This window comes from Danaus plexippus (genome assembly GCF_018135715.1).
Source record: "Danaus plexippus chromosome 22 unlocalized genomic scaffold, MEX_DaPlex mxdp_27, whole genome shotgun sequence".
Classification (NCBI taxonomy): domain Eukaryota; kingdom Metazoa; phylum Arthropoda; class Insecta; order Lepidoptera; family Nymphalidae; genus Danaus; species Danaus plexippus.
This window is the reverse complement of record NW_026869855.1, coordinates 2,162,855-2,216,006: the sequence shown is the minus strand read 5'-3', so window position 1 is coordinate 2,216,006 and position 53,152 is coordinate 2,162,855. Positions and strand designations below refer to the sequence as shown.

The following is a 53,152-nucleotide window of genomic DNA, read 5'->3' as shown; positions in this document are numbered from 1 at the left end:
ATAGAAAACTTTTGCCACAGGACTTATACTTATCGGCACAACAAAAAGAGTAATGAAATTTAACAAAAGTAAACGCGCGGATGTTCCGTAAGATTGGTTTTCAGAACCCATGGAATGAGTTTTATAATGAACTAAAAATGAAATTGAATTTTCGATTCACAGATAATTTACATACGTCCTATGATAAGTTGTGTGTTTATTATGATAGATAACAAAAATCTATGATGCTTATCTTACGCTCTTACACAATTAATATACAAGAAATGTTGATTTTATCAACCCAACTGTTATTACAGAAATCCTAATAAGAAATGAATGTAACAATTATTGCAATGTTTATAAAATAAAGCTTTATAATAAATAGTATATTATCTAATCAAAATATTTTTAGGTTATTATAAGTACAAAAACTAAAAATGATAAAATATAACTTCGATTTAAGGGACTTAAATGACTAATCAGTAAGTTTGATGCTGTTATGATGTACATATATAATATTTAATAAAATGTGTTTAAATGAAAGACAAACTTTTGCTATAAATCAAAATTTAAAAAAAAGACAATATGTATAATGTATTAAAATTAAAAAATATGTTATACATATAAGTTAAAGTAAATAAACATTATTGTAACAAATTAAAACAAAAACATAGTAAATGTACAATTTAAAAAATAAATTAAAAATAAAATAAAATAGGTTACATTAGAGAGAAAATGTCTGTTACTTTTCAAAGAGAGCAATTAGAAATCAGTGGCAGGTACGTTGAGCATTTCTTGAGCTTAATGACTTTAATTAGTTTATTTTGCTTAAAAGGAAATCGTAAAAACGAAGGTCTCTAGGAGAGTAGGTGACTTTAGTTCTTAAAAATCAAAATATCAAAGTACTAAATGAACCAGGTCCAAATTAAGATTGCGGTAGTCTAATTAACAGCGTAAATGTCCCTTTCCATAAATTATTTGTTGGTTCTTCTCATATCCTATAATGAAGACGTCTGCAAAGATCCTAAACAAACAATATATTACTTAGCTTTTGGGCGGTTGTTGAAGAACCTTGTCAACGATTATATTTTATATAAAAATGTTAATGATAATGCTTAGTTTTCATCTTTACACTATCTTAAATTAAGCTATATTTATAATTATAAAAAAACTGATATTTATATAAATATTTCATTGTAAAAAAAAGTAAAGCCCACAGTAAAGGAAATTACTAGTAGTATATAGCAAAAATAGGTTCTTTAAATCAAACGATTACGTAGGTTGAAGTTTATAAACTAAATATGGTATCAATGCATATGTTGCTGTTGTATGATGTAAATATATATATATATAAAATCGTTGATAGAATCATAACTAGCCTCACATTTCAAACTGATACTCCGTCGGATGTAGGGGAAGCGAGCTTATCTACCTTCCGTTATTTACATAATTCAGTATGGTACAAGTAAGGAACAAGATGAGATATTATAATTTAAATATAATTTAATAGCCAAGTTATGAAAAATATTAAAATCTCAATAGAAAATAAAAATGCAGTAGAAAAAAATCGGACATGGAGGCATTAATTGTGCCTTTTATAAAAGCCATCACAGTGAATTGTATCAGCTCAGACTGAAGGTGGTTTTTCAAATATCTGATCATAAAACTTTGTTTAGAACAAAAACCTGAATAAAATTCTGATGTCTATTATAATAACATTTTATGCAAAAATAACTAACTTCTAATATAGAGCAACAAAAGTTTTCTTCTCTTTTTCCAAACTGTGCACACTCATCTGGCTTTTGAATATACTGAACTTTGGAATCCAGAATTAATGAGCAGCTTAGTTTTTGCATATTATTTCATGATATTTGCAAGCATACAATAGGAAGTACGAACATTGATAGAATGCTATGAGTATATTTTTGATTGAGAAACAGTAATGTAGGTATCAAAATAATATACGCAATAGCACTATTCCTTTGTGTAAGAAAATATATAATATGATATATAAAAATGTTCTGTGCGGAAATTGATATCAACTTAAAATAACTGATCCGTTTTTTTATCAAATTTTCTTTCCTCATAAAAGTTTCTTTTAAGTAGTAGGTATATTTTATAAAAGGAATTTCGGTTAAGTAGGTGGACGACGTGACAGGCGCGTTTCCAGTGTTGTTAAACTTTGGCTAAAGTCTCGAAATATTGAAGTGACGAAGATGGATTGTTCGGACCGTATACAGAATGATGAATTATATGTTGAAGGTTTCTTATTCACGATATAAAGACACTATTATACTAAGATACTATGATACTAATAAATAAAAATGCACCTTATCATACTCGGGTGTAATATATATAAATATTTAAAGTAACTTTTGAAGGAAGTTCCTATTCTTGGTTACGTCCATGACTAGCTTACTTTCGTGCTCTCAATTTTTTTAAAATATCGATTAAACTTTTAAAGGAAACGAATATTTCGATAAGTCGCTGAAAACATGTTTAAAGGTCAAGCGACATTATAAAGATCTAAATATTTGTTTTGGAGTTTAATTGTAGAGTCATTATTTTTTTCCAAGTTAAAAGTAAAGAGTATTAAGAACCTACCTTATATATAAGTAAATTTGTTATGTTTAGTTCATTCAGTTTGAGTACGTAAACAGAAAATATACTGATTCTGATAATCGAATATTCTGTTTCAACATAAATCTAAACTCTAAGAGTACACTAGCTTAGTAAATAGTTTAAATTAAACTAACTACATAAACATTTTGAAATATCGAGCTTCCAATATAAATACAAACAATACCAATATAAATACATTCAAATACTTGATTGAACAATTATCATTACCAGAACGTTTGTATTAATTTTATAAAAACATTTTTAGTTCATAATACTGACATAAATTTAATATTAGCTTGAAATATTCTTTACATGTATTACTCTGAAAGATTACATTAAACCTTTTATCTTAAAAATTAAATCGATGATTATACAATTTATGTTATGTTCATAAAATTCTTAGACATTATTATTTCATAATGCTATTTGCATCGTCTTACTTTTCTTGACACTTCAATATTACGGTCTAACCTCATATTCTTTCTATTCATTTTAATATTTGTTTTTCTAATATAAACACACGTTGTACACACGTACATAAGTACGTGTAAGTATCTTATATAAATAGGATAGCTCATATAGATTTCCGTTGGACGAATCAATAATGTAAATAAATTACTATTTAAAAATTATGTCTTTTATATAATATTTCTCACCGTAATACAAGATGGCTGATGTTAAATTCACTTGAATAAAACAATAATGAACTTTAATCCAGAATGATAAATTTACACTCAGGAATCACATTCTTTCTTATTACTGCTTGTCACTGATAACCAATATATTAATTAATGTAGAGTTTCGTTGACACGAATAACTTATGAGTTATTCAAATTTAGCATTAAAATTTATTAAACATTGTATCATACTGACTTGCAATGAGCAGTTCATCTTCAATCAGAACCATTAGGTTTATTTTAATTAATAAAATTATTTTAGAGTAGTTTTACAGAGATAAATAACTGTGATAGTAGATGTTACACAAATATATAATATAGTTCGGTCAATTTAAAGACAGAAATTTAAAGCGTGTGTTTAATATTAAACCAAATATAATGTTGTTTATGTAAACAAAAAATAAAGGACAAACCGTACAACGATTTTGTGTAGACGGAAAATACGATAAAACAATCTATTAGGATATTTTGTCAAGCATTTTCCTTTTAGGGATCTTCTTTTCGCATGGTAAAGTAATTAACTCCCTTTTCTTTCTTAAGAACCACTAGCCGTAGCTGTCACTGGTTTGTAATTGTTTTTTACAAAAGGGCTATCTGAAGAGATTTTATTTTACTCTTTAATCATTTATGTTATTATATATGTACAAACTATGCATTCTAAACAAGAAAGTTGTAAGCATTTATTAAGGGTTGAATAATTATTTAAAGATGTTTTATCTAAGTTCTCTCAAGCAGATTTACCATTAAACCATTCAAAACAAATTATTTTATACATATTTAAACTAAACAACTTACTTAGTTAAATCAACGACTATTAGAATACGAAAACAAACAACAATAAAACAACTTTCGCAAGGTATTAGTACCATTGAATTAAAATAAAGCAATGTTTCAGTTCAGAGTAATTGCGATCTAAAAGATAAAATGTTTAAAATGCAAGTTATAGGACAGTTACACTTAGAAAATTATATTAATAGTTGATTAGATTTCTAATTGTATATAAATTATAGTTTTAACTCTTAAATTAATTAATTATTAATTAACCATTTATTCTTATTATGATTAAAACTTTGTTATATTTATATATCGGTAAAATTTATTATGAATAAAATATAATCGACTTATTCGCTTTCGGCTTTTTTTTTTAAATTAAAAATTCGGTTGTGACAAGACATCAAAGTTACTAAATTGCATCGACAACTGTTTTATAAATGTTTGTAGATTGAAAATATTATTCATAAATAGTGATAGCTGGACACCGTGAAGCAGGATATAAGAGCCAATGGACTTACCACCGAGGATGCTAAAGACCGTGCAAAGTGGAGGAGTTTGAGCAGGAAGGCAGACCCTGGCTAATGCTGGGATAAATTGCCAGGAAGAAGAAAGAAACATTTAATTAAATATTTTTATATTTTACGATGACGTATCCCTACGGGGGGGGGGTCAAATAATTTATAAAGTGGGTTGAGCTTGAGCAAAGGACTCATTCTACTATCGAAATTCCTAGAGAGCGGTCAGTGAGCAAATTGTTAACAAGTAATTTAATTGTGCAATTTATTTAACAAAATATTATTTAATTTATTTAAGTATTAGCAGAAGCAATGCCTCAAGTCTAAGCAACGGATCTGGCATTATTTTAAATAAGTAATCTGGTAAAATTTGATATCAGAAATGGGATTCATTCCCAACTTTCTGTCGGTTTTATGTTTCGAACGAGTAGCTCTAACATCGTTCCTTGATAAAATAAAAAGTTCTGTTAAAGAAACTTCGATGCCCATTAATGATAATCCGGTTAGGCTTGAACGGAAATGTGATTCTGCACCAAGTATTAGGTCATTGAATCGGTAGTAATACACCACCTGAATTTTATCTACATATGGGTACTATGATGGAATATATGTCTGAGAAATTGGAAAATAAGGAGACAAGGAAAAAATTTGTGACTTTTTTCTCTTAGCAAACGATCCAAAAGGTAAAATTGGAGTCAGAAAATGATGTGATCATATTTTTTGTGCCAAAAATATTTCACCTCTATGACTACGAGATTCACAAGTAGGAAACTAACCTTTTGAAAGCTAAGGCGAAGTTGTGGGCTGATAATTTGTTAGCTACAATGGACACATAAGAATTGCTTTAAAACATAATAGATAAGCTTGTACCAGAATACCGGTGTTCCCGAGATCTGCTTCGATTCAGGAAACACAACTTTGATCCATCCAAGATAATGGCTGGGTTTCTATGTCAGTTAGGAATTCTATAGAAAGGAAAGAATAGAAACAAACTTGATGAAAATAATGTAGAAGAAGCAGGTGCAACTAAAATTAGCGACAAATTGGTGCGTTTGGAATTAATGAATACGGGAGCCACTTTCATTCCGCAGCAAATTTCGGTTGCCTCTATTTGTGATAAATGGTAAACGCTTGATGTTTGAAAACAGATTTACTCAAATGTTAAGACATTTGTGAAAAATAAGTAAAATTTGTGATATGAGGGCTGTAATGCGAACTCAAAATATTGCGATTCTATATTCCAACTTCGCATTGAGAATTTGCAATCGAGGACCAAGATCAATTTAATAATATTAATCATGACTTGGAGTATGAGGACAACCACATTAATCAACGATAACATCAGCTCAATCAATAATGTTATTTTCAATAAATGTTCAAAAACTCGTGTAAAAACCGGACATTTAAATAACCCTGACAAATTTGGAGAAAGACGAGAATATACATATTAAGTTTAGTCGATCACGAAAAACTTGATGAAATGACTACAGCATTACTTAATAATGATATTGTTTAAGAGAGTAAATTATAGTAATCATATCACAGTGCGGTAGAACTTTTCGCCGCGACAGCTTTTTTGTTTATACAAAGCACAGGTCCGGTCGTGTGTGGTAAACTACTGTTACATTTGGACAGGCGCTGGCAAATGTCTCCTCACTTGCTTAGATTCAGTAGAGACACGTGTAAAAAGGCTTATTGGTGACCAAAACGTGGAGCTATCATAAGCCGCAAGTTTATAAAGAAATCCTGGAGGTCCACTCTGAATCCCGTTTTAAAAGACAAGTCAGAGAACAGCATCAACCTTTTTTTTCTTCATCAGGGCATCTGTTCTATAAAGCATTGACCGTATAGCCTACCAGTCATTTCTTTTATTATTCTTGTCAAAAATAACTGACTTAAACATTAAATAAAACTTTCTATTCACAATGATCAAGTAATGAAAATTATGTCATAATTGTTATTGAATTAATTATTAATTATAATTATAACCTTATTTTTGTAATCTCATTATTGGAATAATTATCGTTTAAATTTGTTTACTATAAAATAGAGATTATATTAATATCTAAAGAGTCAATATAAAAAATATATGTGGAAAAGAGGACGGAACCTTCGGGCTTTTTATTTATAAAGCCGGAAGTAGCTTTAAAGTTTTAGTTGATCTAATTTGAAAAGGTTGTACAAATACGTGGGTTGGGCTTTTATTGAAACTACAGTTCATGCGTTATTTCTTGGCTCTATCCTTTTTATTGAGAACTGACGTGACTTCAATTGATCTGTCTTTATACAAGTAAAAAAGTTTTTTCAAAGAACACAATTTTTGCTTTACAAATATTTGTTTAGATTAAAAAAAAAAACAGAAAGAGTTTTGCAAAATATTAAAAGTTATCTTTCAAGGGCAATAGCTGATATTTTTTTTTAATACAAAAAAAAAATGGTTAAAATTGTTTAAAATTTCCAGAGTTTCAATTAAACAACTGAGTAGTCCAAAAATACCCTTGTTAACGTCAGCTCCCAAATCTTATTAACACTTTAACTTTTATTGACAAGCTTTAAATATTTTAGACGCGTTAACACAGAAATTTTTTAACTACCAAAAAAATTTATAAAACTTAAAAAAAATCTTTTGTAATATAAAAATATGCTTGACTTAAGAACTAGTTCAATTTAATAATATTTACAAAATTTATTTTAAAATAAGTCTTATTAACACTTAATCATCATTAATATATTTGAAAAGTGTACTTTTGATTATAATATCATAAAAATATTGTTATTAATTTATGGTATCGGTTTTAATTAATGCTATAATTTATGTTATTTATAAATTTCTAACAACACTCAACGTATTTACTTTAAAATTCTCAGTATTTCCACTGAACGGGTGTCTTAGTGGATTCGTCATCTTAAAATGCTAATGAGAAAAGTTCTTAAGTCAATTTGTTCTTGGCAATCACAAAATACCTTTCATCGGTATCGCAATCACTTTTCTGCTCTTTTAAACAATCAAAGTTAACACAAAACTGAAATCAATAGTTTTAAATATCAATTTAACATAGAATATGTAGCACAATCAGGACAATATTAATCATGATCGGTTATGAAACGAATAGAGATCATATTATAAGCTACGAAGAGTGACAAAGAAAAAATTAAAAAAAAAAAAACTTAGACGTATACAACATTTTAATTAACTGACAGTTTTTAATGAAATTCTCTCAATACACTTATATCTGACAGAATACATATTTTTTTCTGTGGCAATATTATATTTAGTTTTCAATGATTATTGATATGAAGTGTAATAACACCAAAAAAATTATAATTTTACTATTTTTAAGCAAAACCTACAATGAAATGAGATTCGTTTGAACTGATAAGACTAAATCTAATATTATCATTTTATTTAACACTCTGGTCTTTTATAGTTTATAAGTTTTTGAGTGACAACTGATATCCTTGATTGATATATATCATTACAAACTTTACGATTTATTATATAAGAAACATTACCTTGTATCATTAATGAAGTTGGTAACTTTAGACAACTAAATAAACATTTGGGAACCATTAAATTTTCCATCGTCATAGCACTCCAAAATCATAGTGAATGTTGTGTTATAAATAAGTAACTTAATTGCCCAGCCTTTACTGTAAGGACAGAGAGCCACAAATGAAACATTCCAAGCTGCCGTTAAATGTAAACAATAAACATTGGGGTTTGTGTTGTAATTAATTTAATGAACGGTACCAGAAATAATACCTTCAAAGGTACTTGGACTAAATAGCAATCTCAAAAATTTTAGGAACGTAACGCTTTGGGGAAGAATCAGTTTTATTCGTATTTACAAAATCTATTCGAGGCTTTCTATAAGTATTATTACGACATTTACTACAGCGTAGGTAAAAAAAGTATAATAACTTTATTTTATATAAGCTACTATTTAGGGAAATAATAAAACATCCAATGGTAATTATATTGAGTGTGCTAAAATTTTATGTTACCTTTATGAAATATTTAATAATGAATAAGAGTGATAATTCGTTGAAATTAGTGAAAAATTTGCGGAATTTTTACCTGTAACGCTACGATTTGGTAAGAGATGGCATCCAAGGTCAAGAATTTTTTTTTACATGCGGATAAAGAAAGTTAAAATAATCCTTTTCAACAACCTTTGTACTTCATTTTCCACTGAATTTAATATTAAAATCCTCATTTTACTGCCATTGCAAATGTTGTAGGTGTAAAAATTTTTCTTTAATTTTATACTTTACTACTGCAATTTGCAAGAATGTTATGAGAGATTTTTCATTGGTTTCAAAATTATATTTGACTATTTCTTAAATAATAAAACACAAATATTTTTCTCACATTCTGTTCTATCATAAATAGCAATTAATATAGACTCAAATACTCAGACATTAAATACATATTTTTATTGCAAACAGCCATATATTCAAGATTCTTTTTTATTTTGTCCTCTTTAACCGACATTGCAAACAGTAAACAGAAAAGATTCAACTAAAATTAGTTTAGATAGATAATAAATCAAGTTTGTGAGAGCTATTGGCAGGGCCAAAATGTTGCATAGAAAGACAAATATCGGGCACTTCTAAGTCACCACTAACCACATTAAATTAATTTCAAATCTAAGAGACAGTAATAATAACTTTATTGGCGTTAAAGAAAAACAAATAATCATTGTTTTATACATTGCTAAAAAATGGGAGTATGTACAAAATTATTTTGTTACTTTAGTGAAAAAGGTCACCTGTGCTCTGTGCTAGTTTAAAGGCTACATTACAGAGTACCTAGCCTTCCACAAGTTTAAATTTGATTTTATCAACCACATATTTCGGTGTTTCGATCAATATTACAATGGAATAAAACAAATAAAACAAAAATAATAATAAAACGATCAAATTTACAATTACGATTTCTTTTGCAATGCACTCATACTGTCAATACGTGTGCGTATGTGCTGTCAAGTCAATTTCTTCATAATTAGTTTTAGCTATCATGGGTATAGCTTATGCCGGGTAACTTTTGTTTTATGTTCAATAGCAGTAACTAATGATATGTTACTGTTTGTTGCCTAAGGGATTAAGGTCATAAACGAGCGATTTGATTTTTGTAATACCCGGTCCACTACTGGGTCGTTTGATTAAAGTAGTAGGCTATGACTGGCTGATAAAGTGAGGTATCATGTGTGGTATCTCCATTCCCATCAATTTTGTTTAGGCTTTTTAAAATGTTCATATCACGGGCGGTGTAAGGTTTCCCTAATAAGGGGGGGGGGGGGAAAGAGCTTAATCTAAGAAATATTTATTAATTACTTAATAGAGTATATAAAATTCGTTTACTTGTTGGATTTTTGGTCTTCGCAAGTCTGATAGTGTAGGTACTCATCTCAGTTAAGTACCAAGTTTTCTTCATTATGGTTTTACAGGAAGTATTTAATTATGAATTAACCTTATTTTAGTTTTGTAAATACCAAGTTAGTCGTATAATAATATTTGCTTTCTCTCAGCCACAAAATTTTTGACATTTTAATAATGATCAATTTTCTAAAAACTCGTTAAAGACAAGGTTAAATAATGAGAATAAAATAAAACTTGCCCCTTTTTTCAGCAACATTCTTCTATTCTTCTTTCTATGTACAACAGTGGATCTTTCCTAGCCATAAATAATATATAGGTAAAATAAAAAAATTCTAGCGCTCTTTATTTGTTATTTACTTTCAAATTATTGTATATATATAAATATCATAGTTTTTAAAATATAATGTATTTTATATAAAAATCCCACATCTTGGCCTAAATATATAAGGTCATTAGGACACGAAATTTTAATAAATTATATTTTGAATAATTTGGAAAGTGGTGGCCTGGAGGTTAAAAGGCCCGCCTCTTATACGTGAGGGCGCGGGTTCAAAACCTGGCAAGTATCAATGTGATCTTTTCCGAATCATATGTACTTTCTAAGAGTATTTGACTCACGGACGGTGAAGAAAAACATCGTGAGGAAATCTGGTCTTATAATTTCAAATTATAAGATTGAAATCGCCAACCCATCTTGAGCATGCGTGGTGATTAATGCTCTAACCTTCTCCATGTGAGAAGAGGCCTTTGCTCAGCAGTGGGCTCCAATAGGCTGATGATGATGGTGATGATATTTTGGATGATTTTTATTTTTCACACTTATTTTCAGTTACCGAATAATGCGTTAGCTTCTCAATTTCATTTAAAAAACATCGCAAACACATTATTTTTCAAAAAGAAAGTTGTAGGCTTTTAATTATGTAATCTAATCAACAATACGAGCATCCTCTGTCAACAAACACATCTCTTCATCCTGTATATCATAAAGACGTCTGTAAAGATCCTAAACAAACAACATATGTATTACTCTGGTCTCGGAATGTGTTGCAAAAAATACACAAAATTTTGTAATATAATATTAATAATGAGAAGGCATTTTTTAAATAATCTGTTTATGTCCCATTTAACATATTTATTACAAAAAAACCGAAGTTTATATCTCCAGAAGCCGATAATTTCAGATAAGAAATATGGACTTTATCGAAGAAAAAAAAAATACAAATATTTTAAGCAATAATAATTTCTCCACCAACTTCAGTACTTTTATATTACAAATATGACTCGCGTACTCATCCTGTTAACTAATTTCACGCATTATTACCATGAGCACAAGATTTATGAGTCTTTATTTGACATTTATTTTTGTCTCTAATAGGATAATTCCTTCAGGTATGAAAAAGATGATAATGATACTTAGATTATTCATGAAAGTTATGACGGAGTAAAAAGTCATATGACAGTCATAAATTTTAAAATTTATGCTTTTATTAATTTGTTTCAAGAAACATCCTTTTCGAAATTTCACTCAGAATGAAACCTACATGTATAGGAAATAAAGTCGCTTGTTACATTGTATCTTTGTACCTATAACGAGTCCCATTTATGTTAAAATTCATTCAAAAAAGGATTCATCATTAGTATATCTGCTGAGCAAGTATGTCTTACTTGATCTGAAAAAAAAAAATTAAAACTTTGTTATTTAACATCAATGAAAAGAACGTGCATAATGCATGGTGAAATACAATACGATAAATCGTAATTAGTGTATAATGCATGGTGAAATACAATACGATAAAACGGCCGCAGAGTGGGTGACGGGGCCCGCCTCACCATCTGGTGGGTCAATACCTGTCAGGGAGTAGCGACGAATGCTTCGGCGGTACGACCCCTCCGACGAGGAACACGGGTTGGTTTTTAGTCAGTAAGAGTCTGACAGTCCCCTTCTCCTACCCTAAGAGCTGCGGGGCTCCGTGAGGATTTTCCAACCTGACACCAGAAACAAAAAAATTGGGCTCCGTTTAATCACTGTGTAATTCTATACATTGTGCGCTAGTCATATACGAGTATTGGTAGGCTGATTCTAGAATCATAATTTTCACATTAGTATTCAGTACATACGTACATAACAAAATTGTAGAGCGGAAATGTAATATTGGGATAATTTAATAGATATTTGAGCCAATAAAATAATATTAATATATTATCTTTGTTTGTTCCCTATCAAATAATAATTTTAACTATGATTTTTGATGCATATGTAGTTGTTTAATTATTATTAATGTATTTATTAAGATGTAAAGAATGGTTTTACAACAGCAACTACAAATCTTAATGTAAAACCAAATTGGAAATTGATATTTGTAAGTACTCACCCAATTTATAAGAGCTATAAACTCTATAATAAATTAATCTCAATAAAACACAAAACACACTTCTTGATATTCACATAGGAACACAACGGTTCATTCGCTTTTCTAAAAAAGTTGAATTTCATTTGGAAACTAACTTTATGGTCATATTATTTACGCATTTCTTAAAATGCCAAGGCTGTATAATGTTTGCAAGGCGAATGTATTCATTTTGGTTGGTTTGTTAATAAAGCGATGTTTTATTTTCGTATAAGTTACTAAAAGTATCTTTAAAAGGCCATGGAAGTATCAGCTACTTTTATAAATTGAAATTAATATTAGAAAATAAATATAGTAGTGCTTGAAGTACGACCGACTTGATGTGTATACGAAACAATGAGTGCATATATAATAATATGCAATTTATATTATTCCTATAATGTGATCATTTACTTCCGATAAATGAAGATTATTTTGTGCTTCGACTGAAAGTTACATCAGCTTATCCTCCCGGAGTATCTCATAAGTTATATTTCTTACTTTCATTCTGGTTTCGTATAAGTTATCTTTTAAATGATATGCAACATTATTTATTATCTATCAACGGATATTTAGTCAGATAATAAGTTATTTATGCGATTTGTAGATTTAATATGTGTTTCAACACAATACTTTAGCTTAAGAATCTAAATTCCATACAGCTTGGTTTTCTATGCTAATAAATAAATAAATAATGTATAGAAATTCTTCATAATAAAAAAAAAATCCAGAAAAATCTGAAATAATTCAGCAATATGTTTTTAAAATAACCGTTTAAAAACAGTCAGTCAGTACAACATTTAATACGTCGTAAGCGGAAAAATTTGCAATTATTTAAATTATTTTATAAACTCAAGCAGGACCCTTACTTTTGTCGTTTTCGCCTTAATTCTATTAACGTAACTTATTGCAATCTCGGTTTTGTATCAAGCAATTAGATTCTTTTCAGTACTATGATTTTTTTCAGTATTAAATAGAACTTTAAGTAGATTTTTATCGTTTGAACGTGTTAAGCGATCATGTAAATATAGTATAGCCAATGATGGAGTGATATTATTCCATAGTTAAGAAATAATTTAAGTAAGTTATTCAATGAATTTTTATTTTATGTCAAATAACCCGAGAGATCCGTAGATTGGTCCAGTGGTTTCATAGTAGAAGTGCAATATTATATCTCAGTCTTTCTTTCAAACAGGTCATTAAAGCAATGTTCATATAGCTAAATGTTTTGGATTTGGTTTTGTTATTGGTCAGAAGGTTGGAGTTCGTTTGCATATTGGATTTAAGGACATTTTGGTTCACATAATGAGATCTAAGACTTTCGCGACTATTCATTTAAATAAAACTAATATTTTTCGGATTTACTGCGCGTATTTAATTTTTTTTTTAAACTTTTACCTCCGACGTTTCGGTAACATTTCAGCCACCGTGATCACATTTTGTTTGATAGGGATTATCCGGGAATCCCATAATACATGTATGAATTAGATATATCACTTAACTTTATGTCATCGCGTGGGGTATAGAAGTAACACTTACGTGGAACTGTGACTTTTATCTATATAATGCAAATTTTATTTTGATATAAGTGAGTTAAACAACATATAGCTGCGTTCGTTTTAATTCTTAACTATTCGTTTTTATTAAAAAGTCAAAAATATAAAATACAAATATAAGACAAAGTAATGTGTTACGTTAAGCGGTTTTAAACGTCTTCGTTTGGCTGAATAGTAATGTAATCTACTTTTATAGCAGGAACTTTATCCATTAAACGGAATATTTAGAGTAGGTATTTTGGCCATCGAAAAATGTGGCTCTAAAATCATAGTGATAGTCACGAATAAATATTGGAAATTTAATTGTTTGGTTTCAAATATAGAATTCTGAGTTATTTTAATTATAATCAATGAATAAAGACGATATAAAAAATAAATAATTCTGTTAATTTGTTCACTTAACTTTTTTTAAGTCGAAATGGGACGAAACCTCTCAGCATTCCATGGATTCACCGTGCGAGTGCCGGGTCCATCGCGTATATTATAATTTTAAAAACGAAGATTGTTATCATAAAGAACATTCGATACCTTTAAGCGTTTTGCTTCATTAGAAATCACAAAATACTTTTAGTAATAATATTAACAGAGAGGTCGGGGAAATGTTTCGTTTTCTGATTTGATAAATTATTAACAAGATTTAGAATATTATGTATAGATTAATAGAAGAAGATACTTTTCATATAATCAACATAGTAACAGTTTTTATCAGACATTATATGATGTTATGTTATTTATGAAATCTTTAAGTTAATATTAAAAGACGAAAAACTGAATTACTTTTTTATATCGGTGTTATTTTATTGAAAAATAATAAAAGTAACACATTTTAATAAAATTATTACAGCGAAATCAAAATGGAAAGCTCTGGTCATCAGTTAGTCTGGGATAATTTTACAGTAAATTAATTTGTTTCATAGACTAAAACAGTCGAGTTCCGTTGCTTCTTCTTTAAGAAATATTTCCTCAAATAAAACGAGATTGTGCAAAATTTTACGTAAATACTGGCTTCTAACATCTCCGTTAAATAATAAATTTATTTTATATCATTTCAGTAGCGGTTCCATTACATTTTCTAACTTGATTATTTGTTAGGTCTATATATGGATATTATTATGAGAGATATGACTTATTTATAGACCTTTATAGACCTGTATTGATTTATAATTAGAGATGTAGAAGAAATACTTTTTTAAGTAATTTTTAATTTACTATAGAAAATACAGAAAAAAATCCAAGACAGTTCTAAAATAAATTTGTAGGCTACTAGTTAATTATTTAAATACCCGTTTCAATGTTTATTTTTAAAGCCCTTTATAACCAAAGTTGCCATTTTCTTGATGAAGCTTTTGGCTTAAAATATAAATGAAAATATTTGTAAAAGTATTGTTACGAGAAAATATCAAACGAAATTGATGAAGTTTTGTGTATACTAGACAAAGTATTAGAAAAAAAAATTTTTGATAACCTGTCTCTACAATCTTCCTTTACAGCAGCCGCTAAGCATCAGTCGGGCCGTGCATATGTTTGGTCTGGACGTAGAATAAATAAAAACTCAAAATTAAAAACTTACAAATTTTATTAAGTCTTTATAAGTGCCATTGGCAGACAAACAAAATAGTCTTAAGACGGGGGGTATTTACTAAGAATGATATGGGTTCACTTAACATACGTTCCCATAGAGGATTCAGTAAATTTTACAGTTTCGATGATGATGGTGTCTTGTTACGGTAACATATGTCTTTTATTTGAAGTTATTTATGACATATTTTTTGTCTTTCTTAATTAATCAGAATCAGATGTCGAGTATTTTTATACCTTCCTATTACGAGTGAAAGTAAATTTCTATTTTTTTATTTCTACAACAGGTACAAAATAATTATCTAGATGGGCTTAACTCATCAAAGTTTTAATGAAAAAGTACTTTTCCTTGCAATATTAATAGCTTATTCTTCGTTAACGGTTTTCAAAGTAAATGGATGTTTTGCAGAAGTGTCAGAAGTAATAACTTTTGAAAGTTGAATGACGTGTAGAAACATGATATTATTTTAACAAGAATTCAAAGTATTTAATACTTTCAGAATAAAAGTCCTCTCAGACTACAAAACTATTTAACACTTCAAGTTAATGAGTGTATTTTACCGAGGATTAACAAAAAATACATATATACGAGATAAAAAAATCATAATTAAATTAACATACACATAATTACTCAACTTATTATATAGTAAAGTAAATAGAGAAACAACACAGAAAAACGAAAAAATAAAAGGAAAACTGACGAAATATTATATGTAAAAATAACGTAAGCCTTTAAATTCAAAATTATATCAGTATTTCAATTACATCCTAAATTTTTATTCACTGAAAAATCAGCAAGTCTAGATTTCACAGCTATATATTACTTAAATGTATATTGATATAATCATTGCTGATATATATATTTTTTATAACATATCACATTACTAAAAAGTCATTCTAAAAGTCCAAGAGGCGAAACATTTAAATTTATGTTAGAAATAAGTTTTATTTCTATATCCTAACTCTTAGTTTCATGATAGCTGTCAATAAATTTAAATGTTGAATGTTTATTTTATTATACTTTTTAAAACACTTCGTTTCTTTTTATATTTGCTGAGTGCTTTTTTCTTTGTTGTCTGGTTCTATGCCATAATGTTTTATAATAAAATTTGTTTAAGTAATATTGCTTATAAGTAATGTTGGGATATCTGTGGTTTCAATCACATATTTTTATTATTCTACACTCGCTATATAATCTGTATTTCAAACTGGAGGTTATTTTTCTAAAAACTGAAGTTGGACGAGAATTTTTTTTCAGATAATACTTATGAAAGTCAGTTTCATATTTACACTACTTTCAAAGTAAGACGTTCATAAATATTTGCGTAATGTTTTTGGTGTAGCGATGGAAAATTTTAGTACAAATACTATGCTTTTTATAATAAATTCGAAATCCATCAGTTTTTACTTAACTACTGTTAAATATTAGTATCTCAAAAGTTACAATCATAGAACAAAATTAAAAAAAAATAATTTATGTACACTGCATCTTATTGCCTCGAAAGTCTTAGGTTCACATCCTGTTCATGTCAATGAATATTGATTCTTTACTATTTCTTGAAAAATTTATTCAAGTATGTATGTATGTAGCTTAATAAAACTAAACGATTATTATTTTTTTTTATTAAATATTGCAAATTTTCTTGAGCAAAACAAAAAGAATACTAATTTCATAATTTTACATTTTTTTTTATATATATAACTCCTGAATGCTTTCCAAATCGGTTTAGTGAGGTCCAAAATAAAATCAATGAAAGCGAACTGATTTAGATTAATTATTCTCAGAAGACAGAATTTTCTCAAATGGCTGTCTTAACGAAGATCAAATAAAGGCTATTTCAGCTTAAAATTTTACGTTTCGGTGCTCTCTGTGATGATAAAACGTTTAACCACTGATATAACGCGTCTGTGAAATTTATTTGAGAAACGTTTCACTTGTCGCGATAAGATTAATTGGAAAGTTAACCAGATTTAGGAGCGCAGTTTATATTATTTAGTACTATGAGTTTCATACTCATATTTAAATAACTATTTTTAACTATCGACACTAAAATAGGGGTGTTATAAGTTTGACGTCGCGTTGGTGTGTGTGTCCGTGTTTTCATCTGTCTGTGACATCATACCTATTAAAAGTATAAATCGGTTTTGGTGTGTTTTTGTCATTGAAATTCAGTTTCCTTGCTGTGGTATTAACCTATGTATAGAGAATATTGGTCCAGCTATTTAAAGTATGAACTCTTTTCCAAAATCTTTCAAATTTTACTCAATTGACTGCTTCAAAACTGCCAGTATATTCGTTGGGTGGCTATTTTAAAATTAAAATTAATTTATGACACAATTATTTTATTGAGAGTTTCATTTGTGTGTGTACAATTCAGCCTCACTCCGACAGTTTCAATATTCATAATTAAAGTATTTTGTCAAAAATTATGTATTCATATATGGACTGAAAAAGTTTGTGACTGATTAAATTAATATTTTAATATTTGACCCACACATATTACGAGCTTTTGTGTTCTGATGACAAAATACACTTTTTGAGTTATGCTAAGTTAATGTTTTTTATTTCAGGAACATTTTTAATTATGTTACAAATTTTGCATATCAATTACATCTCAAATACATAGAAACTGTTTCCAAGATGTATAACAGACGAAATCAAATTTAAAATATTTTTATAATAGAATTGTACCCCATATCTCGACTTAATTTTTTATTTTCCTAAAAACATAATATGTTTCATGTTGCAAATCTCATTTATTTTTATTAGTATTTAATCTTATATAGTACTTATAAAGAAACGAATTCGGCAACAAGTCATCACAAAGGAATAATACTTATCAACATTGATAAAAGAAATCTAGAGCACACAGAACAAATTTGATAATTAAATTATCCATAAAAATAATCAAAAATAAAATTTAATCGCATCTAGTTCAAATCAATTTGTACAATAATATGGTGAATTTTATCAGGAAACTAATAAATTGAGCAAAATATAGGAGCGCAGCATCCAATCTTTGAAAGCCAGTTCCCTTTAATTAACGTGACGAAGACATAAGCCGGGAGCATTAATAGTATTTCAGGGAATAAACTTGGGAAAGATACATGAACCCTGACTCGGTTAATAAAGAGGTTAAATATTTCGCCCGCCAGCAGCTCTATACTTCTTCAAAACAATATATAAAGAAAGAAGCGGCATTAATAAAATTTGTAAGGCAATGCCATACTGATTTGTTGCCACATTTTAAGGTTCTTTTCTTGAAACCAGCAATACATATCAACCAGTCATTCACATCACCTAGCTTTGAAATTGAATATTTACAATAATTTGCTGGCCTTTTCAAATCTAAATCTCCATATCAGTGATGTTAGAGAGGTAGCTAGCTGCTTTTGATTAGGACGAATTAAGTAAAGGAAATCACTAAAAATCCAAGGTAAAATATTAATAATATATCTTATCAATAAATATTACATTGGTCTATATTTATAATTTTTCCCGATAAAAATTACACTGCTCTAAAAGCTATTGAAGCAACAATTTTGCATTATTTGTCCCTATAGTTAATGTTATTTTATATCCAATAAAAATATATATATATATTTAGTTATACTTTTATATGTTATTTTGTTTAGTTAACAAAAAACCATTAACTTAAACTAAAATATCCTATAAATGTTCTTTAACCGCTCCACCGCCTTTCACTAAGAGGATTAACCAAATTTAAGGGCTGACATTAACGAGGGTATTTTGTAGACCATCGCTTAATTTTCTCTCGATTTTTCCGATAGCTTTGATGTGTCAGGGGGATATCCTTAGCAATGAGCATAGTTTTTCACTGATTGTATAATGAAACCCTGTTTTAAATTAAATAATTATTAACCAAAATGAGATTCAACGATTTAAATAGGGAGATTTTAATAATCTGTAGATGATAGATTTAAGAATATAGTTTATATAAAAAAAATACTCAGCAAAAGTTAAATAACATAAAAGTATAAGATCTAATAAGTTAATTTTGTATCTCTAGTGCTTGTAGAAAGATAGAATGGTCATGTCTGATAAATTATTCATTGTTAGATTGAAATGATAATTAAAATTAGATATAAAGGTGAGAGCCGGTACGTTACTTCTTTATTTTACTCATACTATAAAATAAAATGATATTCTTCTGTATAAAAACTTAAAATATTGCAACAAAATTGTTGGGGGCAAATAATATGGCGTGTTAAAAATTATAGGAATAATGTAATTAACAGGTAATTAAAATGTCCAACTTGTTTGTTGTTGTAATTTTAGGTTTAACGAAAATAACTATGTAATTTGTGCTAATTACTACTACCATCTACTAGGGACGTGCAAGTATCTCTATCAAAATATTATAGTAATTTAAAACATCATAGTTTAAATTAATCATGAGATCAAAATAACAAATAAATTTTAAAAGACTAAGATCTTAAAGAAGTTTGAAATAAAATAAAACCTAATTTACATCCATCATAAGTTTTGACACTAACTCCCTTTTCACTTTTAAAAACCAATGAAATAAGTTTTTAATATACTTGCCTAAAAATAAGACTTTAAGCTAGGATTTTATTGTCAAAATTATAAAATAATAAAATATAAGTATCCAATACTTTAGATACTATACACTTAGAATGGTATCAAACATTTTTATGAAATCGAAATGTAAAATAAAAACTATGAATTTTATCACGAAAACTCTATTCTAATCACTACATATTAAGTTCAAATTATTTTGTGTCACCTAATTAAGTAGCAAATATTTTGTTTCATGTCTTAATCTTCTTTTTGACTTTATGACGTTTCTTGACTGTAATAATAAATCTTCGAAAAACATGCTAAGTAATCTTTTGAATAAATTTGAAGACAGGAATTATCCTTTATTAGGGCCAAATATAAAATTCCTTAAGTTCTGGGGCCTCATTCTGCCTGACGACAGATATAAAAAATATTTTTATTTATTCATGCACATATCTGTTATTGTTTTTACTGCCACTGAGTATATCGAAATCTGGTTCCTTAAAAACGACATGAATATGGTTTTGACAAATCTGAAAATCACTTTACTAGCAACGGTTAGTGTCAGCAAGATAACAAGCTTTTTGATTAGACAGAAAGATTGGAAAGGTATATTGAATTACGTAAATGACACAGACAGGGCACGAAGGTCGGACGAAGAAAGTGGTAAAAAAGAAATCATTACTAAATATACCAGATACAGTCGGATGATCACTTTTTATTATCTGTTGTTAATGTATATAACAGTTATAATTGTTATTTGTCAACCAATATATAAATACTATACTTCGGAAGTATACAGACATAATGTGAGAAATGGAACAGAAAAATATGACCAGGTCGTGAGCTCTTGGGTTCCTTTTGATAAAAATACTGTACTTGGATATATTTTTGCTTGCCTCATTCAGAGTTACGCTGCCATATACGGTGGAGGTTGGATAACTTCATTTGATACAAACGCCATTGTCACTATGGTGTTCGTAAAAAGTGAGATAGAAATGCAAATTATTGATGGCAGACTAATATTTGGTACCGAAAAAGAACCTGCTAGTGTTAAAGAAGCAAAAAGAAGACTAATGAGATGTTACGATCGGTACTCAAAATTGATAAGGTGAGTTTATTATTTGTCATAATTAACACAGCTACAAAGATTTTCAATGCATTTGAATCTCATAACTAGACTCCTACTACTGGTACTAATACTGGTCCTAATACTGGTACCTAATGTTCGATTTCTCAAACATTTACGTTATTAACATTAGTTTCTTCCAAATTTATAATTTTAATAATTCCAAATAAAATATTTTTTTCTTATTTATATATTTATATTTATTTATTTTTTATTTTCTTGGCGACAACATCATTTTCTCTTATTCTAAGTTCCGGCGAAACAAAAGTAACTTAACCACTTTTATTTTTAAATACATTTTAACACAGAATTAAAAATTGTTGTAATCTATTGTGTTTAAAACTATATCATCCCTAAACTTAGAACTACAAATCATTGTTTACACCAAAACGTTTCGGGGAAACAAAAATTGAGAGCTTTAGAATGGTCAACGCTGCTTTAAATACTTTTTGATTTTGCAAGTATAATTTTACACTCATATCTATGGCTTTTTTTTATTTCTTTACAAAAAAAAATTGTTGTAGGGAATTGTCAAATAGAGCCTTTAATTTGTGAAATAAGGTGTATGCAGGCAGAACATTATTACTTATATAAAATTAAAAACCTCATCAAAATCAGTTATTGTAAAACCAATGCATAACAGCAAATATTATTTCTAATTTTTTTTCATATGTTTTAGTCCAGTCTATTTTAATTCGATTTGTTATTAGCAAGGGAATCAATTAATCGTATTATTATGCTTTTATAAGTTTTGTAGTAATATGGTGGATAAAAAAATCCTAGCAAATATTTTATTTTTTGTTTGAATTTTTCGTGGAATACCTTTCAAAAACTGAACAAGTTTATAGAAGTTCTAAAAATTTATTTAGTTCCTGGATCTACAAAGAAATTCGATGCTACAGAAGAATTATTTTTTATATCTCTTCCATGAACTATATATAGGAGTATTTATATTTTTGCTTCAGGCTTGTGTCACTTGATCTTTAATAATTATATGCAATTTATTGTTATTACTTTTTTTATTATATAGTTTCGACTTTAATATGTATGTAACTTAAATTATGCCGTCATAGATGTATAATAAATTCCATAACAATTACATACATTTACGCTGTAATTATTATCGATCAGTCAGAATATAATATCTTTTATTTATAAATATTTAATTTTTGCATTTCTACGAGTTAGTGATGTGATAACGACGCATCATACTATGTTTAAAAATGTGTATAATATAGGTCAATTCAAGTGTCCAAAAGACATAATATAAGAGGAATAATTACATTATAGAAATAAGTAAAGGAATATTGTTAAAAACTAATGCATTAACACGACCCTATTTTATTTAATTATAGATAAAATAACATTTAATATTTAGTATAATTTTTAACCTATTAATATTAACTACATTAACTAAAATTAGAAAAAAAACAATATTAACTAAAATTAAAAAAAAACAATATGAACTAAAATTTAAAAAAAAATATATATTATTAATAAACCCGTCCCTATAGGTGTAATAGATTATAAATAGCATTGCACATCGATTAATTCATTTCATTTTCTCAATTTGTGACGGTAATAACTGAAATGACATCGACTATCCAACGGCTCTTGCAAAAACTAGAAGACCCTAAACGTCCATTATTAGGGCCAACCATAAAATGGTTAAAATTATATGGACTGATATTACCAAGAACCAGGAAAGGAAAAATGATATACTTGTCAATATTGACGGTAATGGGACTGTTTATTATTTCGGAGTACGTAGACATGATAATTATGAGAAATGATGTTAACCACTTACTGCTTAATTTCAAATATTCAATGCTGAGCAGTGTTAATGTCATTAAGGTAATCACAATGTATGCCTGGCATAAACACTGGATGGGAATTTTTAAATTTACAACTCGCGTTGATATAGAAAGAAGGAATTCTCCAGATCCAATTTATCGGGAAACAGTCAGAAAATATACTAAATACTGTCGCATAATAACATATATATATTGGTTTTTGGGGTACTGTACGGTTATCATGATTGTCGTACAACCAGCAGCTAAATATCTATTATCGTCTACATATCGTCAAAATGTCAAAGATGGCACAGAAAAATTTCTAGAAGTAGTAAATTCTTGGACACCATTTGATAAAACCACGATGTCAGGTTATTTGATTTCAAATATAATTCAAGGTGTAGCTTCGTTATATTCCGGGGGATGGATTACATCCTATGACACAAATGCGTTTGTATTAATGATTTTTTTTCGCGGTGAATTGGAACTCTTGAGACGAGACTGTCGAAGCCTGTTTGGGACAGAGGAAAATCCAGTCACAAAAGAGGAAGCACAGAAACGAATCGATCATTGCCATCAACGACATAATGATATATTAAAGTGAGTATGTTAAATAAATACAGCAAATATCTGAATAAATATTTGACTATCAATTTAAAAATATTTAATTTCATTTATAAAAAAAAATAATTAAACATAGTTACAGTAATAATATTGATTTAAGAATTTGGCTAGCAAAAAATTATATAGGACGATTAAATGAAACTAATACATTTCGGATATACTACGCGGATTTTATTAACCATGATCACGGGCAGGCGAGATGACGTCATAATAAAATCCGCGTAATATATCCGAAATATATTAGTTTTATTTAAATGAATAAAATTCGCGAAAGTAGGTGCCTCATTCTTCGCGCTAGATTAATTAGCGAAGAATGAGGCACCATTATAAACTCAACAAATAATAATTTTTTTTAATATTTCAAGAGTTTTCAGATAAATTAAAAATAATATATATATAAGAAAATAATTACTTGAATATGAATATCTGGGTGTTATTCTGTGACACTGTTCTTGAAACAAATATGCCTCTATATAGCTAAGTGGGATAAAAGTGCTAATATTACTGAGTTCCTGTGAATAAACACACTTGGTATTACAGCTTTTGATCGATGCTACGTGTAATCAATTTGTCAAAACACAGATCTGAATGAAATATTCTCATATCTACTTCTTTCAAGTTTATACTGTTCATAGAAAATGTAACTAATGACTTCGTTATATTCAAAAATCCATTCAGGACCCCTTTATTCTATTAACAATCGAAATTTGGCTACTCAATTTGAGTTTCTATTTATTTCCACAAAAAAAGAAATTGTTGATGGATTATCATTTTAAGTTAATAGTTTTTTTTTAATCGCCTATTTAAAAACAAACTATTAGCATAACGTGTTTTGAGTATTGTAATAACGTACTTTTGACTGCTTTGAACTTCATTCTTTTAATAAAAATTAAAAATTAACATAGAAAAGGTCCTAGATCACTATAGTTTTAGGTACAGGATTGTGATACACTATCTCAAAACGATAATTTGCTTCTCTAGATTCCGCAGGTTCTTTTATTAAATTTTAGGCAATTAGAACTTAATATAATAGTTTGCAAAAAGTGAAACGTAAAATAAATACACTATGTATGTGAGGTTTATATTATTTGTAAATATTTTTATTAGCAAGAACTTTTTAGGTATGTTCATTTCATAAGTTACCTATTTTTTTTAACAAAATTTGTAGCTCTGAATTTCGTTGTGTAGAATAATAGAATTAGGGTAATTTAGAACTTATGACTCCAGCCGCGAGTCGATTGGTTTATCTTATTTTGCCATAGAATTTTCATAACACGATTATTATAAACATAATTTTTAGTCCGTCTTAATTGTAGTTCTTTTTAAACAAGTTGTGCCGACTTTTAGAATTCCTTAACATCTAAAATTAAATTTAACTCTCCATTCAAAGTGCAGCAGTACCTCTTTCATTATTTGACTTTGTGAACATTCTTGTAGTTGAGCGATCTACTTGTATCCCTGGTATATTGAAGTTAGAGTAGTTTAGTCTTATAACTTAAATAATTTGGGTTGGCTTCATTGAATACTCAAACTCAGAAAAAATATATTTTTTTAATAAATATTCTCAATATGTCAGGTGTATTATAAGATTCATAGCTAAAACGTTCATTTTGTTTAAGGAACACGCAGCATAAGGAGTATTTAGTTTCTTTTTATAATTTTAAGGGAGAACTTCTTTATAAATTTTATTAATTATCACTTGAAATAAAACATTATACATTCTTGAGTTAAGTTCCCTGATAACATGGATTCTGAAAAATATTTTAACTTGTTTTCAATGTGTACTTCTGTCTTTGCTATTTTTTAAGAACTACATAAGGCGCGATAATAAAAATTTTAACCTTGTTTCAGATATTTTCGACTTTTCGACTCTTGTTTATCTCCCATAATGTTGTTGTATGTTATTGTTTGTTCTGTAATGCTTTGTGCAACGACTGTCCAATTAACAGTAAGCTTTACATATTTCAAATATGTTAAAACTATCGTCACCCGCATAACAAAAAAAATTCTAATTCATTTATAGACCGAAAGCAGTGCAATGCAGAAGTTAATAACATTTCAATATCTCATGTTTGGTGTAAGCCAAGTTTTCATTTACTGTTGGCATAGCAATGACGTATTTTATGTCGTAAGTATTAGTGAAGTACTAGTACAAACAATATTAATATCTCATTAAATTTCCATTTAAATTCTAAAGACTTTTTAATGAAATATTTTCACTATCTGATTAAGGTTTTTCTTAGGAATATGCTCAAAAATAACAAAACTGTACTAATTCGACGTTCGATACTTTTGATAAAATTATGGCCCTTAGTGAATAGTTAATTGGTACATTTTCTTAGATATTGGTATTATTATAAAATTCCTTCTAAGTTATTTAAATTCCGCGATAAGAATTAGAGCGAAAATTTTTATTTTTAAAGTTTAAAGTGTATTTATTTATAGAGTCAAGATTTAATGCTGGGTCCATATGAAAGCTATTGGTGGACGCGAACATTGTCAGAGCAAAAAAATCTTCACCTATTAGCTGGTCAATTAAATAAGCAGATTGTACTCACTGCTGGCCCCTTCAGTTACATCAATTTGGCAACATTCATAAATGTGAGTAATTGGTATATGAGTAAACAAGAATAATTTTTGGGATGGTGTGGAATGCTGTGGAAATCTCTTCATAAAAGAGATACAGCGAGAGTAAGAACAGTTATTTAATATAGAGGAGAAAGCAACTACGGAAATAAATAATGTAAATAATTTGTTTCAGATACTTAAAGGCGCCTACAGCTATTACACACTTTTAAATTAATAGCGTGAACATAATTCTTTATTAATATTGCACCCTGAGGGGACGTATTTTCTTTCCGTCGTAACAATAGGTATTTTAAATGTTACATGGCGCTTAATAGTTGTAGAAGTCGCTAATATTTGTTTTTCTTCAGAGGATTACAAAAGACGGCGTCATAGTGACAATCACGATGCACTTGCTGTGGGTATATTTATTTAACTCGTTTATATTAGGGTACACAGAATTTCGAAAAATAGAACTTGAAATTTACTTTCAAAACATAACATATTTTTTTTTAATCACTTGCACTATGTAAGGATAACGAAGACGTAATTAGACTATATAGATTCTTAGCTAAACGCTTGTTTTTGAACGTCGTAGTTAATTTCATAATTTATTCGACATCGCACTTTACTATGACTTAGTCAACAATAAGCAAAACTGAAATTGTAAAAGGTTTTTAAAATTTCACCACATATATGAAATCTTGATTTTCGTGAGGCATCTTTCGTGAGCTACAAGCAAATATGTGCAAGACATCAATAAAACTTAATGATGTTATTATTTTTAATTTGAGTTTTAAAACCTGTTAGGTAATGTATACATTAATTTGACATCAATAAAAATAATAAAAAGCACTTTTAAATATACTACATATGTAATAAAAATCGTGAATGTTGTATTTATTCATAAAACAATCCTTAATGTCCCTAGTATTCCATTATACAGCTTCTGATAAGTTAAAATAAAGGTAAATTTATGCGGATAAACTATAAGTTGCCGAATTTCCTGAAGCTAGTTTTGCGATGTTTGTGTACATTTCATAGTTATAAAATATAAATCTAACTTATTTAAATTTATGTACAAAGATTCAAAATTTATTAAATGTATAACAATTTTACGGTTTTAATTTTGTGATATTAGAATTATAGTCCTCACTTAATTTCGTCTGAGGACAGAGATATGTTATTATTGTAACATATGTTGAAGTTTAAATAACTACGTGATAAAGTCTCAATTTAGACGAGTAATGTTTTAAGACTATAAAACGAACAGTACATATTCAAAAATAAATCTAGAAGAAAAATAATATATGGCATATACTAGAGGTACTTACCATTTCTTTTTTGTCATATTTGTGCATTGTATCCTTGTCACATATTAAAAAAAAACCTAATTCTACGTAACCTGTTATAAACGAAACAAAGAATCAAAATTTTCATTTTTTCATTCAGTATTCTGCACTAATAATATTTACAAATAAATGTTACTTTCCTTAAAGTGATATAGATCTGGCAGAAAAAAAAACATTTAAAGTAATGGTATGTGATATTCGTATAATTTTTTTTAACATTACACAAATATTAGGACAATACCTGACTTAAAATCCAAATCAGCAATTATATGAAGAAAAATTTAATTAAACGAGAAGGTTTTGAACCTACGATTTCTTTCCGGAGATCTTTTGACTGTTTAGGCATCCTATGCTCTAATCGGTAAATCAGGATTCTTTATATTTAATCGTATATCTTCATACTTACAGTGTCTTCTGTCCTGCAAAGATAATTAACAACGAGTAAGATTTTTGTACGAAAACCTTGTAGATGGCACCTTTATTTTATAAAAGACAAATTTTTAAGAGTTTGACCGTAAAATTAAATTATAACTAAAATTTTAAATATCATTTCGATAACTTCGTCCTCTGTCTTCCATGAATGATTTCATATGCTAAAAAAATAATTTCATTTACATTCCACTTTGTAACATCTTGTCAGGAAACACGTTATAAGTTCAATCTGAAGTGAAATTGCTTTAAGTTACGACCCCTTCACAAAACTTTTATATGTTTGTTGATCAAACGTGTAATATTACAGAAATTAAGCCAACTCTTAAAAAACTCTATCAAGTTTGTTTGCAAGAAGATACAGATAGAGAGGCTTTAAATTACCAAACAATTGTTTTATTTCTTAAAATGTATTTCCATTAATTTTGTTATATACGGCAATTAATAATTAATTATAGTCGATATCGTTACTATGGCCTAAATATTATTTATGAGCCCGCAGTCTCTATTGCAATTTATGATTTATAATTAACTATACGTTCAATTGATTCACTTTATTCATTTAATATCAATTTTGAAATCGTTCATTTAGAAATAATTGTAAAACTCTCTGCTATATTGTATGGTTTGAAATATATTTGCAAAATGACAAAGTGGGTTTTAGTAACGTAAAGCTGCAAAGATTCGGATATATATTTCTTTGATAGTGTCGTTTTTGTTTTCCTCTTTTTTTTATCTTTTTGAGAATTTTGTTCGACACCTAATTCCTAAAAGCCCCTGACGAATAAGGATTACTTACAAATCCATGAGAAGTGACTAGTTTTGTGAAAATCCGCAGATTAAAGGACTATTGAAATAGTCTTAACTTAATGAAAAATTCTTTTATAATATCCTATTTTTATGACAGCAATATATTTTTATAATTATTTTTATATTAAGATATACTTTCACATTAAGTTTCTATTAAATTAATATAAATTTTAAGTGTTACCTAGTTGTGATTATACGATAGGTAATTTTCGTAACGCTTGTGATGTCATTACAAATTAAATTTACTTCATAGATGATTCGATTATTCCACTCATTAAGACGAACAACAAAAATGTTGGTTTTAGTATGGAGTTATGTGGTTCATCAAAATATTCTCCAAGTTTTCATTTACCTTATCCATTAATTTAACCCTCTTACATAGGCCCTTTGGATAACTATGAAATGAATTTAGACGTTAAATCTGATATCGATTTGGTGAAATTTTTGAATGATAATAGGAATAGATATATTATTTAAATTCCTTTTGAGGTCAAATTCTGTAGGACAACATTATTCCATTATTTAATTTCGGTTCGGATGTCGAAAGTTGAAAGCGAAATAAATACATAATTCTTGTCTTAATTAAAAATTTTAAATTATACTAGCTGTTACCCTCGATTCCGTCTGCGTAAGAAAAATAATAAGAAACTATGACAAAACTTTAAAGCCCCGTATGCGCCCTGCCTCCCATTCGCGTGTTATAATTTCGGGATGGTATTGAAAAAAAGTACCCTAAGTTACTTTTTATTACATCAGCTACCTGCCAATAAGTCTTGTTAAACGTGGTTCAGCCATTTTAGATCTTAGCCGAAACAAACATACGAATAAGGTATCTCGTATTGTGTGTACACATATATAAAAAAAATAGAAGTTGGTGATAAAAAAGCAAAAATTTAGGGTTGTATGTATTTTTTGATGCCACATTATAAAAAAAAATAAAAACAAAAAAATTCGTTCACAAATTTTAAAAAAAAGTTTAAGGGTGAACAACCCTTATCACTAAGGGGTATGAAATATAGATGTTGGCCAATTCTCAGATCTATTCAATATGCTCACAAAATTTCATGAGAATCGCTCAAACCGTTTCGGTGGAATACGGGAGCGAACATTGTGACACGAGAATTTTATATATAAGATAGAATATTTTGACTAAAATTTATTTATTTATTTATCAGCTGGATATAATAAATCATATGAGATAAAACTTCCCAGCATTCCGTACATTCACCGTGCGGGAGCTGAGTCCATCGCGTTGCAGGGAGAGGAGTTTCAACAGTGCCTGGGACTTGCGACCCAGGTGTAGGTTTAAGGGACCCCTATCTAACGCGCGTTAAACGCTCACCTCTGCCGTCCATCCTCCTGTCTCTACCTAACCAAATTTGAAACGAACCTACTAGGGCTGCCTCTGAGTACCCTACATCCCACAACCAAATACTTAGCAGTTCCAACTGTCTCCCCGCAGATGTAGCAAGTTTTCGGTACCTTTACCCCATCTTACTAAATTACTCTGATCTGGGAGAGTCATCTGGAAAGCATGGAGATAAAATTGAGATAAGTGCTGGCGACCAATTTTTTATTAATTCATAATATATAACGTAAAAAAGGTTGAGGGCTAAACTGAACGCCAAAATTCTACAGGCCTGCTACGTCATTAGATTTTTTTCGTGGTAGTTATATTGGACTGTAAAAATACTAAGACACATATAATTTTTATTTATATTTAGGAGTGTATACCCTTAAGTTCGTACCTAGAGTGTTAATGTAGTATTTACTTACTTACTTAGAATTATTTTATGTGAATTAAAAAGTAACATTTTTGATTTAAGTCGTTTTAAACCATTGGTTGTTGATTTTATATAGTATTAACAGAAAAATGTTGGTCTTAGAGATAGATCACAAATATCATAATAAAAATAATAAAAGTTATCGTAATTTGGGTGAATCTTTGAATTTATAAAAATTGTGACACGTAAAGGTCGTAATCACGCATCATAAAAATTCATACCGTGGCATGTGACGCCAACAGAATTAATATACATATTTTAATCGTTCCAGACAAACTCTGCTGATATAACCGGCTCCGTAAAATACGACTGGAATTTGTTTATTTGCAATCTAAAAACATTTATTCCAAAACTGGGAATCTTTGAGGATATTTCCACCTAATTGTTGTCACACCAGCGTTTCTCTATATAATAAATATACATTTCTCATTTTTCTCGTTACAGCGTTTCTATATATTTTTAAATACATTTTGATCATAAGAATAGAACATTTATTCACGATAAATGATATTTTTTTAAATAAAATCAAGATACTAATGTCAATTTTGTGATGACAACATTTGGTTATCAACTTGTATTTGAAAATCTATAAACACTGACTTCGGCCATTTTGTAGGACATAACTAGACTAAACGCCGAACATTAAGGCTCAAGATTGAACGGTACTTCCAAGAATAAATAAAATACATTACAATATATGTATTTACTATGACTTTTTTGGCAATAGTTTGGGGTAGATTTATCTATTGTCGGATCAGTTCATCAAGATATCATCGCTATCAGGGGAGATGCAAAAAATTTAACATTGAATTAAATTAACCTAAATTAAATTTCCTCGTTGCAAATACCTTGCAAAGTGTATTTCAATGAATTAATAATTAAAACGTTACGGTTGTAACTCTCGTAGCACTTCAAATTTCTCGCAAATGTAAAAATGCTGATTTCTGTGTTTATTATATTATGTAATGTGCACATTTAGATAAAACTATATATTTTTTTCATATTTACTTTCCGTGCTGATAGTTAAAACGTAGGTTTGTGAATGAACAACTGGAAATGCACTGTCTCTGGTTTGTTGATGCTAACTCGTGCTAAAGGTTAGTTGCAAGTTTAGTTGCACATAGTAATTGGGACTGTAATTAATATATAATTAGAGGAAATGGAAATGAAATGTTCATTAATATTTCCACTAAAACCCTATTTATGGGAGTCATTGTTTAAAATTTTGTAAATAATTAATATTCCAATGCGCAAAGTGACATAATATTATGTTTATTTAATGTTAATGACTTCAGTTATTTTAGCCAAAATTGTTTTTTGTTTTTAAACAAAAGTCGGTTTGTTTTCTCAAAAATTTCGTTTCATAATTTATTCACATTAAAATTTACACCTTTAGAAAACAATTTTAAGCTTCTACAGAATCACTCGTTTTTATTTCTTCCAACTTTTTTCTCAGTTTTTGTTTTATTGCAAAAAAACCTGATGAAAATTATTGAAGTGGCTCATTTTTTAAAATACTTGTTTCTATACCGCATACAATCATATTTATTTTGAGTTTTTATTCGATATTACAAAATTAATGAACAAAACTATTATATCTCCAAAACTTAGAATGGGTTGATTTCATTAGCAACATTTTGTGTTAATTTAATCTATTATTATTCCCAAAACTTCAGTAACTATAATTTTAAGGAAACTTTAAACTATTAGCCTGGAATATAATAACTTTAAATTAATATTTTTATGTGTAAACTGTGAAAAAAAAGACAGAATTTAAGAAATGATTTTGGCGTTTAATTTTACACAAATAATCTACATTTCTAACTAATGATCTCTTATGAAACTTGGCTTTCAAGGAAGGAAAGAAGAAATTATTCTGTGAATTCCAAAACTCATTAAATAGCTAAGAGAGTTAAGCTAGGTTAAGGAATATAACGATTTCTTTTTAAAAATGTATTTTTACTCAGTGTGTATAAACCGCGATTGCACTTGTGACTAAATATTGACAAATTGAAAGTTCTTCCTTTGGGTTTACGATGATTTTCACGTGAACGCATTTATATGAAACTGAGTTTATAGGATATCTACGTGTTTTTTACTATTTCATTGATGAAGTTGTCTGTGACGATACTTTCGGCTCGTTGTCCGCGATCGCGGTTGCTGAAAAGTAACCGAAAAGTTAGAAAAATCTAGAAATAAAATTATAAAAAAACGTTCATTCAATTAAACATGACAGCAGTTAACTATTCCTTACGCAGGTTTTAGATATGTTATTAAACTTCATAATCAATTGTATATGCGACGTCTCTATTGAACAATGATTTTAATATTGTTGTGGCATAAAAAAATTACCTCATTAACATACGAAAATATTAGTCTTCAGATATTTCTTCGGTTTTAATATGAATACAGCTATCGTCGTGGTGGGGTGATATGAATTTTTATGATGTCTGATTACAGCCATATATTGTAATGTGTAATATATTCTATGTGATTTAATTCTTCATATAATGAAAGATCAACGTGTTATGCATTATATTTATAACAATAAACTTTATCGAAGAATTAATTTGTAATTCTTTGATAAATTATTAATATATATTTGTGTACTAATTATGATTAGAGTTGAAAAATGATATACAACTTAAGTGACATACACGAAACTTAAAACATTGCAGTGGCTAGATTTTTTGATAAATTGTAATTATGATTCTCGAGAGTTTGAATAAAAAATGTTAAGCATTTTTAAACTAAATATTAATAATTACTTAGACAATATTTTAAAGGAAGAGACAACTAAACTCTGTACAGTGAGACAAGAAACTTTAGATCTCATGAGTTGAGAAGTGGTGAAAAAGGATGTGAGTCTGGCTTTTTGTTTAGATTCTGGCAAATAATTTCAAAGTAGCTATTAAAACAAATGAGTTAGATAAAAAGCCAGAGTAATGAGGAGTTTCAAGTAATAAATTGCTCGAAGAATTAAACTGTCTATCATGACGGTTAAACAAAAAGAATTGTCTACATTTGAAGTAAGTAGAATGTAGGTATGTACGTACTAGGTTTGAATAGAGTTTAATAATGAAGGTTACGTATTCTGAGATTTCTATGGTCGTGTAATTGTAGTCTCCTTAATTCGAGTCTTAAATCGGAGGTATTATCATACATGCGTATTATTAAAATAAATTTAATTACATTTTTGTGTAGCTTAAAATAAATAAATCACTTTTATCAATAATAAGTAGTGACAGTAAATTGCCTAGGTGAACTTTACCTCTAACAGATATTTTTTTTGATATTACTGAGGGTGTAGGATGGCAAAAACCATTCGAGTCTCCTCCATTACATTAACATTCCAGTTGAGAGAACAATCTAAATTAATGCCAAAATTTTAAATATGCGACGCGTGAGAGGAAACATTATTTTTATAAATCAAGTTCCATTACAAACAATTTTGCCTAATTCATGCAACTACCCATAATTATCTCCTGAGACTTGACAAAATTAATTATTATACCGCAAGTGTCAAAGCAGATTAAGATTCTGTTTAGGATTATGTTCATTGCTGGTATCACAGCCATCAAAGCGACTAGTCATCGGATTACAGATGATACCGATAATTCAAGATGACTTTAATAATAAATACATCAAGCTTATAACAGAAAATAGCGGAGGAGATAGTTTCCGCCCTGAGTCATGCCAGCAACTACATTAAACCAATGCGAGTGACCACCATCACAATGAACAGCCTGAGTGCGTTTCAGAACTAAAAAAAGAACCAACAATGACAAGAAACTGATACATTATGCCGGAGCAGGAAGAGTCTTTAAATACTATTTATTATCCAGCTATCTGAGCTTCTTATTCTTTTCCCTTGGTCTAAAATAAAATTGTTTTGTTAATTCATTAGACGTAGGTTATTTTATGTAGGTACATAAGTAGTTAGGTAGTTGTTTTTTAGTTTTCTAATTGAGAAACTGCTTAGACTTATTGTGAGATGGACCTGGGTGCAAGTTGCCGTTGTCATAGGCCGCCTAGAACAGAATATACATTTTTTTTTTGTTATATTTAACTCGGACCAAACACAACGCACTGTTTTCTTTACATTATAATCTTCTAAAACTGAATATCGTGTTATATGTTATGCAACAGTTTTACGCTCATGAGACTTTATCAATTAAAATATGTATATATCAATAGGCTCCTTATTAGAGATATAACGAACATAAATAAGTGTCCTTTTATATTTATTGAATTTGAAACCAACAGGTCAGCGACGTATACCTGCCATGATTATGAAACAATTGTGATTCTGTTATTTTCTAACAATAAAATCATCATCTGAAATTTATTCCTGCAAAGATATTAAAGCTACTTGATCTCACAAATGATAGTGTGATGATATCGGACAAATAGTCGCTGGTCCACGAGATACCCTTGTAAATGTCAGATCTATATTCCGGATAATCCCCCAATTGACAAGCACTAAACCAGTTCATACATTTTCAGACTGAACTAAAGAAAACGGATCATATAGAAAACCAAAATATTAGATACCATCAGTTTGTTTTCAATTCTTAACCTCCTAAATTTATTAAATGCAAATGATATTAAAGTTTACACTATTTTTGATATCATTCTATGTTTTTTATAGATATTAAAATTATTATAATTTAATCATTACAATTAATACTTTATGAAGACATAATATTATTTGCACCAAATGTCAGGAATAGTGATAGTATTAAATCTTACATTTACAACAAAAATCAACTGTTTATGTACTTGCCGTTGCTAACATTCTAAAAAGATGCTTATTTTTTATTTATTATAAATCACTTTATTAAGTGATAATTTCTTATGGGAAAGTAAAAAGCTTCCTAACTTTGTGTTTCGAGTAATTTTGATTTTAATCATAAACAGATTATCAATTTAATGTATATAAAATTTAAGTAATAACCTAACCTTTTTATATTACACAATTTCTATATTAAATAGATTAAGTTATCAATTATTTCGGGCGACCCGAGGCGCTTAAGCTTCTTTTATTTTTGATATATATCATATAGTATACATTTAAATTAGTGTGTACACTTTATTAAACATTAATAATAGTTGTTATAAACATGGAAATGATTTTGTTAATTTAAAATCAAATTTAATTGTTCCCGTATCACATTATTAATTTTATTTAAGTAAGTACATAACATATCTAATGTTCTATTCGAAACGAAACTAAGTTTTTCAGATAGTATCGGTATCTGAAATACTTAGTTTCATTTAAATGTGGACACGAAAAATCTTAGAAATCATTATGTTTTATTTTCTATTATTGTAACCGACAGATTGTAATAACGATATAGCAAAAAAAACATAACAAACAGTTCGTATAACTATTGAACAGTGCTTTGCTAATAATGTATGTACAAAATAAATAAGTTTTTTTGTAAGCTGAATAATTATATATTTTTTTATGTTATCAGTCCATAATAAATTAAATTAAATATAGGTAAATTGTTTACCAGGTGAAGGTGTTATAGTCCATTTGATCACTATCTGTCAGAAAAGCAATCTCTGAGCAGCCGGACTGTTAATATAATTTTTGTAAATTATATTTTTGTAAAGAACTCCCGACGCTTCGGTTACTTTTCAGCAACCGTGATCACGGGCAGACGAGATCTCATCTCCGAAAGTATCCGTAGTTTCCGTAGTACATCCGAAAAATATTAGTTTCATATAAAAGGATTGTGAATAATCTGAACAAAAACATTAATTTTAATATTTTCATAACAACGATGTTTTTGAGTTTTTTCAACCATAATCACACCCTCATATTTAAAACAAAACTCAAGCGTATACTTTCCCGGCACTTATAATGAGTGAGGAAGTTTTTGCTCGGTGCGGCTTAAATATGGATTAATATGCTAGCTTCCCACGCGAGTGGTAGGACTTTTTATGACGCTTGATTACGGTTTTCACGTTCCCTTTTTAAAAGTAAAACATATTAAAAATAAACATAAAAAATTATTTAAATAATAAGGGCTCTTTTATAATTTACAAATGCAGTTGTTAATAAGTTTTATAATTTCATTGCTCCTTCTAATTAAGTATGTAGCTAAGCTACACCTATAGTCTTGCGACCCAGGTGGAGATTCTCATACGTATCCATCATTATAGTCCAGTCCGAAGCCGCTTTAATGATAGAGTAAGGCTTGACGCTTGATTTTGTAGCCCTAGTGCCTTCTCTCTCACAAAACCTATTGACCTTTGGTTTGTGGTTATTTCTTTTTACACTCTTGCTACCAAAGGACTTATCGCTTCACGTACGATTTCAAACACCGAAAGGTGATGACGCGAGTATTGACGGCTATCCGGGAGTACCCTACATCCCACCAGCAAATGCGTAGCAATTCAAACTGCCTCCCTGCAGATGTAGCAAGTTTCTTCGGTACCTGTATCCCATCTTACTAAATTACTCTAATCTGGGAGAGTCATCTGGAACGCATTGTGATAAAATTTTAGCAGTGCTGGCGACCAATCATTAAAGTGGGCCATTTTAGTGCTAATGGGATGCAAAAATCTCAGATGTGTAGCAAATCATTGTGCATTTCTAAGCTCATTGCATAGATTTATTATTTAGAATTCTCGTCTTGCCGAATAAAAGGCTTTAATATAATCGTGTCTCTGGCCTTTCTACTTTATCCTAACCCTACTCTATAACTTTGTACCACTATCATAAACTGTTTATGGAATTGAAGACTTGATTCTAGCTTTAGGGCATCTTTGTCTTTTGGGAGTGATGTAACGATGTCATCTTGGGATTTTCCCTGGATATGTCTCTTCAAAACTCTTAAGTGCTTATAAAGCTTCGATGGCCTTTTTGGATTCATCGCAAAGATATTGCGATCCTCGAATAACGCTGACGAATCAGCCGATAGCGCGAGCCCGAGACACAACTTCAACACCTCTATGATGCTTGCGTCGAGCTCTGTCCAAAGGGTTTTATTAAAATTATAGACGAGGAAAGGCCAACTCAAACGTGACATTAGATAATCATAGTAGATCCAAGCTTTTCTGACGTTTTTTTTCAGTTGGTTATGGACCTTGTTAAGATAGTTCAAAAAGCTATCTACTATTACTAAGGATGGAGTACGACCTATACTATTTATCTTACGACCGAGAAATTTAAAAGGAACATTTTCCGTAACCGTAGAAACGCATGGATTGCCTAACGATAATCCCGGATCGTATGAGGTATATTTTGTATTTCGCCTACCGAGACACAGTCAATGATATTTATTTGGTTTTGCCCTCAATCCACCCGTTCACTCACAGAATTTATTCACTTCATCCAATAGTACTTGACAGTGTTTGGGGTTAAGTATCAGTATTGCGAGATCATCATCGAAGGCTAAGAAGGACTGTATATTTACTATTGATCTTGAAACGATACCCTCATTTTTTCTCGTTCCTTTTTAGTTTATCTACTGAAATATTAATTACAATATTAAATATTATTGGAGATAAACAACGACCTTGAAATAGTCCTACATTATAAATCAAAGTTTACTTCATATAAATGAAAGAGATACATAAATTGTAAATAACATTTTTTTTTTGTTTTAATGGCCTTGGTAAATAAGCTATCACAACTTGGTAAATGATATATTTTTTTAATTTTCCAGAGTTATCGAATATGGAAAAGTGAACATTAATATCTGAATTCTAACTCAATTTTTGCACATCAGTTTTGATGAAAATGTTCACGGAATGAGAGAGTTGTTTACAGAATTATCGATTTAAAATTGTATCAACCGGTTGAACGCTTGTCGATGAGAAGATTTTCCCAATATAGGGGTTGACGTTAACAAGGGTATTTTCTGGACCATTGCTTAGTTGTTTTGGGTCCCGGAAATCTAAAACAAAATCGACTTAATTGAACCAATATTCCAGTTAAGATGAGTATAGATTAATGTAAATAATTTGAGGGAAATAACATTCATACCTCTTATATATATTATTGTTAGAAAATGGCGTGATAAAATTGTATGCAAATGCGTATATTGTTAATTTTATTAATATTATTTAATTTTATTGTATATACTAGCAATTACTCATGGTCGTTACTTTTTTGCTGTCAACGAACAGTTAAATTTATTTGACTTCCATGTCACCTATTATAATATCGTATTTATCTATCTACAGCAGAACCCAGAATGCCTTATGTTTCATCTTATAAACACCCATTGCTAAGATCTTAAAAATTGTGGCGAAACTTAATACATTTATTTAAAGTTATCTCTAAAAACACATGAAAGTTAAAAGTCAAAACGACTAAGCAAATTCTACCATTTACATTAGGAATTTTAGGAACAAAAATTATTAACTGAATTTAAGACCTGTTGTATTACTAGAAATAATTTGTATTATGTTCGTCAAAATTATATATGCTTTGGTCTTTAGGGAAATAAAATAAATAAAATTGTTGAAGGGTATTACTCTTTACTCGTCAGTTAATGAAACTTATTATAGTTATTTTTGAGGTAAAATTTTACAACGGACCCTATGCTATTAATAAATTTTGTCACAAATTTGCCTTGTCTCTATTTTCACAAAACTTAGTTTACATAAACTTTTCCTTTATATTGTAATTTTGAGGATGATATTTAATGTAAAAAAGCACATTTTCTGTTATTCAAATACGCTTTTTCTTCTGTGCGAGAATGTAAAAGTTCAAAAAAATTATATTTATTGCAAATCGGAATCGAACTTCATACGATATGAATATCTATAACAAATTTGTCATGGCACACATAAGTATGTAAATCAATATTAAGAAGATATCACGGCCCAGCTTCCACCTGGCATTGGCTTGGAATTACAAACATCCATTATAAGGGAATTTCTCTCGCAATGGGATACACGGTCACAAATAGCTCTATCAGAGGTATTTAAGATCAGTGAAAATACAGGAATATAGGGACGCAAATATCTATTTTTAATTGTTATATTATGGAGAGTATGATATTCGGTTCAATAACGTTTGGATAATGGACTGACATTCTAAATGAAGCTTAGTGAAAATGAAGTCGAAGTTATTAATTGCACTATCCTAGTAAAAGCCCTGAACAGTTTTGAGTTGCCATCCCTTTTAATAATCGGGTGACTTAAAATTGTCACAAAGATCAAGACAAGATAAATCACAGGAAACTATTCCAGTCTGTTGTCATCTTCTTGAACAAGAAGGCAGCTTAACTTTTCGTCTGGATGAGAGGAAAGTCCAAAATTAAAACTTGGATAATCGCCATGCTCTTGCTCGTGATATGGTTAAAATGAGATGATGTGTGTGATGATGATGATGATGCCATGATGTACCATAACAGCTTTTTCAAATTTTTGTCGGGTTGGGCTCGCATCTGAGCTGGATTGATATTGGATACCACTCCCAGCAAATATTGTTGATCACTGAAAAAATCATTATGTTCCAAGGGTGCCATAAGGTGGCCGTTTAATACACATTCATTAATTTTAAATAGTATGTAATGTAAGAAATTGAAATGGGACAGTAACTAGCAGAGACTCCACAGCATTTATTCTTAGGTACTAATACCGTATTGGCAAATTTCCAAGATTTAGGCACTGTAATAGTCATAATAAAGGCAGTATAAAATAGTTGACAATTCCGATGCAGGTTGTTTTAGCACTATGACTGGAATACCACCTGGGTCTTGCCTTTATTTACATGGAGATTGGCTTAATCTTCATGTACGTTAAGTTTGTTTTGCTTAAGTTCTCAGAAGCCGTTTATTATTCATACAGACCTTTGTTATAGAGTAACTGCACTCATGTAAATAGGTCATGTTGGTAATGAATCATTCAACCATGTACCATAGGCAAGTTTTACCACCAATTGCTAAATTTGTGAAGAGAATAAACTATGACGTAAACGTTAAAAGCGGATGTCATTGCGGATATCCACCGGCGTGCTAGTGAAAGGATGTAGAAACGTCTCTTGTTCTCATAGTTTTATTTGCAAACATCACTTTATAGGAACATTATTTATGTAACACAAAATAATGTTATTTATCAGTCGGTATAATGATCTTTAAGGATTTGGGGATGATATCGTAATGTGACAATTAACACATTAGTCTTGTGCCCACGTTTTCTTATCTGAAACTTTTAATTTATAACAGTATATTATATTAGGTGATGACGAAAACACACCAACAAATTTACATGCATAACATGTAATTCTAACATTAAATATTTAAATCATAACTTTGTCATAGTGATGATCTTTAAAATGCTTATAAAATATATACGTGTACACAAAATAATCAACTTAAATTAAAAATAATTCTTGCCTTAGGTTATGTATGATTACATTGAATTTTGAACGATATAATATGTTGATTGTGACGAATATGATACTCTTAACAGTTAATACTATTATAATATCTGTATTTGATATTAAAACATTATCGTTTCGCCGGTAAGATTAAAAGGAAAAAATAACAAAGTGTATGGTAAATATTTTCGCTTATAATTAATCTCGAGCATGCGTGAAAGTCTAAAGTTGTTTTATGAGTAAGAGTATAAACCTTTGACAGAGTTTGCAAAGAGATGAAAATTTATTTCTAGACAGCTTAATCTTTAATTTTGTTTGTTGTTATTAACATATGAAACGTAATAAAATAAGTTTTATTTAAAATTATGTTTATTAGGCGATAAAATTATTATTATTTATTTTGACTAAATTTTAATGGACTTTTATTTTTTGCCATACAAATCTAATAATGATATGATGTAAAGAAAAATAAATGTAGGCTCAGTGATATACTTGAAGTACAAGTTTATATAAAGTTTTTAATACATTTTTTTTTCAATATACAACTCTCTTGCTATTAAATTTAATAACGTATTTCTCTTTGTCGAAATTTGTTTTATAAAAGAAATATAAGTAAACTGAAAATTTTAAATTTATTTCCGTTTTACCCATTCAAAGTTGCTCGTAGACCATGTCTACGATTATAATGATTATATATGAATTAAATTTCGTTCATAATATATGAAATAAAATATAACATAAGAAATAAAGGAGCCATATAAAAATATTTGACTGTAAGACATTATAATAATTTTATATACCCAAAGAACAATAGCCCCGAAAGAGTACTATGTGTCGTCACGAAGGCAAAAACTAATTGCTAACATAACATTCTGAGAGATTTTATTACATTATCGTTGCTCAAGGGCTGTAGAGCTAAAGAGACCTCTTCACTGTCCCTAAGTTTTTACCCTCAAGGGCCAGATTTGATTACTTTGAACGGAATATTAATAATACATGGACAAGTAGGCTGTAATATTATTTTAATTCTTAGATGTATTTTGACTGATATAATTGTATTTTTCTAAATGTTTAATACAAATAACATGTTATCCTAAAATAATAAATGAATACAAAATTTAAAATATAATTTATAAAAAATATTGAATATCGAAACACTGTTCCTGTTTATTAGAATACTTACCATATAATAAAATAAAATCTTTAGATGGGAAGTAATCAAAATATTAAGAAGATTTTTTTGTTACTGTTTAATATTTAAAGGTCAATCAATGCTACTATTGTCAACACCTTATATTATATTGAAAAAGAGAAACAATTTTTAGGTAGTTCTACATCACATTTTTTTAATTATAGTTAGTTATTTGAAAATATATGTATGGGGTTTTCCAATAGGGACGCTTAAACTTTGACAGCTGATTGCGGCCATGTTGTTTGAGTGACAGCTGTCAAATGCAGTGTGTTATATTCATTCCGTCCTCCCAAACCACCATGGCAGGTTACAGTGTCGAGCAGCACGTGCAAATCATAAAATTGTTTTATGAAAATGGGTCTTCAGTTCGAGCAACGTTCCGCGCACTTCGCCCGTTTTACGGTCGCGATGATCGTCCTGCCGAGTCGACTATCCGTCGATTGGTGGACAAATTCGAGTCAACCGGGTCAGTTAACAATCAGCCGGTTCCCGTGCGTCAACGTAACGCGAGATCTGCCGAGAATATCGACGCTGTGCGCGACAGTGTCCTCGAAAACCCGCGGCAGTCAATTCCGCGTCGCGCACAGGAACTCGGCCTTTCGCAGACGACAACTTGGCGAATTTTGCGTTGTGACTTGAGCCTGCACCCGTACAAGATCCAGCTGACCCAAGAGCTCAAGGTTAATGACCATAGACAGCGCCGTGTGTTCGCTGACTGGGCATTAGAGCAGTTGGAAGTTGACGCCGATTTTGGCAAAAAAATCATCTTCAGCGACGAGGCGCATTTTTGGATGAATGGCTATGTCAACAAGCAAAATTGCCGTATTTGGGACGAGACCAATCCACACGAGGTTCACCAAGTGGCAATGCACCCGCAGAAAGTGACTGTTTGGTGCGGATTTTGGGCCGGAGGCGTGATTGGTCCGTATTTTTTCGAAAACGATAATGGTGTGGCCGTCACCGTCAATGGTGAGCGATACCGGTCGATGATAACCAACTTCTTTTGGCCTGAAATCGAGAATATGGATCTGGACAACATGTGGTTTCAACAGGACGGCGCTACGTGCCACACAGCACACGCTACGATGGAAGTTCTGCACGAGCAATTTCTGGACATGGTCATCTCGCGCGGAGGCGACGTGAACTGGCCACCGAGATCGTGCGATTTGACCCCGCTGGACTTTTTCTTGTGGGTTTTTCTTAAGTCGCAGGTCTATGCCAACAAGCCGCAAACCACCGATGCCCTCAAAGTCAACATACGCCACGCCATCGATCAAATACAGCCCGATTTGTGCGCCAGAGTCATCGAAAATTGGACCTTTCGTGTGCGCGCCACCAACCGAAGCCGTGGCGGTCATTTGAATGATGTCATATTCCATACATAATGGGGTCAATAGACCTTCCAAATAAAAAAAAAATTTCGCAAATATCTTTCCTACATGTATTTTTTTTTGCATTTCAAAGATCAAGCGCCCTTAATGGAAAACCCTTTATTATACATCTTTTCAATAACTTCCAATAATATCGAGTAAATATCCACGGATCATTATAGAATAGATTATTATACTTTAAATAGTTAATATAATTTGAATACCAATTTTTGTTTACATTATTTTCTGATATAATTCTTTAATTTTTTTAAATATGACAATATTTTTTCATAAATAAATATTATCATAATACTCTTAGCAGCGCCAGTGTTTACGTTGTATAAGTATTCTAAAACTGTCTGAAGAACAGTTTACTTTAGAAATTAACTCTCGGTTGTGTTCATTTATTAATTTTCATTTTAAATCTAGAAATAGCTTTGTATATTTTTTATAACAAATTAAATAACACTCATACCGTCTACAATATCTTATGAAATTTATTCTTAAACAAATATTCTGCTGTCTAAGCTTCCTACCCTCGCTCTGTGGTCTTAGAATTTGAACTTCGAATGGTCAGAAATAAACCCGATACTAGAAAATGTTGCATATTTGCCAGTTTCAGAGTATTCGTTTAGCATATTGAATGCTGATTGAAAATTCAGCACAGTTTTCCCTGGAAAATACGAGGATATCTGTAGAGATAGTCGAATAAGATATATTGCCAGAAATCGATACTGCTCATGAGCAATAGAAACGGCTTACTTTATGCTCTTATAATTTAGTATAATGAGCTAGATAATTGAGCATAGGTACTTCATTTTTGACATAAACTTGTATACAACTTACTAATAACAAATTATTTAATAAACAGAAAATATTGCTTCGTCTTTATTGGGACCGAATACAAAGATTTTTTATAAACTTTTAATCATTTTTATATGTATTGGTTGCTTATTTCATTTTAAACCACATCTTTTGTGGTATGTTAGTTTATGTATCGCTCATAGAAAGTCTCCTTAAACATTTTTGATTCAGAGATTCTGAAGCTTTCTGCCATACAAATAAGGATCAAAACCCAGCCTCCGGTAGACGACATTAAACTGACTAGATCTCCGCCCAAATGATATTTTGTTGAGAGTTTATGATCGTTTTTGCCAAGATATCTTAGGAAGGTCGGAATGATGGTCCTTCGTCGTCCTGAATACTGATGACGTAGATTTGTTCATAATCGCCTGTAAATATAAAGGATTTTAAGAAATATAAAACATACGTACAGATACATAATACATATATATATATGAAATGGATTAAATTATTGAATTGATTTTTATACATTTTACAAAATTTTAATTTCTGCAATGGTATCAAAAGCTGAGTTAAATTGCATAATGGAAAAAAAAAGAAAAGGTATACTGATATAATTTTACCTTAAAGCTAGGTTAAAATGTTTTTAAAGTCATATTCGTGAAGACTTAGCCTTATTAAAATTTTGCAAACACGTAATAAAAAATTTACAAAATCATTGTTTGTAGTTATTATAAATGTTGTTCTGTCTGTATTTAAATTTTGTGGATTATCACATATTTTTTAGTGCTTACGAGTGGTTTAGGTAAACTTACTGTTATGGTCATAACCTAATGAGGCTTGAAGTGGAACATTTGGCATGTGGAATTATTTTTATATTATTTTACATTTTAACGAGTGTATTAGGACACAAATAAAAAAATGTGCTCGAGGATACCTTTGTGTTATTTGTTTTCCTTTGAACTGTTACAATCGGTTGTCAATAACATAAATAAAAGAACCTTTATCGACTAATTATATTCAAAATCTCATGTGATTCATCCATGATTATTTTTTGATTAATACAATAAAATGTATTCATATACCGCTACGGAGGCTCTCGTATTACACACAAAGTTAGTGTATTAGAATGTTATAGTCAAATATAATTACACAAAACTATGTAAAATTACGGATGATATAAGTTATTTAAGAGAAAATCTATGTAGATTAGATACACCTACGCTATAATAAATAAGTCTCTTCCGATTTTAATACTCAAATTTGATATTTGCAAACAAACTCTTAACTTACGTAATTTTCTTAACTTCTAGCAGATAGAAATGGGTTTCTTTTTTAAAATATAGTCCTAAAAGACAGTATTCATCGTACGAGACATTATCTTCATTCAGTTCAGTGCCAAGAACAATATTAATTATATTCGTACTCAAAATAACAGTTTACAAAGAACTTAAATTTTGTTTTGGTTTAACTCTATGTAGATTGTCTCCGGTAAGGGCATGATAGCTTAAATAGTAGTGTAATTGATCGGGTAGTATTAAGTTTGGTTCCGAGATTTCAATGTATTTTTTCAATTATATACTGTTGAAGCTCCTCTCCCTGCAACGCGATGGACCCGGCAGGCGCGCGGTCAATCCATGGAATGCTATATGGTAATTTTTATCTAGACAGAACGGTTTCCTTAAAAAATATAAATACAATTTTCTGGTATTCACAAACTGAATAACACATTTATTAAAGTTGTAAAATTTTTTATTAAGCAACTAAAAAAACATTAAAATTTGTAACGGGTAAGTTATAGTATGAGTACACAAGGACTGTTATTTATTTCAAATTCATATATAAATATTTTTTACTATACTTTTGTAGGATTGCTTAAATTTTTCAAATAACTTCGAAAAAGCAAAAATGAGGGTTGTGTTTTATTGCGTAGGTACGCAATACAATAAATCACATATTAGTCGAGGTCTGTGAAAAGCTGATGGCGACATGAAAAACAGAGGTAAGAACTGACAAAAAATTTAAAAATTCAAACAAAATAGATTCAACTTCTTTGATCCGAAAAAATAAATAAAATGTTAACTAGTGCTTGTAATTAAATATGAACTATTAGCAAAAACACAAAAAAATAATATGGAAATAAAATGCATGTAGTATTTTCATGAAAAAATATACAAAATATCCTCGAATGTCTTACATTATTATAAGTTGTATTAGTACTTTCTCATGGGCAGAAGTAAGAAACAGAAAATAAAATACTTTTATTAAGTATTATGTTGTGACATAAGAAATCGTAATTGTTTCTTTTCCGAAACTACCCAGAAGTGTCCATATAGATATATTTGAGTAAAAGATGTTTTTACGAACTGAGGCAAAAACTAATTATTGAGATAACATTTAGGGACATCCCTTATGAATTTATTTTATCCTATAATACTACTTAGAAAAGGCTCTTGGAATTCTATTTTTTGAAAGCTTACGACCAGATTAAATTGCTTTTAATATTATCCTTATATAATTACTTATCTAACAGACATTGTTAAGTATTTATGTTTAATGTGACCGTTGAGGCAATATTAAGAAAATGTTCAAAAATATCAATATCTATCAGGCAATAAACAAGACAAAAGATTCTGAATGTCCAAGAAGAAACGACTGGACATGAAATAAAACAAAAATATATACGATAGACTATTCCTATATGGGTTCTACCATGTTAACGTATGACAAAAGGAAAGTTCTCAACATCAGAAAATACGATGTCAGGCCCTCACTGACCCCATTCCTGCCACTGACTTCGATCACCGCTTTATACGTCACAATTTTAATTACCATCTGGACGAAGTAAATATATCCTATAAATTGTATTTCAAGAATCTTATAGTTTATATGTCAACTTGGAAATCAGATACATAAATCATAAAACTATATTAAGATTAATCCATATTACTTTAGATGTTATTCTTTGTCAAAAGAAAGATCTAGTATGAGACAAAAAAAATCATACAATAACTCCTAATTCGGTAATAAATTTGACCTCAATTCATACGAGTTAGGAATTCTCATAATAGACAAATTGAGGAGGGATAATATTTATTGGGTTTTTACATTGCTTTACAGTTAAAATATCTGTATAGATACTTGGTAAATAATAAGTCATTATATTCAGCGTTAGTAGGAGTACAAACAACTTTCATCCAACATTTCTGAATAACATTAAGGGGATTTGTTTAAATAAATTGCAGAATCCCAGAAACCAACGCCGTAAAATGGAAGCTTATGTTGTGAAAGTTATATATAGAAATAAATTACATTAAAAAGATCAATTAATAAATATTGTTGAGTTCAATCGTTACAAATTGCTGAAATAGTTTAGTAACCATTAGGTAAAACATGGTTCGCTATTATATTCTGAAATACTGGCTTCTATAATTAGCTTTGATCTAAAGTTGACTACAGTATATTACTATTACATAAATTCTATTACATAAATCCAGTTGCAAATTTGTGGATGCAGATGCTAATTAGGTGTTAACAATAATTTGACTGTTTTACAATTTTACGTAATCAATATTATTTGATGTTGAGTTCAGTAGAGATTCAATTTTACGTCCCATTAGTGGAAATTGAATCTAAAATTGTATATAGAATTTTTCCAATATTCAGTCACAGGTTCACATACTTCCTAAATTGCATTTTAAGTTACGTTCCAAAATTTTAAACGTTTCATGAGTGTTGAAAATTGACAAACATGGTTTTTCTGTTGTAATTGACTTCACATTTGAAAAAGTTATTAATATAATTTCCATCGGAATCAATAATTTATTTTGTAATTTAATCTAAAGCTGTACTCTACTATTGTACGTCAAAAACTATATTTGATAGATCTTTCAATTTGTTTCAGAACAAAATGCAATTTTTATAATAAGTGCGTTACGATTTAACACAAAAAATAGTAGCGAAAGAGAGGTTCCAAACATACCAGACTACTCTGACATAAATATATATATATACATATATATTTTACAATGGCAGATTCCGAGAAGCTACTTTGATAACGCAATGTGTCTGAAAAAGAAACCTGTATGAAACCAATTTTGAATTTTACTTGTTCACACAGTAAATTTTTTGCAAGCATTCCGTATTGCTGAAAAATTTCTTAAAATTCTTTTTTTCTTATTAATTTATATTATTATAAAATTAAAAACTGAAATTCTTAACCATAAAAAGACATGATATTTGTGAGTTATTCTATTTCTGTCACTGGCCATCGCTTAATTTGTTCGTGGTCTTTGTTTTATTCCCGGTACAAATAAAACCATGAAATTGGTTTTAGATTCATGCGGTAACAAAGTAACCGTTGAAACGGTAAAAAAAACACGTTAGTATAAAATATATGTATTATACAAAACATTTATATCATACATATACATTAAAATTTTCTTTTAAATCAATTTTGGAACTGTGGTAATGAGTAAGGAAGTAACAAAAACCAGTATATCTATTTAAGTTTTTTATAATATTCCTAAGGAACATTTTTAAGGTTTAACTAATAAAGAATTACTTTCAAGATCAAATGATTCTTACAACTCCTTCTGGTCTTTGTGACATAATTTATAATGATGAAAATAGTAATTTTTGTGGTATTGAATTTCGTGGTTCATTTCAGTCAAAAGATGTCCAGATATGATATAAATCTTTGTATTGCTGCCAAAATTATTACATCTGTGTAGTCGTGGCTCAATGAGGAACGTGTACGTCCCAAATAACATTAATAAATACTGATGTATTCACAAATTTACCACATTTCAAAACAAATGACTAACATTTTCGCCGAAAATATTTAATGTAATTTTAAGGTTAAATACAGTAAATTTTCTAATTTATTCAGATTTGTAACGGGGTCAAGAGGGATTTGTGTATAAATTAAGATTTCTGAATAAACTTTGGTTCTGTTATCGTTCACAATATAAATATTTTTTTGTTTACTCAAATCAGGTAAAGAAAACAAAATAATTATATATTTCCATGTGATCATGGTCACACAGTTCCTTTTATGAACAATCGGTGGATACAGGGTGCTGTTGACGTATTTTAAGTATGAAACAAAGTAGTAATAATAGATTAAACAAAATATTACAGCAACTCAATTTAAGCTTTTCTGTGACACATGTACTGCCCAAACCACTCTTTTATTTTTATAGAAACGAGGATTTTACAAAACGAAATATTACTACGTTGAGGCAAAATAAATCATGACATGCGTGATTTGTGGTGTGGTTTTGAGCATTTTTAACTGTATGTGTGAATATTATTGAAACTTATTATAACCACTTTACTTTGTTTATATTGGAAAAGTCCTAGAGCTGTATTAACAAATATACACACACCAGTACATATATACCTACAATTCATTTCGTCAAGGTCTTTGATATATACAACTCAAAGGCCACTGCTTGAAATGCAAAATGGTATATATCGTATTGCAATTTATAGTGATTCCGAACTGCTCATTTCTTTGACAGCTTATGTAGGATTTGACGCAAATCTCCACGAACCATATGAAGGAAAGAGTTACAAAACTGAAATTCCGCCGTTTTAGCCTATGGCGAACACTTTACCTCTTTCCGAAACGGTTTTCTAGTTGAAAAGCGAGTTACCTCTTTTAAATTTCTTATACTAGTCATATATTTACTCCAGCTACATTCATTTTGTTGGAATTGAAAGCAGTGTTATGCTCTTACTTATAGCCATATACCAATGTTGTTTAAACTTCTGGAGATAAAATATAAACCCTAAACCTATAAACGGGTAGACACCCGTGATCATGGTTGCTGCAAAGTAACCGAAACGTCGGGAGTATGTAGTTTTAAAATAATTATAAACTCGTAGGAAATCCGCAAAACATTAGTTTTATTTCAATGAATACTCGCGAAAGTCTTATTTCTCATTATAATAAACCCAGTAAAATTCGCATACTATGCTATAGACGAATCAGCAAGAGTGACACCTATTCCTTGGTGGCGGTGAGTGGTAAGTATTTGGGGAGACAAGGAGGGTTGCCAATAAAGCGAGGAGGCACCGTAAGAAGGAGCAGCGGCAGCTGCTCAGGGAGAAGAACGCTGCAGTTGAGCTCCTCGCCCCTAAACCTCGGCTATAGTGATCACTGACGGGTTCGCAGATAAGGTGACTGCGACTGAAGCCCGTTTTTTGAACGTCCCCGTCGCAGTCAGCGGGCCGTCTGCTGATGCTCTGGCAGAACGGCTCTGGTATTGTCTTGGTGCGGTGCCGTATTCAGGCCCACTAAGTGTCTGGACTTGCGAATTTACTCAGGCGGAGGTGGTGGTCGCTGTTATCAGGACATGAGGACGCACTGCTGATCAGGTCAAGGTAGACACCATCCGACCAAACAGTTCGGGGCTATGAACAGTTGTTGTTAGCTGTCTCATCACAGCGGCAAAGAAAATTTAGGGGTATAAAAGGCTCCTGGTTGATTGGATTTCTGAACAGGTGAGGTTAGAGAAGCCTAGACCTCTGAGGTGCTTCCGTTACTCATGCGTGACCATGTGAGCGCTGAATGCACCGCGGAGGTGGACTGCAGCGATCAGTAACCTGGTTAACCTGGTCATAGAGCTGGCATATGCAGTGGCCAACCACCAAGTGGGGGCATAGATTGCCCCCTCCCAACAGAACCAGGGACAGGGGTAGATTCCCTATCGCCAATGTCGCTTCCGTTGTCATTCTCGCCAACGTCACTGCAGTCACCACCACCCCCGCTATCGCTGCTAATGCCACTACCACCAGGGAGGAGGCCTCGATGGATTGCCAATAATTGCTCCATTACGTCTACTTTAGGCGAACATTAACTACTACACTGTTGCTAAGTATCATCTGCTCCCGAGCATGAAACAGTGGTCGATAAATATCGCTGTGATCTCCGAGCTGTACTATGTCTCGCCCAGCGATCACAGAATGGTGCTGCACAAGCTCCACACCGGACCTCACCTGATAACTCAGACTCTCAGGTCGGAGGTGGTGAAGGCCGTGGTTGGAGTCTTATTTCCTGGATTGCAAAAGGCTTACACAACTTCGGCTATGGATTCGCCCCCTGGGGTGCCATATGGAGGATGTAACTAGGATGACGACACTATTTCAGTGGTAACCGAGGTAAAATTGAGACCCCAGGATCCGACGGCTTGCCTGATCAAGATGGGTCCTGGCCTCAGAGTGTTTCGAGCCTTGAATAGTTGGTCTCTTCGGCGTATTTTTGGAGAGGTTACAGCTGTCTAGGAAGACTTTTAAGTTTCAGTTATCTTGGAAGAAGAAGTAACTGAGGAACCTGGATAGCCCTGCAGACTCTCCATCCACGTACCGGCCTATCGTGCTGGACAAGGTGGTAAAGCTCTTGGAAAAAAAAATTCGTACCACCTCATCGCGTATCTAACAGGTAGGGGGCCGAACCTAGTACCGGACAGTGGAAGGATTGTCGAGGCGTTATCTCTGGACATCGACATTTATTTAGAATTTATAAAACCACTTCTTCTCTTTAAAAAAAAATATGAAATTAGTGTAGTAATAAAATACGACACTAAATTTTATGTGAAAAATTTTTCATTCTACAATTGTTATTTATTTATTTTATTTATTTATTTATTTACTTCTGGTAAAGCATTCTATAGAGGTGCAATAAGCACCTGTACATAGACACCAGAAAAATATAATACATTTATAAAAAATTAATACATAATATCAAATTAACTAAGTAAGTAGTGTACAGAGTATATTAAGAATAATTAATTAACCGTTAAAATCTTTATTTATAAGAAATTAATTTAATTAGTGAATTTTACATATAAAATAGGTTTCATTTCAAGCTTGATAAAGAATGCAGACCCACAGTCGATCTTTGAATATTCGAGACACATGCACTGAAAATGTCAAATATGCAACATTCTAGCAACAGATTTATATCAAAGATATCAAGTATGCTTCCCAGACTGAAGTTTGAACGTGAATAGAACACAGAATACAATTTATTTTTGAAACATAAAAATGAGTAAAAATGAAGTAGACATTTGCATTGATAAACTGTACATTAATGTATCTGAACATTTATGTATTAAAAATTATGAAATGTACTACTCATACATTTTATTATTTTTAATATTGAAAGTTTATAATTTCATTTTGTGCCAGTTTCATCCCATAAAGTTTAAATAATATATAAGCCTTTCTTGGCACCTTTAATACAATAAATTATTGGAAAAGTATTCCTTTAAACCGTATAACTTTTTAAGCTACTAGTTTATATTTTTGAAAAACGAATTTGTATCATATGTTGTTTTACTTAATACAATCTGTTTTTCAAACTTACCTATGATGAAAATTTTATAACTTAAATAACCCCGAGTCCCAAAAGTAAAATGTGCTGAAAAAAACATTTGTTCCAGTTCTTTCAATAAAACTTTTGAAAATCGTTGAGTGTCCTAGAGTTGAAGATTCTATTTAAAAGGTATGTTTGCCCTGAGGGGGACTTTGTAAATTAATTTTGTTGCCGAAACTTCCTTTAAGAATACGCTTCATTAGAGGGGCAAACAGCACGGTCAGTAAAGTTTTATTGGATACGATGTTAGAAAAGTGAAATTTCGATGAATTCGGTTGGAATTACTATAAAATGGGCTTAGATTTTTTTAAATACATGTATGTATATATAATTACAATTAAATATATATATATATAATTTTATAAGTCTATGCTATATATAGAATAGACTTGTCTTGAATTTGATACTCTTATTTACATTTCCACGATCTTATGACAATTGACTGGCAACATCACGTATGGTAAAATAACGATTCCGAGCTGCTGCATTTCCTGCATCGTGGTCTGCATATGTTGCAGATAAACGTGACTTTCTTTCCTAATTCTGAACCATACTT

General features: G+C 29.9%; 2 protein-coding genes across 2 annotated transcripts; both read left to right on the top strand.

The window, feature by feature from the left end:
* The first annotated feature begins 20,330 nt into the window (after positions 1-20,330).
* LOC116773613 (uncharacterized) lies at positions 20,331-21,128 on the top strand. Its single transcript, XM_032666097.2, has one exon. The coding sequence runs from the start codon at positions 20,331-20,333 to the stop codon at positions 21,126-21,128; it is 798 nt and encodes a 265-aa protein (XP_032521988.2).
* A 1,577-nt stretch (positions 21,129-22,705) lies between these two features.
* On the top strand, positions 22,706-27,016 carry LOC116773612 (odorant receptor 4-like). Its single transcript, XM_032666096.2, has 5 exons — positions 22,706-23,535; positions 25,411-25,507; positions 25,583-25,687; positions 26,005-26,160; positions 26,321-27,016. Exons 1-5 carry the CDS (start codon positions 22,733-22,735, stop codon positions 26,360-26,362), a joined length of 1,203 nt encoding a protein of 400 aa, XP_032521987.1. The 5' UTR covers positions 22,706-22,732; the 3' UTR covers positions 26,363-27,016.
* The last annotated feature ends 26,136 nt before the right edge of the window (positions 27,017-53,152 follow it).

Coding starts and splice junctions, on each gene's coding strand:
- LOC116773613 (XM_032666097.2), top strand. CDS start 20,331: ATGCTAAGTAATCTTTTGAATAAATTTGAAGACAGGAATTATCCTTTA.
- LOC116773612 (XM_032666096.2), top strand. CDS start 22,733: ATGACATCGACTATCCAACGGCTCTTGCAAAAACTAGAAGACCCTAAA. Junction 23,536..25,410: donor CGACATAATGATATATTAAA/GTGAGTATGTTA, acceptor ACCTTGTTTCAG/ATATTTTCGACTTTTCGACT. Junction 25,508..25,582: donor CAACGACTGTCCAATTAACA/GTAAGCTTTACA, acceptor ATTCATTTATAG/ACCGAAAGCAGTGCAATGCA.